Here is a 60,948-nt window from a genome sequence, read left to right as displayed (position 1 = left end):
GAGAGAGAGAGCAAGAGCAAGCACACAGCAAGGAGAGATGTTGGCATCTTTAGAATAATGCCTGTTATAAATACAGTATAATGGGTAATTCTTAGGAATTTTTATAAATTTTTATTTGCTCCACCTTATATGTAGCAAGTGAATATTTTTTTGCTATTTATTGTAATTTATTTATCTTCATAGGTATAAAAATAAGTTGGAACACATTGCTCGGTGTTTACAGCCTAACAAAAATGGGTGACTTGCATAAACTGATAAACATAATGTATGATAAAATGTAAAATGTGTCATGAGAAAAGTAAGGGTAGATTTGGGCAAGAGAGGACATATGGTAGAGATATCGTGATTTTCAGGAGCTACAAAAGCTACTACTTTATGAATGCTTACTATGTGTGAAGAGTTATAAAAGGTTGATACATTTAATGTGCACCCCTATCCTTCAGTAGATATTAATGTTATTCTTGTTTTTCATATGGAATATATTATGAGTCTATGTTTGGGTGAAGGGAAGGAAGAGATGGAGATAGGATGGAAAAAATAGTGGTATTTTCCCCTACTCAATCTCCTATAGAGGGTCTAATTTTATATAACAAGAATGCTTCATAAAGTCTGTCTGAAGATAGGAATTTGGCAAAACAGAGCTCTGGAAACCTTTTATACGTTGACCTTTGCCCAAGGTGGCCTCAGTAATAAGCAACTCAAAGGATCACAACAAATGTATGATGTCTTCCCTCATGCTGAAGGGACCACATTTCTGGAATCCCTTTGAACACAGCATCCCTCTGCCTGACAGTTAATACCCACCTTTTGTTGTTTCTGTTGCTGGGAAGATCATCTTGGCTCCGAAGTGTTTAATATACCTGAGAAATATCAAAGTCAGACTATTTATTCATAATCAAAATAACAACACGTCAATTTCACTATGCATAAGTTTGAGCTAGAAGTTTTAATGTCTTTACTGAATTCCTTTGATCCTAAAATTCCAACTAAAAATTGTATGCTCTTAAGTACAGAGCAGAATAGTACACTTGGGGACATTAGTTCTTGAAAATTTTGTTTCTGAAGGGCAAGCTTTTTGGAAGACCAAATCTTAGTATCTTTGCTCTCCTTTCAAGATGGGCAGATTCAAAGCATCACACCTTCAAGAATTTCTATTGTATCCCTGTCTTATGTGCAAATCCCTCAGCTTCAGGCCTAATATAAGAATCGCAAAGGGGATATTATTGGACAAGGAAGTGGAAGTCAAGAACCTGATTCTGCTGGTGGTGATGAGTTGCAATGGGAGTTATTAAAAAGTTACCAAGATATGCATATGCATACACACACAGAGATGGGCACATTTTGATTAGGGCCCAAATTATTTAGAAGTGGTAGTAGAAATTTATCCCCTTATCCACAGCTGAATCAGAACACTGTTAAAACATGCCAAATGCAGTACCCAAGAGAGTACCAGGGTCCAATTTTCATTACTTGCAAGGCTCAGAGGACATTATATACAAGCGAGTTTCAATTAAATTGCCAGAAAAACTACAAGAGAACTGGACCTAAAATTCTTTGCTATCAGTTCAATTTCTAATTATACACAGGATGATCATAGTCTCATGATATTGCTGTATGTCTCTATGTGTAGAGAACCATGACGTAGGTGGTGTTTGGGGGAGTGCACATTCTTCCTGTTTTCCTACACTCTGCACATATGGTATCTTTTGATTTGGTTACAACTAGATGAGTATGTGAGTAAAGCTCTCTATACAACGACAGTATTTACTTAAGATTAACTCAATTTATTAAATGGCTTGACTTTATATAGAATGCACTTCAACTGTTTCTAGAATGATGATGGGTTTGGATTTACCTGCCTTTCCATTTTGTTTTTATTATATTAAACTAATCTACAAAGATAAATACTGCATGAGACAAGTTGTATATTTGAAATAGGCAATCCCCCCACCTGTTTTATTGAGATGTAATGACATATATCATTGTGTATGTTTAGGGTTTATGATATGTTGACTTGATACATTTACATATTGCAAAATTATTATTATTGTGGTATTAACTAACATTTCTATCACCTTATATAATTACTAATTCTATTTTGTGGTGAGATCACTTAAAATCTTCTCTCCTAACAACTTTCAAGATGTAGTATTGATAACTATAATCACCATGCTGTACATTAGGTTCCCAAAAGTTTTTCATCCTGTAAATGGAAGAAGTTTGTACCCTTTAGCATTTCTCCATTTCTCCCAGCCCCCAGTACCTGGAAACCAACATTTTACTCTCTCAGATTCCTCATATAAATGAGATATAGATTTCGTTCTCTGTCTGATTTATTTCACTTAGCTTAGTGCTCTCAAGATCCATCCATGTTATCACAAATGGCAAGATATCCTTCTTTAATATGGCTGAAATATTCCAGCGTGTGTGTATGTGTGTTTGCTCGTATATACATATATTTAATCACTTATCTATCCATTGATGGCACTTAGATTTTTTCCTTGTGTTGGATAGCGTAAAAAATGCTGCGATAAACATGGGTGTGCTGATACTTCTTTGAGATCTTGATTTTATTTCCTTTGGATCTGTACCCAGAGATGGGGTTGTTGGATCACATGGTAGTTCTATCTTTAATGTTTTGAGGAATCTCTATACTGTTTTCCACAGTGGCTGATTGAATTTATATTTTCACCAACAATGCACAAAGCTTTCTCTTTCTTCACATCCTTGTCAACATTTATCTCTGTCTTTTTGATGATAGCTATCCTAACAGGTGTTGAGTGATGTCTCATTGTGGTTTTGATTTGCATTTCTCTGATGCTTAGTAATGTTGAGCACTTTCCATGTACTTGTTGATCATCTGTATGTCTTGTTTGGGAAAATATCTTCAGTTCCTCTGTCATTTTTAAATCAGATTGTTGTTTTCTTTCTTTTTTTTGCTGTTGAATTGTATGAATTCTTTATATATTTTAGATTCTAATCCTATATGATTTGCAAATACTTTTTCCCATTCTATATGTTTTTTAAATTTGTTAATTGTTTCTTTTGCTATGCAGAAGTTTTTTAGTGTGATGTAGTCCCATTTATTAACTTTTGCTTCTGTTGCTTCTGCTTTTGGTATCCCATTCAAAAAAAATCTTTGCTAAGACCAATGTTAAGGAGGTTTTCTCTCATTTTTCTTCCAGGAGTTTTATGGCTTCAGGTTTTATACTTAAATCTTTCTTCCATTTCAAGTTAATTTTTCTAAGTGATATAAGATAGGGATCTGATTTCATTATTATGCATGTGGTTATCCAGTTTCCCTAATACCACATATTAAAGAGACTATCATTTCCTCATTATATATTCTTGGCTTCTTTGTTGTAAATTAATTGATCATGTATGTATGGGTTTATTTCTGAGTTCAATTCTGTTCTTTTGGTCTATATGTTTTTGTGCCAGTACTGTACTATTTTGATTATTATAGCTTTGTAGTATAGTTTGAAATCTTAATTGTGGTGCCTCTAGCTTTGTTCTTCTTTCTCCCGGTTGTTTTGATATTAGGGGTCTTTTGTGTACCACGTAAACTTTAGGATTTTTTCCTATTTCAGTGAAAAATGCCATTGGAATTTTGATAGGGATTACATTAAATCTGTAGATCTCTTTAGGTAGTATGGACATCTTACAATATTATTCTAATACAAGCATAAAATATCTTTCCATTTATTTGTGTCTTCTTCAATTTCTTTCATTAATGTCTTATGGTTTTTAGTGAAGAGATCTTTTAGCTCTTTGGTTAAATTTATTCCTAGGTATTTCAGTCTTTTCAATTATAAATGGAATTGTTTTCTTAATTTCTCTTTCTGATAGTTATTCTCTTTGCTGGTAGGTGGATTTTTTTTTCTCCAGTTTTTCCTTCCACAGATGGAGGAATATTCAGTTCTTTGGTTTCCTGCTTAAGTCTATTTTTGGGTCTGAGCTTTTCCCTTCCTTTTCTGTGAGTTCTATTTGCACCTAAGTAAGTTAAGAGAACTAAAGTAAATGTTTGCAAGAAGCATTTCTAATGTGTGTATGCATGTTTAAATCAGGACTTTATTTCATGGTATATGGTCTTTCATATTGCCTGAAATAGTGCTATTGCATTCTCTCCATGGATGTAGTGGTATATAGGAGACCAATGATGTATGTAATCACCTAGTTTAATTCTTTTGTTATTTTCAATGATCTTTCAGTGAATTTTCTTTATATTATTTTAGGTATATCCTCTCAATATCTGAGAATAATAATGATTTCCTCTGTTTTTCCAAAGTTTATATACTTTCTTATTTTTCTTGTTTTTAAATTGTAGGTGAATTCAAATTTAATGACTAATTTGTGTGATACCCATATCATGGTCTAGTTATATATGGTAAAGAAAATTGTTCTTTACTTACTAATAAAGTAAGTATTTTTTAAATTTTTTATTGGAGTTTAATTTGCCAACATTTAGCAAAACACCCTGTGCTCATCCCGCCAAGTGCCCCCCTCAGTGCCCATCACCCAGTCATCCCAACCCCCCGCCCACCTCCCCTTCTACTACCCCTTGTTAATTTCCCAGAGTTAGGTGTCTCTCATGTTTTGTCACCCTCACTGATATTTTCACTCATCCTCTCTCATGTCCCTTTATTCCCTTTCACTAATTTTTATATTCCCCAAATGAATGAGACTATACAATGTTTGTCCTTTTCAATTGGCTTATTTCACTCAGCAAAATACCCTGTAGGTCCAACCACGTCGAAGCAAATGGTGGGTATTTGTCGATTTTAATGGCTGAGTAATATTCCATTGTATACACAGACCACATCTTTCAGTGCACACCGAGGCTCCTTCCACAGTTTGGCTATTGTGGACATCGCTGCTAGAAACATCGGGGTGCAGGTGTCTCGGCGTTTCACTGCATCTCTATCTATTTTTTTTATTGGAGTTCAATTTGCCAACATATAGCATAACACCCAGTGCTCATCCCATCAAGTGTCCCCCTCAGTTCCCATCACCCAGTCACCCCCACCTCCCACCTGCCTCCCTTTCCACCACCCCTTGTTCGCTTCCCAGAGTTGGGAGTCTCTCATGTTCTGTCTCCCTTTCTGATATTTCCCACTCATTTTTTCTCCTTTACCCTTAATTCCCTTTCACTATTTTCTATATTCCCCAAATGAATGAGACCATATAATGTTTGTCCTTTTCCAACTGACTTATTTCACTTAGCATAATACCCTCCAGTTCCATCCATGTCCAAGCAAATGGTGGGTATTCGTTGTATCTAATGGCTGAGTAATATTCCATTGTATACATAAACCACATCTTCTTTATCCATTCATCTTTCGATGGACACCGAGGCTCCTTCCACAGTTTGGCTATTGTGGACATTGCTGCTATAAATATCGGGGTGCAGGTGTCCTGGCATTTCACTGCATCTGTATCTTTGGGGTAAATCCCCAGCAGTGCAATTGCTGTGTCATAGGACAGATCTATTTTTAACTCTTTGAGGAACCTCCACACAGTTTTCCAGAGTGGCTGCACCAGTTCACATTCCCACCAACAGTGCAAGGGGGTTCCCCTTTCTCCACATCCTCTCCAACATTTGCTGTTTCCTGTCTTGTTAATTTTTACTATTCTCACTGGTGTGAGATGGTATCTCATTGTGTTTTTTTTTAAATAAATTAATTTTTTATTGGTGTTTAATTTACCAACATACAGAATTACACCCAGTGCTCATCCCGTCAAGTGTCCCCCTCAGTTCCCATCACCCACTCACCCCCACTCCCCGCCCTCCTCCCCCTCCACCACCCCTAGTTCATTTCCCAGAGTTAGGAGTCTTTATGTTCTGTCTCCCTTTCTGATATTTCCCACACATTTCCTCTCCCTTCCCTTATATTCCCTTTCACTATTATTTATATTCCCCAAATGAATGAGAACATACACTGTTTGTCCTTCTCCGATTGACTTATTTCACTCAGCATAATACCCTCCAGTTCCATCCACATCGAAGCAAATGGTGGGTATTTGTCGTTTCTAATGGCTGAGGAATATTCCATTGTATACATAAACCACATCTTCTTTATCCATTCATCTTTTGATGGACACCGAGGCTCCTTCCACAGTTTGGCTATTGTGAACATTGCTGCTAGAAACATCGGGGTGCAGGTGTCCCGGCATTTCATTGCATCTGAATCTTTGGGGTAAATCCCCAACAGTGCAAATGCTGGGTCGTTGGGTTGGTCTATTTTTAACTCTTTGAGGAACCTCCACACAGTTTTCCAGAGTGGCTGCACCAGTTCACATTCCCACCAACAGTGTAAGAGGGTTCCCTTTTCTCCGCATCCTCTCCAACATTTGTTGTTTCCTGCCTGGTTAATTTTCCCCATTCTCACTGGTGTGAGGTGATATCTCATTGTGGTTTTGATTTGTATTTCCCTGATGGCAAGTGATGCAGAGCATTTTCTCATGTGTGTGTTGGCCATGTCTATGTCTTCCTCTGTGAGATTTCTCTTCATGTCTTTTGCCCATTTCATGATTGGATTGTTTGTTTCTTTGGTGTTGAGTTTAATAAGTTCTTTATAGATTTTGGAAACTAGCCCTTTATCTGATACGTCATTTGCAAATATCTTCTCCCATTCTGTAGGTTGTCTTTTAGTTTTGTTGACTGTATCCTTTGCTGTGCAAAAGCTTCTTATCTTGATGAAGTCCCAAGAGTTCATTTTTGCTTTTGTTTCTTTTGCCTTCGTGGATGTATCTTGCAAGAAGTTACTGTGGCCAAGTTCAAAAAGGGTGTTGCCTGTGTTCTCCTCTAGGATTTTGATGGAATCTTGTCTCACGTTTAGATCTTTCGTCCATTTTGAGTTTATCTTTGTGTATGGTGTAAGAAAATGGTCCAGTTTCATTCTTCTGCATGTGACTGTCCAATTTTCCCAGCACCATTTATTGAAGAGACTGTCTTTCTTCCACTGGATATTCTTTCCTGCTTTGTCGAATATCAGTGGATCATAAAGTTGAGGGTCCACTTCTTGATTCTCTATTCTGTTCCATCGATCTAGTCTGTTTTTGTGCCAGTACCACACTGTCTTGATGACCAAATCTTTGTAGTACAATCTGAAATCTGGCATTGTGATGCCCCCAGATATGGTTTTCTTTTTTAGAATTCCCCTGGCTATTCGGGGTCTTTTCTGATTCCACACACATCTTAAGATGATTTCTTCCAACTCTCTGGAGAAAGTCCATGGTATTTTTTAAAAAAGATTTTATTTATTCATGAGAGAGAGAGAGGGAGGGAGGGAGGTTGGGAGGGAGGGAGAGAGAGAGAGAGAGAGAGAGAGAGAAGCAGGCTCCATTCCGGCTCCATGCAGGGAGCCCGACCCTGGACTCGATCCCGGGACTCCAGGATCTGCCCCCGGCCAAAGGCAGGCGCAAGCTGCTGAGCCACCCAGGGTTCCTCAGTCCATGGTATTTTGATAGGGATTGAATTGAATGTGTAAATTGCTCTGGGTAACATTGACATTTTCACAATATCAGTTCTTCCAATCCATGAGTATGGAATATTTTTCCAACTCTTTGTGTCTTCCTCAATTTCTTTCAGAAGTGTTCTATAGTTTTTAGGGTATAGATCCTTTATCTCTTTGGTTAGGTTTATTCCTAGGTATCTTATGCTTTTGGGTGCAGTTGTAAATGGGATTGACTCCTTAATTTCTTTTTCTTCAGTCTCGTTGTTAGTGTAGAGAAATGCCACTGATTTCTGGGCATTGATTTTTTGTATCCTGCCACACTGCCAAATTGCTGTATGAGTTATAGCCATCTTGGGGTGGAGGCTTTTGGGTTTTCTAGGTACAGTATCATGTCATCTGCAAAGAGGGAGAGTTTGACTTCCTTTTTGCCAATTTGAATGTCTTTTATTTCCTTTTGTTGCCTGATTGCTGAGGCTAGGACTTCTAATACTATGTTGAATAGCAGTGGTGAGAGTGGAGATCCCTGTCTTGTTCTTATCTTAGGGGAAAGGCTCCCAGTGTTTCCCCATTGAGAATTATATTTGCTGTGGGCTTTTCGTAGATGGCTTTTAAGATGTCGAGGAGTGTTTCCTCTATCCCTTCACTCTGAAGAGTTTTGATCAGGAATGGATGCTGTAATTTTGTCAAATGCTTTCTCCTCATCTATTGAGAGGATCATATGGTTCTTGTTTATTCTCTTCTTGATATGATCAATCACATTAATTGCTTTATGAGTGTTGAACCAGCCTTGCATCCAGGGGATAATCCCACTTGGTCGTGGTGAATAATCTTAATATACTGTTGGATCATATAGGCTAGTATCTTGTTGAGAATTTTTGCATCTGTGTTCATCAGGGATATTGGTCTATAATTCTCCTTTTTGGTGGGGTCTTTGGTTTGGGAATTGAGGTCATGCTGGCCTCATAGAACGAGTTTAGAAGTACTCCATCTCTTTTTTATGTTTCCTAACAGCTTTAGTAGAATAGGTACGGTTCCTTCTTTAAACGTTTGATAGAATTCCCCTAGGAAGCCATCTGGCCCTGGACTTTTGTGTCTTGGGAGGTTTTTGATGATTGCTTCAATTTCCTCCCTGGTATTGGCCTGATCAGGTTTTCTATTTCTTCCTGTTTCAGTTTTGGTAGTGTGTGGTTTTCCAGAAATGCATCCTTTTCTTCTAGGTTGAATAATTTATTGGCAAAAGCTGCTCATAATAAGTTTTTAAAATAGTTTGTATTTCCTTGTTATTGATGGTGATCTCTTCTTTCTCATTCATGATTTTATTAATTTGAGTCTTTTCTCTCTTCTTTTTAATAAGGCTGGCTAATGGTTTATCTATCTTATTAATTCTTTCAGAGAACCAACTCCTGGTTTTGTTGATCTGGTCCACAGTTCTTCTGGTCTCTATTTCATTGAGTTCTGTTCGAATCTTTATTAACTGTCTTCTTCTGCTGGGTGAGGGTTTTATTTGCTCTTCCTTCTCCAGCTCCTTTAGGTGCATGGTTAGCTTTTGCATTTGAGTTCTTTCCAGTTTTTGGATGGATGCTTGTATTGCAATGTATTTCCCCCTCAGGACTGCTTTTGCTGTATCCCAAAGATTTTGAATGGTTGTATATTCATTCTCATTAATTTCCATGAATCTTTTTAATTCTTCTCTAATTTCCTGGTTGACCCTTTCATCTTTTAGCAGTATGGTCCTTAACCTCCACGTATTTGAAATCCTTCCAAACTTCTTCTTGTGGTTTAGTTCTAGTTTCAAAGCATTATGGTCTGAAAATATGAAGGAAATTGGTGTAATGTTTAATCATTAGGTATACTGTTTGCTCTATGTTTCTAACAGATATTTTTTTATCAAGATTATACATTTTTCTTCAATTCTTGGCTTCCTAAGTGTTTTGTTCTCCAAAGATGTGTGTTGAGTTGTACTGAATATTTTCTGCATCACTGAGATAATGACATTGTTTCTCTTCTTAATCTGTTATTGCTGTGAATTGCATTAATAGTTCTCTTTGAATTTCTGGAATAAAGCCTACTTAATGATAATTTGTCATTGTTTTAATTAATTGGTATGTAATTTGTTGATGTGTAATAAGAACTTAACATTTTTGTTCAAAGATGTGATTGGTGTGTACACATATATTAGATACGTGATAGCATTAGATACATTAGGTACTATTATCTAGTTATAGATAGGGTTATGTTGTCTTTATAGAATTAGTTAAGAAGCTTTCTACAATTTATTAAAAAGTTGGAATTACTACCTTTTTGAATATTTATTGAAAATCACAAAATAGTTGGGGTCTGGTGCCTTTTCAAAGGGTCTATTTTTGATACCTTTTCAATTCATCTATAAATATTGATCTATCAAGATTTTTTCCTCCTTCCTTTGGTCAGTTTTCTTGACCTATATTCTCCATGGAGATTATATTCTTCCTTCCATCCTGTAAAAATTTTAAACTACCTTTGGTGTCTTTGCTTTTTTCCCTTAGTGGGGGGCAAGTTTATAGATTACATTTGTTTGTATACTCAACCAGAGAATTTCCACTCTTGGATATTCCAGGATATTTGGAGAACAAAAGGAGGGTTCCTAGAAGGGAGTACTGTATAGGATTCCTATAAGTATCTTTATGACTTCCAAAATGAGGAACTATAGCAATAGTATCTTTAATCCCCTAATGGGAGGACAAATAGCAGTTTCAAACTTTCTTTAAACACCAAGAAACTGGTAAACTATATATAGTTTATATATAATGTATATTATAGATGATAAAAATTTAGTTATAAAAAAATCTATTTTGTGCTAGTGAGTTGATGGTAGTCTTATGTGTTCCTAAAGCACAGGGCTGACCAAATTAAACATGTTTGCTTTTTATCTGTCTTTCTTTGGAAGTGTGTGTGTGTGTGTGTGTGTGTGTGTGTGTGTGTGAGAGAGAGAGAGAGAGAGAGAGAGAGAGAGCATGTACACACACTAGAAACTGATTACTTACATCTTTAAATATTGAATTTTGGGACACCTGGGTGGCTCAGCTGTTGGGCATCTGCCTTTGGCCCAGGGCATGATCCTGGAGTCCCGGGATTGAGTCCCACATCGGGTTCCCTGTGTGGAGCCTGCTTCTCCCTCTGCGTGTGTCTCTGCCTCTCTCTCTGTGTCTCTTATGAATAAATAAATAAAATCTTAAATAAATAAATAATATTGAATATCTTAGGTTTTTGTTTTTGTTTTTGTTTCTTTTTCTTACTTTTATTTATTTATTTTTATTGCAGTTTGATTTTCCAACATATAGTATAACACCCAGTGCTCATCCCATCAAGTGCCCTCCTCAGTGCCTGTCACCCAGTCACCCCATCTACCCGCCTACCTCCCTTTCCACTACCCCTTGTTCGTTCGTTCCCCAGAGTTAGGAGTCTCTCTGCTTTGTTACCCTTTCTGATTTTTCCCACTCATTGTCCCCCCTATAATCCCTTTCACTATTTTTTATATTACTCCTATGAGTGAAGCTATATGATGATTATTCTTCTCCAATTGACTTATTTCACTCAGCATAATACCCTCCAGTTCCACCCACGTTGAAGCAAATGGTGGGTATTCGTCCTTTCTGATGGCTCTATAATATTCCATTATATATATAGATCACATCTTTATCTATTCATTTTTCGATAGACTCCGAGGCTCCTTCCACAGCTTGGCTATTGTGGACATTGCTGCTATAAACACTGGGGTGCAGGTGTCCTGGCATTTCACTACATCTGTATCTTTGGGGTCAATCCCCAGCAGTGCAATTGCTGGGTTATAAGGAAGCTCTGTTGTAAACTTCTTTTTTCTTCTTTTTATAAATTTATTTTTTATTGGTGTTCAATTTGCCAACATATAGAATAACACCCAGTGCTCATCCCGTCAAGTGTCCACCTCAGTGCCCATCACCCAGTCACCCTCACCCCCCGCCCACCTCCCCTTCCACCACTCCTAGTTCGTTTCCCAGAGTTAGGAGTCTTTCATCTTCTGTCTCCCTTTCTGATATTTCCCACTCATTTTTTCTCCTTTACCCTTCCTTAGGTATTTAAAAAATCTTTTATTTATTTATTTGACAGAGAGAGAGAGAGAGAGAGAGAGAGAGAGAGGGAGAGAGAGAGAACACACAAGCAAGGGGAGTGGCAGGTAGAGGGAGAGGGAGAGGAAGAAGCAGGGTCCCTGCAGGACCCTGGGATCATGACCTGAGCTAAAGACAGATGCTTAATCATCTGAGCCACCCAAGCACCCCGGATTTCTTAAGTTCTAAGGTGAAACTTTATTTTCAATATTTCTTTCTTTCCCATTTTTAAAAATCAATAATAGAATTTTATTGTATCTAAGTAATATTTCAATGAAAGAATGTGTTCACGATACTGTGCTGTACTTAATATACTCCATAAAGGAACACATCTAATACATATTTCTATAAATGCCAGAGCTAATGTGCTATTTAATTTAAATAATGTAATATATATTATTATATATAATAATAGTATATATATTATAAATATACTATTGTGCAAAGGACACACTATATAATGTCACAAGTATAAAAGGTGCTTTGAAGATTGATAGAATTACATTGCATCTAGATAGTGTTTTTTCAAGGAACAAATGTATTTGACTCATGGATAGAATTTAAAACACTGTAGTGGCGCTAGTAAAAAGTGTTTTTAAGACTGCCACTTGTATATATAGGTAAGACCATGTTATTTCATTTTAAGATTGTGCTCATCACATTGTACTGGACTTAAAACAACCTGTACTTGTTTGTTTTGTTTTTTAAATTCCACATATGAGAGAATTTGTATAGTATTTGTCTTTCTCTGACTCACTTATTTCACTTAGCATAATATTCACTAGCTCCATCCATGTTGTTGCAAATGGTTTTTCACATTTTAATGTCCCTGAAATTAAGATGTGTCTTCCCCATCAATGAGTACATGTAATATGGTACAACTTTATTTTTACATCATAGTTGTTATTAAAGTGGCATTTTACAATGGGTGACCTTCTCAATTCAGATATGGTATAGTCACCATATAAAATACTTGAAACTCCATCTCCGTGTCTCTTCTTATAAACCATATAACATAGCATATTCACAGATTCTGGGGATTGGGATTTGAATATCTTTTTAGAGAGAGAGCACCAGCAGGAGGAGGGGCAGAGGAGGAGGCAGTGGGAGGGGAAAGAATCTTAAGCAGACTCTGCACTGAGGACAGAATCCAACTTTGTACTTGATCTCATGACCCTGAGATCATGACTGGAAAACTAAGTCTGATGCTTAAGTGATTGAGCAACTCAGGTGCCCCTACTTATACATTTTCTTACAGAAATATTAAAGTGTTTGGCTATCAGGTGCTCCCCATGGGAGAAATGATATAATACATACACTATATTATCTTTTTAAAATCTAAGGAACTCCAAATTCCAAAGCCTGTTTGGTCCTAATAAATTAAGGGAATGTGGTTTTAATTATTATTATTGTTATTATTATTAACCTGTAGTTTCATTTCAATGAACCTCTTTACTTACTCAATTTTACTAAGTCCTATGCTCCAGAGAAGAAGAGAGCAGAGAAGAAATACATCTCATGCTTCTGTGTGCAATTACCAGACATCCTGAGGGGCTCTCTGGACATACTCAGAACACAGGCTTATTGGAACTCCAAATGAATAAATTTGTACATTCATTTGCGTTGAGTGTTGCAAAACATTCATTTGTCCTGGGATGTTTCTATTCAATTGTGTACATGGTTCTCAACAAATGTTTTTGGATCTAACACTCGACTTGATGATTCTATACAGACATACATAGATGCTAAGACCTTGAGTATAAGATCATAGTACACTCTGATTTAGGCATTTCAATTTCTTTGTCTTCCATGAGGAAGTATCTATTCAGAAAATAAAGTCAGTTTTAAATACTAAAAAGCAAACTTAAATAGAATTTGGCATCTTCTTACATTCATTTCATTCCATTTCCACAGATTCAATCAACACTTACAGCTTTTTACAGGACAGGCACTATTCTAGATACTAGGAATATAAAGAAAAACCAGATCTAGTAATGTGAAGTTTTATGGGATATTTTAATACATTGTGGTAAGGGAAATGATAAAGGAGCGCACATAGGAAAAATAAAAGTATTTATTGGGTTGGATACAGCTTTTTCTTTTTTCAACTATCAAGCCAGCTTATGCCCTAGGCAGTGGTATGAATGGTAGGATAGACTGTTCCAGATTCTTGCCATTGTTTTTATGCAGTCTCATTTTGTAAGGCCCCAATCTAAGTCCCAGGTCACATCCAGTTCTGACAGAGTCATAGGAAGTAAAAGGCAATGGAAACCCTTGAAAGCTAAATCTTTATGTATTCCGAGTGGTTGTAGGGGTTGTGCTAGTGTATTTTATAGGTGAATTGACTAAAAGAAGGTCCAAAGCTGCTGACAAAGCAGAGGTGATAGAGAAGAATGTTTATAAGCAGTATTTGGTATATGCTTAATAAAATAGTCATAGGGTAACTATTGCTGGACTGGGACCTAGCTGCTGGAGCCCTGCTATGTTGAGATAGATGTCCCTGTTGCCTACTGCATGTCTGGACATTGCAGTGCTATTCTTCACTCTGTTGCTGGGACACCCAAGACCTTTTATTATATTTCACATTTGTTCCCTGCTTGTTGTCAATTGCTCTTCAAGGACTGTGTTCTTCCTGTTTAACTTCCTGTAGGTGTTTCTTCTCCATACCAGTGTTTCAGGTCACTGATCCTTTGTGTCTGTATAACTACTATAGTTAATCGTCTATGCATAGTTGGGCCCCAATATGTGACAGCTAATATTTTAAGAACACATTTCAATTATATGCTTTTATCTTGATCAACAATCTATAATGAGCCTATGTCCTTTCAGAAAACATAAGTCTTCTCTTCAGTCTCCTCATGGCTGACTTCATCTCCTGGTTCCTCAGGGTGTAGATCATGGGGTTCAGAACAGGGATGATGACTGTGAAGGTGATGGAGACGGCTCTGTCCATGGGGAGGGCAGTGAAGGGTCGGGCATAGACATAGATGCAGGGCACAAAGTGAAGGGTCACCACAGTGATGTGAGCTGTGCAGGTGGAGATGGCTTTCCTCCTGCCTTCCCCAGTGTGAGACCTCAGCATCATCAAGATGACTGTGTAGGACACAAGAAGAAGGACAAACCACAGGGTAGTGACCAGACCATTGTTGGAAATCATTAAGACCTCAAGAACAAAGGTGTCAGTGCAGGCAAGTTTGAGGACCTGGGGGACATCGCAGTAGAAGCCATCAACAACATTAGGCCCACAGAAGGGGAGGGGCAGCAACAGGGAAATCTGCACGATGGAGTGGACAAAGCCCCCCACCCAGGAGGCCACAATGAGGGCAGTGCATCGCCCCCTACTCATGATGGTCACGTAGTGCAAGGGCTTGGAGATGGCCATGTAGCGGTCAAAGGCCATCACAGAGAGAGAAAAAATGTCTGCCCCACCGAGCAGGTGGAAGAAGAACATCTGAGTGATGCAACCATTGAAGGAGATGGTCTTTGTCCTTGACAGAAGGTCCACGAGGACCTTGGGAGCAGTGATGGAGGAGAAGCAGATGTCCAAGACTGAGAGGTTGCGGAGCAGGAAGTACATAGGGGTGTGAAGTCGGGACTCATAGGTCACAGTCACCATGATGGCAACATTTGCTAACACAGTTGTCACATAAACTACAGATAGAAAGAAAAATAAGAGCAAGCTCAGCTCTTGAGACTGGGTAAGTCCACAAAAAATAAATTCAGACACCTTGGAATGATTTCTCAGGGCCATTGGATGATATTTCTTCCTCCATGTACAACTTTGAAAGAAACAATAATAGTGCTGAGGCATTGAAATCAAGCAAAGATTTATCTCTTACATGGAAACTGAACATGCATAAATATTTTTTTCATGCTATATCTTATCCTTCATGAACCTGCTGTGTTACCTAGGAAGTCACTCAGTTCTACTTGCTTTAGCTCCTGCATTAGTCCAAAATGTGGTTTGAGCTAGATCAATCATTTCCCTACTGTATTTAGTGGGGCCTTTGGCATCTGTTAAAATCCACCCCTAGGGATCCCTGGGTGGCGCAGCGGTTTCGCGCCTGTCTTTGGCCCAGGGTGCGATCTTGGAGACCCGGGATCGAATCCCACATCGGGCTCCCGGTGTGGAGCCTGCTTCTCCCTCTGCCCCCGCCCCCCTCTCTCTTACTATCATAAATAAATAAAAATTTAAAAAATGTTAAAAAAAATCCACCCCTAGATGTTATCAAGGAAGAAAACTAAGGAAGGTTTCGTGGAAGGAGCTGTGGGTTCCCTACACCTCTGTGAGCGGGAGCACCTCTGATTTTATTCTCATTCCAATTTGTTTCTGTGCAGTAAAAGCCATTGGAATAAATCACCTCTCATAGGCCTTTCAGTGACCACATGATAGGAATTGATTTGAACAGCATGTTATAAAAGTTACCGCACACCTCATAACAATTTTTCTTATATCCCTTTGAAATTAGAGGGGAAGGTATAAGCATTCCCACATCAGTTAATACTGAAACTGAAAAACTGACCTCAATAAACACTAAGTCAGTTTTCCAAGATCGTATAGGAAATCAGTGGCACAGGAAACGTAACCCAAATCTCCTCTGTCTCTTACTTCTAGGATCTTTCTACTCTTCCATGCTACCTGCAGCTTCAGAATATATAAATACAAGAATAATTTGTGTTTTTAAAAAGAGATTGTATTTATTCATTTGAGAGAGAGAAAGAGAGAACACAAGTGGTGGGAGAGGCAGAGAGAGAGCGAGAGCGAGAGCGAGAGCGAGAGAGAGAGAGAGAGAGAAAAGCAGACTCCCTGCTGAGCTGGGCGTGGGGCTCCATCCTAGGACCCGGTAATCATGACCCAAGCCAAAGGCAGATATTTAACCATCTGAGCCACCCATGCGCCCCAAGAATAATTTGTATAAGAGAATTTACAGAATTTTCCTATTGTTTTCAAGGGTGTATTTCATCAGCCCCTTCATTTCCTCTCTCCATGGCCAAGGTATTTTAGACCATTGCCTTTCTATTATCTTTCAAAAATGACAGGTCTTTTTTTTTTTTTTTTTTTTTTACTTTTTAAAATTTCATTTCATCGATTCCCAGAGGTTGAGGCTTAACACAAAGATGGCAAGGATGGTACTGGAGAGGGTTTTGTTCACAAAGAAGACAGCAAAGTCCAGGCCTGCATCTGCATACATAGAGACAGGGCATGATGTAGAAGCTTACCACAAGGATGTAGGCTATACGGGTACACCCTTCCTATAAAACCTGAACAGTTTCTGATGAGTTTAGGATTTGCATTTCCTGACAGAGTACAGATCAACACCAAATGGAACAATGGTAGCTTCCTGCCTTGGTGGCCCATAGGTTCTCTTACTATAGAGTCCTGCTTGGGCAGGGAGTGGGGCAGATCCAATTTAGAGAATTTTCAATTCATCCTGTTTTGCCTGTGTGAGTCAGGAGTGAGCAACCTTTTATTGTTTGAGGGTTGATTTCGAAAAAATAAAATTCCAGGGAGGCTTAAGTGACATACATAAGGGGATAGAGAGAGCTAGTGTAGTCAGACTATGGCTTTCAGCACAATACACATTCCACCCATGTTGCTTCAATAATTTCTGAGAAGATTTATCATGTTGGTAGGAGTGACAAAGTTAACTCAGAGGAAAAAAGCCATCTTCAGCCTAAGCATCTGTCTGAACCACCATCTAGATGGCCCCCAGATCAAGTTCACCTGGCAAGCACCGTTCTTGGTCTGTGTAGAAACAAGCTTTGCAAGTCTTCAGAAATTCGGTGGCTAAGTAAACCCTAAACATACATCGCATCGCCTTTGCTCTGGAGAATATGACTATTTGCCTTATTTCCTGTTTATTCTGTCTCTGTGAGGACAGCAGGTACTGATAGGTAGCATGTTTTATCCAAAAGACTTCTACTGAGCCACTCACATTGTAAGGAACTCGGACACTGTAAAAGCTCTTCTGAAGATTCTACTTTCTTTTTTTTATTTTTTATTTTTTATTTTTATTTTTTTTTTAAGATTCTACTTTCTTTGCCTTTCCCAGTGAGTCCCCTTCTCTTTGTCCCTAGTTATAACCACTTATCATTTCTCCTTCGATCATTGCAAATTTCCCAACTGGTCTTTCCTTTGGTGTAGTTTTCTCTAATTCATCCTGTCTGTTTTTTCCAGAAATGTAATTACAAGTCACAAATGGGACCATATATTTCTTTTTTTTTCCTTTTTAAAAATTTAAATTCAATTTGCAACATATATAGTACATCATTATTTTCAGATGTAGTTTTCAATGATTTGTCATTTGTGTATAACACCCAGTGCTCATCCCATCACATGCCCTCCTTAAAGCCCATCATCCAGTTACCCCATCCTCCCACCCACCTCCCCTTCAGCAACCCTCAGTTTGTTTCCCAGAGTTAAAAATCTCACATGGTTTGTCTTCCTCTCTGTTTTTTTGACTGAATGGGGAAAAGCCAGGGACCATATATTCCTTTATTTAAAAATCTTTAATGGTTCCCTATTATCTACAGAATAAAGATTAAACTCCTCTTGGTATTATCTGGTACCCTGTTTCTTTTGATCCTCTGTTTCAGGTGTTTAAATGTCATGCAAAATTCTTGCTGGCCCACGCCTTTGGGTCACCCCTCTACCCACCATGCCCTCACCACTCCCAGAACCTCCTACTTACCCAGCTTCACAAACACTGATCTTTCAACACTCAGGTTCAGAGTCTTCTGTGAAAACTTTCCTTTTTTTTAATTTATAGATTAATTTTTATTGGTGTTCAATTTACCAACATACAGAAAAACACCCAGTGCTCATCCCGTCAAGTGTCCCCCTCAGTGCCCGTCACCCATTCCCCCCCACCCCCCGCCCTCCTCCCCTTCCACCACCCCTAGTTCGTTTCCTGACACCCCTTTTGGTGTCATCATTCCCTGCACTGACTTCTCTTCTTGTGCCTATAACAGATTATTCCATTTAATTTCTTACCTGTCTCTCCTTAGTTTTGTATAGTTTCCCCTCATGTTCATCCTGCCTGCTCAGTGTTTCATTCATCCTAACATCACCAAAGCTTTACCTAGTCTGGGGCATGAGTAAGGTGCTCAAAAAATGTTTTCCTTATTGTTTTTATTTTTATTCTTAAAAATATTTTATTTATTTGAGAGAGAGAGAGAGAGAGCACAAGGAGGGGGAGGCAGACTTTCCACTGAGTATGGAGCATGGGGAACATTAAAAATAGTGAAAGGGAATAAAGAGGAAAGGAGAGAAAATGAGTGGGAAATATCAGAGAGGGAGACAGAACATGGGAGACTCCTAACTCTGGGAAACGAACAAGGGGTAGTGGAAGGGGAGATGGGCGGGGGGATGGAGTGACTGGGTGACGGGCACTGAGGGGGGCACTTGACAGGATGAGCACTGGGTGTTATACTACATGTTGGCAAATCGAACTCCAATAAAAAAAAAAAGGAAGACCTTGGCAGAATGTAAAATGCTACTCAGTAGAAGAACAGCTTCTCTTTGAACCAATTAGATTGTTTGTATTTCCATGAATTTGTGTGGATTAACCAAGTGGACTAGAGGTTTCAGGGCTAAGTCATCGGGTTTGAGAATAAAGCTGGCTCTGGATCAAAGGCAAAAGAGACCCAGTGAATCAGGGGCCGTGTGTGGATATGGGGCTGCCTTGGAAACCTCTATAGTTTTGAAGGGAATTTAGGGCATTTTAAAGTCATTTTTTTGGGGCGCCAGTCATTCAAGTGTCTTCCTTCAGCTCAGGTCATGATTCTAGGGTCCTGGGATAGAGGAGGTTGAGTCCCCCATCAGGCTTCTTGGTCAGTGGGGAGCCTGCCTCTCCCTCTCTTGCTGCTCCTTCTGCTTGTGCTCTCTCTTTTTGTCAAATAAATAAAATCTTTTTTAAAAATCGTGTTTTTTTAAGGAAGCACCCATCTTGTGGGAAAATGCTCTGTGTCCCCCAGGGACAGACCCTAAGCTGGAACAAAATCTCCTTAAATACAATTCGGTTATTCCACCAAATGCAAGCTGCTTTCTCTTTAAGCATGCAGACCCGTGTGTGTGACCCCTTACTAGAAAGACATTCCTCCTTTCCCAATATTTAACATCCACTTCATTTTCTCTCACCAAAGAGAGCTATTTTTGCAGTGTCTTATACACCAGATACATTGTTCACGTTTATCCTATTCGTGCATAATCCACAATGTCTCACACTGGCAGTTCCATGTCCTTACCTAAGCCTTCAGTATCCAGCCAGGAATTCGCACCTCTAAGACTGGGCGGGTGGCTGTCAGCATATATGAAGCTGGGGAACCATCATGTTCTTCTCAAGATGAATTGCACTAGTCTTCAAGGTCTTCTCTTCCACCTTCACAGTGGAAAGGGAAGACTCAGGGAGTCATGTCACCACAGCTCTTCTGTTTGCCCCAATGTGTCCCTGACACATGCACTAGTCCCTCAGGCCCAAGCCAAATATGAGAATTAGCAAAGGGAATTTTATTGGTGTGGAAAGAGAATGGACCTTCTCCAATCATGTTGGAGTTCCAGTGGGAGTTATTAAACAGTTCCCAAGTCATTATTGCACGCAAGTCCACACATATGCACACGCACACACAAACACACACGTGTGTGCACACACACACACATACCCACGTTTCTGTGCTTTTCAAATTCTTGTAAACCCCAGAAGGCATGAATCTATCTGTTCTGTGATTTTCTGAGATTTAGGGGAACATATATATTTTTTTTATTTAGGGGAACATATTAATAGAAACATCTAATGTCGTATGATCCTTCATTCTCAAAGTGAGCAACATTCCCAAAGGAACAAAAACTGGTCCGTGGGGGCCCAAAAAATCTTAGATATTACAGTGCTGTGTGGCCCTTCAAAGAGCCTCAGTACAGGGATGCCTGGGTGGCTCAGTGGTTCGGCACCTGCCTTTGGCTCGGGTCATGATCCTGAGATCTGGGATCGAGTCCCGCATTGGGGTCCCTGCAGGGAGCCTGCTTCTCCTTCTGCCTGTGTCTCTGCCTCTCTCTCTCAGTCTGTGCCTCTCATGAATAAATAAATAAATCTTTAAAACAGGACAAAGAACCTCAGTACATAAAAAGATATACAGTATATCTTTGGTATTAAATTTTCTTGTGGGAGAGCAATTAGGAAAAATATCTAAGACACCTAACTCTGGGAAATGAACAAGGGGTAGTGCAAGGGGAGGTGGGAGGGGGGTTGGGATGACTGGGTGATGGGCATTGAGGGGGGCACTTGGCGGGATGAGCACTGGGTGTTATGCTATATGTTGGCAAATTGAACTCCAATAAAAATTAAAAAAAAATAAAAATAAAAAAATCTTTAAAAATATCTAATAAAGTTCCTTGGAGGGGGGCAATCATTTTTAAAAATTTGAGAAGTATTGGTGTATAATTAAAGTCTTGGTCTAGCCTCTTCCCATAAGTGGCCTGAAGTGATTTCTGAAAATGGCTTACTATTCACTCGAGCCAGAAAACCTTACAAAAATCATGCAAATCTTCATGTTCACCTTAAGAACACACATGAAGGGATCTCTGGGTGACTCAGCCATTTAGCCCCTGCCTTTGGCCCAGGGTGTGATCATGGAGCCCCGGGATTGAGTCCCGCATCTGGCTCCCTGCATGGAGCCTGCTTCTCCCTCTGCCAATGTCTCTGCCTCTCTTTCTGTGTCTCTCATGAATAAATACATAAAATCTTTAAAAAAAAGAACACACATAAAACTACCCACGCCATCAAGGGTATGCATATCTGAAAAGCCACCAAGTATCTGAAAGATGTCACTTTGCAGAACCATTGTGTGCCATTCTGTTGCTATAATAGTAACAGTAGAGTTGGTAGGTACATCCAGGCCAAACAGTCGGCCAAAAAGAGAGCTGAATTTTTACTGCATGTGCTTAAAAATGCAGAGTGATGCTGAACTTAAGGGTTTAGATGTGGGTTCTCTGGTCATTGAGTGCAATCCAGGTGAACAAATGCCCCAAGATGCAGTGTAAAACTCACAAGGCTTATGGTCAGATTAACCCATATGAGCGCTCTCCCTGACATAGAAATGATCCTTACTGATAAGAGCATGTTGTTCCTAAAACAGAAGAGGGGTTGCATAGAAGAAAAAGATATCTTGGAAGAAACTAAAGGGGAAAAAAAGCACCTTATGGTCCAGCAGTAAATTCTGCATAAAGTAAAAACAAATAGAAGTTAAAAAAAGTCTTGGCCTAATGTTTCTGTCTTGTAGGATGTAGAGAAGATCATAGACATGTGTCACTTACCAGGACATTTTAATGCATCATAACAATTTGCAAAACATGGTTTTGTTTGTTGCAATTTCTTGAGCTTCTTTACTAATTGTCTGATTTTTTGAATGACTATTGCAGGCTGAAAGGTAGAATTTGATGTGAGCATAGGGAATAGAGGGTTATTTATTGTCTTTCTACATATTAAATTCCTTGAACTCTTTCTCTTAGGAGAGAGGTGTTTTACAACACAGACCCAGTGGCTATTCCTAAATGACCCTGCACACAATAGATTTCTTTCCTCTCCTGGTACATGAAGTGGGTCTTGAGTATGTGAAATGGTATTTCCTGGGTATTTTCATTGTTGTTGTTCTAAGCAACTTCTCTTGAATTGTCAGGCATTCAAGGACAAAAAGTGTAAATTTGCTTTCTAGCTATAAAAACACTGAGGGTGAAATGGGGAGAGAAAGGAGGGAAGAAGAAAGTTCAGGTTAACATAAAATAAATTACCTTTGTGGATTTTGTGCAGACATATCCCCAGACCATGCAAGCACTTTTGAGGTTAATTTCAGTGGGAAGATCAGTAAAATGGGCCTGAGAAGAGAAAATTCTTGGTCTATGTGTAGATTTGTCTACGTATGTATCTGACTGAACATAACTTAAAGCATTTCTTCTCTTTTCACTAGTTGGTGAAATATATTGAAGATTCTGTATTCAAAATATTAAATCAAGAAGTGATTTTAATAATTAACTGGAAATACAGGGTCACTAGAGAGAGCACGTATGAAATAAACACATCCATAATCTTCATATATTCATATTTAGGATTAGAGGGATAGACAATAGGGAATGTGGATTGTATGCCTGATTAACTCCATGAGCGGTGCTAATCTTCAGAACGACCATCCTCTCCACACTATCATTCTCCATTGTCATGACAACCTTGTGAACAGACAAGATCATTTCCATATTGCAGGTGGTAAAAGTAAGGTAAAATATGTTGACATAAGAATCACAGATTACACCAAAATGGCATTAGGTAATTGATTTCCATCTTCTACCCCCTGCTTCTCCCAAGTTCACAAGCCCAATAGCTCATGTTCAATCTCATCTCTTCCTTTTGTTGTTAGATTCCTGCTAAGAGTTGAGAGGCTATGAGGATATACAGAAATGACTGGTGAGAGAGCCGGTGGTCTGTTGCCTCAGGATAGCAGTTTGAGGAAACCAGATCATAGATTTCCAGTCTCCATGTGAGTGCTCACTCCCGCTAACTGCTCTCAGAAGGTCCAAGCCTTCTCTGCAGTCTTTTCATGGCTGACTTCATCTCCTGGTTCCTCAGCGTATAGATCATGGGGTTCAGCATGGGGGTAATGACTGTGTTATTGATGGATACAACTATGTCCATGGGCAGCGTGATGAAGGGCCGGCAGTAGATGTAGACGCAAGGCACGAAGTGCAGGGTCACCACGAAGATATGGGAAGTGCAGGTGGACAGGGCCTTGTTCCGCCCCTCCCCAGAGTGAGATCTCAGCATCACCAGAATGACGGTGTAGGAGCCCAGGAGCAGGAGGAACCACAGCAGGGTCACCAGCCCATTGTTAGAGATCATGAGAAGCTCCAGGGCAAAGGTGTCGGTACAGGCCAGCTTAATCACTTGGGGCACATCACAGTAGAAGGCATCCAGGATGTTGGGGCCACAGAAAGGGAGTGGAAGCATGAGAGTTACCTGGACAATTGAGTGCAAACCACCACCCACCCAGGAAGCCACCACCAAGCCCACCCACATCTCTCTCCTCATAATGGTCACATAATGCAGGGGTTTGGCGATTGCAAGGTACCTGTCATAGGCCATAACAGAGAGGAAGAAAATGTCTGCCCCACCAGCAAAGTGGAAGAAGAAGATCTGTGCCATGCAGCCATTGTAGGAGATGGTTTTCCTTTCTGATAACAGATCCACCAGGAACTTGGGAACAGTGACAGATGAAAAGACAATGTCCAGGACTGATTTGTTCCGCAGCAGAAAGTACATGGGAGAGTGAAGGTGAGACTCACAGGTGATGGTCACCACAATGAGGACATTGCCCAGCACAGTTGCTACATATACAGCAAGGAAGACCACAAACAAGAACAATTCTAGCTCGTGGAAGTGAGTGAGTTCCAGAAAGACAAATTCCTTCACATTGGTGTGGTTGCTCTGGCCCATGGTGCAGATCACCCTCCTCCAGGTCTACCTTGGGAAAAGGTATGTTAGGGTTAGGAGCACAGTGTCATGAGGCAACAGCATCATTTACTGTATATTCTTATAAGGCTCTTTCAAGCACCCAGATCATCATGACCACTCAGAAAAACTGGGCTAAGGTCTCCCCTTTTGTGGCCTGGAAATTCTTTATCCTGATAACTCTTTGATCCTATTGGAAATACTCTGAGTGGACAGCAAGAGCCATCATACTCCAATGCCTTTCCTCTGACAAGAGGGAGATGGCAGGACTAGGGTCATTTGACTAATGGCTTGCCTTCTGTCCTGCAAGAGTAACTTCCTCACATGTATGCAGAGCTTTATACTTTACCAAAGGCTTTCACCTGCAACAGCTCATATTGATTTTTATTCTCATGATGTCTCTGTGGGGTCCAGAGAGTGGTTACAATCACCTCCATGTTACATACAGGAAGCTGAAGTTTCAAGCGGTTCACGTCTAGCCCACATTTGCACAATTGCAAAGTTAGTCAGTGGCAAATCAAGGATTCAAATCCAAATAATTTTTCAGACTTGACAAAGACCAAATGTTAGTTGGGCTCCTCCAAGCCCTTGACCTCGGCTTTCTGTCCTTTCAACGAGGCCTCGACCTCGGCTTTCTGTCTTTCCTTGCTAAGAATCCTGCTACATCAGTTTAACAAGAATCTCAGAAGCTCCCACTCTTGGTGTCTGATCAAATGTGTCATCCCAGACCCTTAATATCTAACTCCTTGTATCTAAATCCTTGGCTTATCTTTGCAAGAGTCCTGTTAGGCCAGTTTAGCAAGAATTCTTTGGCCTTGATGTGTCCCCTTAGCTATGTTCCATACACAGACCCCCTCACTCTGCTCATTGGCTATAAATCCCAACCTGTCCTTGTTGTATTTGGAGTTAAGCTTTTTTTTTTTAAGATTTTATTTATTTATTCATGACGAAGAGAGAGAGAGAGAGGCAGAGACACAGGCACAGGGAGAGAGAGAGAGAGAGAAGCAGGGCCCATGCAGGGAGCCCAACGTGGGAGTCGGTCCCGGGTCTCCAGCATCACACCCTGGGCAGAAGGCAGCACCAAACCGCTGGGGCCACTGGGGCTGCCCTGGAGTTAAGCTTAATCTCTCTCCTCTATTGCAATAGTTTTGACCCCTGCTGGAATAGTCTGAATAAAATTTGTCTTGCCATTTTAAACAAGTGTCCAATGAATAATTTTTGTTTATCAGACTCCAGAGGTTTCCCCCTGTACCATTTCTTCCAGACCAGAGAGTCTGGAACTTACTTTGGTTTTTCAGAATTATAGTGGGTAGATAAGGCTTAAGCAGTTAATTATATAGTGTAACTATTTAATCCCCTTTCCTTCTTTAAAGAAAAGAAGAATCAGCCCCTCATAGTACCCTTTCTTGCACTTAGAGACACTTGGACCTCACTGGGCCCACAGGGCTCTTGATAGAGTATAGAACTGCAGTCATTGTTCAGAGCACATTCAGGTGTCACAGACAAGCTGATTATTAAAATTTCAGAGGTGACAACCCAAAACTCCTCATTTTAGGGGTGAACAGAGAAGATTGTTTATTTTTCAAGAACCAGCCTGACTTGGTGAAACATGGAGAGTATTTTTTTTTTAATATTCAAATACTTTTGTGGGTTTTTTTTTTTTTTTTTGTTTGTCGTGAAAACACTTAGGATCTACTCTTTTAACAAATTTCAAGTATACATTTTAACTGTAGTCGCCATGCTGTACATTAGATCTCCAGAACTTAATCATCTTGCATAAATCAAACATTGTGTTCCCTGACCAACATTTCCTGTCTCCCACTCCCCCCAGCCCCTAGCAACCACCATTCTACTCTCTGCTTCTATGAGTAGAGCACATTATGCTGAGTGAAATAAGCCAGACACAGAAAGACAAATACTGCATGATCTCACTTATATGTGGATTCTAAAATAGAATATAAGATCCCTTGTATTCTTTTCATTAGAACCATTTAACCATTGAAGTGAGGTTTTGTTTTTTTTTAATTTAAGGATTTTTTTTTAAATATAATCCGATTGGAATCCTTTGTATGCCAGCATCCGGGAACAGCATGTTACCTAAAACTGGTACTCTGGAGTTTTTTACTGCCACCTAACAAATAGCAGAGAGCCTTGCAAATGATATTCTGTATTCAGAAGTATGTTATTGTCTTTAACAAGGATGTCTACAAAGAAGAGCCCTCCTTAGGATGGTATCAAGGACGGGATCTGTTCAGGGTTCCCCATGTGAGACCACAAGGGAAACATCTGTCCTGGACCCCAGTATAAGGGAGAGCTCCCCTGGGAAACCAGTGAGATTCTTCTTCCTAGACAATGAAGACTTAGTACTGGGCCATTTTCCCCTTGCCATGTCTTCCATACACTTGAAACATATAGATGGCTTAATTTCCTATGCCATACTTTTTCAAATGTAGTCTCTTAACAGCTTCTTATTTACATTTTATTTTTTTATCATGTGTGTTTCTTTTTGTAGCTGTAAGATCTCCCTAATCCTTTATAGAATGCAATGGGTAAATACATTGACTGCTAAGGTAGAGGACGGGTTTTGTAGGTATATGGCAATCAGGCAGGTTGAGAATAACCATTGGCCATGAGGGCTAGACTGACTTGGGAGTAGCCAGCCAGGCAAGCATAGCATCTTGGGAGACATGGGTTGGAGAGGGAATATGGAAACTAGGGGTCGGTGTGTGGCATTGGGAGTCAGGCTGTAGAATATATATGAATAAAGGGTCACAAAGGTCATATATTGACCTCTTCAGTTTACCTAGTTGGGCCCCAATTATTTTTATATAATGCTGCTCTTAACATTTTGTAAAAGCATTTTTTGAGTGCATCTCTAAGTCCAGAGATGGACTTACTAGGTCAGATGATATGTTAGTTTTTTAGTTTTAGCTGATGAGTAAGGTATTGTAAAGAAGCAGCCTAATTTTGGTTGTGTTTGAATGCTTCATTTCTTTATCTTTTTGTTTGATTTCCTTTTTGGAGGTAGATGCTATGAGCTGAAATAAATTATATTACTTTTAAATTCTCATGGGAATAGAAGACTGAAGATTTTGTCTTCCATTAATATAGATTTTGTCTTCTAGTAATATAAATATCAAAAAATAATTAATACATTAGAATGAAGTTTAAATGTTTTGATAATTTTAGGGGTAGAGAACTTTGTAAGCATGACACCAACGATGATTAGATTTGACTGAAAGAAATAGGAACCATTTATGTTTCAAAAGTGTTAAAAATAAATGAAAAACCAGTCACTTTTGTTTCTGCATAAGCCCTTCGAATGACAATTCACATGAAAAGCTCATCGTAAACTTCAAAGCACTAGGTATTAGTATCACTATAATGTTCATGGCATTATGTAATTGTGTTTCTCTCCCTGCATCTAGCTAGTTTTTATTTATTTATTTATTTTTATTTTTATTTTTATTTTTTGGCTTTTATAATCTAGCTAGTTTTTAATCTCTTTTTTAGAGAAAGATTGTGCCAATTATTTTCTATATATTGTAGGTGCTCAGTGATGTTTATGGAATGAGTTTTAGTGAAAAAAATCACTTCTAATTTGAATGTGTCTTGAGAAGCCTACTATTTTACCTAAGAGGCTAGAGATATTAATCAGCCTAAGGCTTTTAGCTGTAACAAGCAGGTACTACAAGAATTGCACATGGATATGATACCTTTCAGGAACTGAAGACTGAACACTATTGAAATCCTAAAATTGTGTGTAGGCTAAGCTAGGTTGCCTACCATTGTGTCTTCAGGTACTCTCACCTACCTTTGCGTTAGCAAGAGGAGTCTGTCAGTTGCCCCATCTCCACTGCTCTGCTCCTCTTTTCCCAAATGCATTCACAGTCCACACTGCTTCCTTAGACACTGAGTTGGAAGTCTCAAATAATAATCAGCATAGGGAATAGTGTCAGGTATTTGTAGGAAACACAATTTTCAATGGGGGAGCTGGCAGTTGCAGATGCAACGGGAGTTATTAAAAAGTTACTAAGCAACATGTGGGATTTTTCCATCCGTCTTTCTGTTCTTGCTTTCTAGTTCAATTCCACTGTGGTCTGAGAGATTACCTTAATGACCTGTGAAGGTGTGATTGTGGCCCAGAATATGGTCTATCCTGGTGTTTGTTTTTTACACATATAAGTGAAATCATATGGTATTTGTCTAAGTCTGACTTATTTCACTTAGTCCATCCATGTTGATGCAAATGCCAAGATCTTATCCTTGTTAATAGCTGTATATTACTCCAGGGTGCATTTGGGTCTGTGTATGTGTCACCTCTTCTTTGTCTATTCATCTGTTATGGACACTTGGGTTGCTTCCATATCTTAGCTATTGTAAATAATGCTGCATTAAACATAGGGCGTATGTTTTTGGATTAGTGTTTTCATTTTCTTTGGGTAAATATGTAGTAATGAAATTACTGGATCAAATGGTATTTCTAGAGGAACCTCCATGCTCTTTTCCACAGTGGCTGCACCAATTTACATTTCTACCAACGGTGCATGAAGGTTCCTTTTTTCATGGGGCTGTTGAAACTCCTGTTTCAGAGGAAGTATATAAAGTTTAAAACAAAGTTCCAGGCACCAAGCGAGCACTTTTTTAGAGAGGTGTATTACCAATGGTGACTCATGGGCATGATGGAGTATATGTCATGGACTTCATGTTGACATACGCTAAATGCAGAAAAACTGAGTCCCCTATGAGACATATGCAAGTTCAGAGGGAGGTGGTAGCAGAGGTGGTTTTAGGGATTTAGTCTTCTTGAGATTAAAGCATCAATAAAGGGGCTCTTTTTGGTCATTCTTGTATCATGTCTTTAAAAATTCAGTTTAGAGAGTAGCCTTGAGAAAGAACATTCACAGTTTAAGGGTAGGATTTCTTAGCACCATTAATTCTATTTTATATTTGATAGGTTGACAGCAGAAGGAGAGGCAGAGGGATATACTACCCTGGATGTTACTTTACAAACAAATTAGAATGATTTATCATCAGGGATTTTTGACATAATGGGAATCCCTGAACTCTTTCTGTAAAGGTATAGAGACTCTCTGAACTTAGAAGAGAGGATATTCTTTTCTTTTTTTTTAAATAATAAATTTATTTTTTTATTGGTGTTCAATTTACCAACATACAGAATAACACCCAGTGCTCATCCCGTCAAGTGCCCCCCTCAGTGCTCGTCACCCATTCACCCTCACCCCCGCCCTCCTCCCCTTCCATCAAAATCCTAGAGGAGAACACAGGCAACACCCTTTTTGAACTTGGCCACAGTAACTTCTTGCAAGATACATCCACAAAGGCAAAAGAAACAAAAGAAAAAATGAACTATTGGGACTTCATCAAGATAAGAAGCTTTTGCACAGCAAAGGATACAGTCAACAAAACTAAAAGACAACCTACAGAATGGGAGAAGATATTTGCAAATGACGTATCAGATAAAGGGCTAGTTTCCAAGATCTATAAAGAACTTATTAAACTCAACACCAAAGAAACAATCCAACAATGAAATGGGCAAAAGACATGAAGAGAAATCTCACAGAGGAAGACATGGACATGGCCAACATGCACATGAGGATATTCTTTTCTTGAGACAGAGGGGAAAGTCCCTGCTCTCACTATAAAACAGAGAATTCAGTCTGCACCCAGAACCACACAGAGAGATGGAAACCTAACATAAATTACACAAATTACATATATTATATAATTTAATTCCCACACTTATTGTGCCAAATAGATGTGAAATTAAATATTAATCACTTTTAAATTAGGAGCATCCCCTTGGTAGACTTAGAGAAGGAGTTTGTGACAGCACAAGTGATATCCATAACTTGTCAGTCAGCACCTTGTGGCTCTGGGATTGGAACCGTGGTCATCTGAAAAATACCCACCTGGCAGATTAATGTGGTGATTACATAAAACAGCAACTGTGCTGTCTAGCACAACACTCCATGAATAATAGGTAAACATTAATTCCTTTATGTATTCTGTAGGGGAATGTGGGAGACATCTTGGGCATTGCTCATTCTCCAATTAGATGACAACATCAGAACTAATAACAAACATTTTATCTCACCGATTAAGCCTTTGCCAGTTTCAAATGTCTTAAAATTTGTGGCTTGACCATTTGGATCAACCATTTTTGTTTTACAGGTGTCCTGATGGCTATGTTCATATCAGTGTAAGCAACCAGCCCTGCATCAGACTGGGATTCGTGTACTTTGTCTGGGGTGTGCCTTCTGGTCCAGAGCTCATCCTCCTATTCAGTTGCTTAGAGCTTTCTGCTTTCTCTCTCAGGTCCTTGCTGTCCACAGTCTACCAAACTCACAGAGTAAAGTAACTCTATTAAAACCTCATGCTCCTGCCAGTCTATTGTCTAAGTACTTTATACTTTGCTTGATTCTGCTTTGCATACAGTCTAATCAGGCCATATAGTTCCTTCTCGTCCTCGGGTTGCTGCTCTCTAATGAAGCTACCAGACCTTGAAGCTGGCTTATTCTAAATCCATCCTTCTGGGCCCAGAAGGCTGTGTTTATGGGAAAACACTAGATTTGACAAGACAGAGGGAGATGGGAGAGAAACTGTAACCTTTAAGAAACTATTTTCCATTGCCTGTTAACACCTGCAGCTTTGGACAGTAGAGAAGGGGTTTTCAAAGTCCAAGTTCCAAGGTTGGGGGTGCATAGATGGTTCACTATATCCCTGTAGATGAATCACTACAGTTACCCCTGAGTATCTCTGTGAAGAAAGGCTTTGCAGAATCTAAAATCCATGGTTTCATGAATTCATCACTCTCTTGGGTATAGAGGACACATTCTTACTTACGTTTTCTAAAAGCAGAAATGATTAATCTCCATCCCAGTGGTCAGGCCCTCAGATTTCCCTGAGTTGGTCAATCTTGGGATTTTCCTTTGTGGTCCATGAGGAATACACACAGGAGGGTCTGAAAGACCCAGCGCAGGATCAATACCTGATCATAGAAAACCCTGCCCTTCCCACCTCCAAACAATCTGTCAGTATACAGAACCTTGTAAGCATTGAGTTTCTATTGTTTGCTAAGTGTCAGGCTTGGCATTTTGTGTATGTTAAGATATTAAATCCTGCAAACCACCCATTTACAGATGACTTGATAGACACTGACACAAATTAAAAGGACTCTTTGCACAACAATCCTCACATCATGAGGCCATATTCTCTTCATGGCATACATTACGAACTTTCCTTCAGGTGGCGTAGCACAAAACACATGGGCTTTCCCTAGAATATTTTGGTGTGTGCACTACTTAGGGCAGGAGTGGAGAATATCTTTTCTATGAAGGAAATACATGCATATAAAAAGCAATAGAAGATGACAGACTTGTAAGAAAAGAAACTTCCTAGTTAAATATACATTAAGAATCCCACCATTTGCTTCAACGTGAATGGAACTGGAGGGTATTATGCTGAGTGAAATAAGTCAATCGGAGAAGGACAAACATTACATGGTCTCATTCATTTGGGGAATATAAATAATAGTGAAAGGTAATAGAAGGGAAGGGAGAAGAAATGGGTAGGAAATATCAGAAAGGGAGACAGAACATAAAGACTCCTAATTCTGGGAAATGAACTAGGGGTGGTGGAAGGGGAGGAGGGTGAGGGGTGGGGGTGAATGGGTGACGGGCACTGAGGGGGGCACTTGACGGGATGAGCACTGGGTGTTCTTCTCTATGTTGGCAAATTGAACACCAATAAAAAATAAATTTATTATTTAAAAAAAGAATTTAATTTAACAAACTGCTTAATTATACTAAATAAATATTTAATTTTAATTTGATGTAAATTTTAAGTTAACATAATATAAAGATTTAATTCACTTGCTTCAGAAACAGAGTATGGAATTGAACGTTTATTAAATAGGTAAAATAAATAATAAAAAGGTGCAGAGAAGTGGATTCTTAATTCCTGTTACAGCCAAGGATTAATGGGAAGAAAGATGCCTAGATTAGGAAGTAAGTATGATTTTCAAGAACTACAAGGTTGTTTCAACTTTTGCTATCACCCACAGCACTGTGATGGACACACTTGGATATATGTGCACATCTTAGAATACATTCCTAGAAAGACAATAAGGTGAAAGCATGTACATTTTAATGATTTTTTTGATACATGTTGCCAAACTTTAGAAAGGCAGTGCAATTTGTATTTTCACCAACTGTATATGAGAGGGCCTATTTTCCTGAACTTTTGTTAGCATTCCGTATTATGGTGACTTTTAAATTTTTGCCTTTCTAATAAAAAACTTCTTCATGGCTACAGTTTTATTTCTTTGAATATTAGTACAGTTGAGTATTTCCTCATCAAATTATTAACCATTTGCATTTCTCCTTTCACGAGTTGCTTGCCCATTACTGTGCCCATTTTTTCTATTGGTTTGTCTTTTTCTAATTTTGTTTGTAAGAGATATTTATATAAATTATTGTGTACTATATATGGTGTGCATATTTTCCCCAGTTAAACTTATGTCCTTTAACTTTCTTTATGTTTTGTTTGTCATACATATTTTAACACTATTGTAGTCAAATCTGGCCTTTTTTCTTTTATGGTTTGCTTTTAGCATTAAGTTTAGAAAGATTTTTTTTCTATTCCAAGCCTTCATATATATTTATCTATATTTTCTAACTGCCATGTAGCATTTTAACTTTTATTCCTTTGAAAATATTTATTTATTTATTTATTTATTTATTTATTTATTTATTTATTATTTTTTAGAAAGGAAGAGGGAGGGAAGAGAAGGATGGGGCAGAGAGAGAGAGAGAGAGAGAGAGAAAGAGAAAGAATCTTAAGCAGACTTCACATTCACTATAAGGCTCAATCTCATGACCCTGAGATCATGACTTGAGCCAAAATCAAGAGTCAGATGTTTAACTGACTGAGCCATCCAAGTGCCCAGCATTTTAACTTTTAAAAAGCATATAATTCAGGACACCTGGGTGGCTAAGTGGTTGGGAGTCTGCCGTTGGTTCAGGTCCTGATCCCAGGGCCCTCAGATCAAGTCCCGCAACGGACTCCCTGCAGGGAGCCTGCTTCTCCCTCTGCCTATGTCTCTGTGTCTCTCATGAATAAATTAAAAAATAAAAAATAAGATGAAAAGCATATAATTCTTCACTTCTTTGCAACTTGGTTTATTTTGTGTAGTACGTGTGTATTTGAAACTAGAAAGAGTAAAATGTTTTGAATTTTGAAGCTAGGATAACATGTTTTGAAACTAGAAAAAGTAAAAATTTAAAGGTGGAATCTTTAATCTCTGCCTTAAGTCTTAAAAAAATAGGTTATGTAATGTTTAAATATGTTCTAGAAAGTGTTTCTGGCAAAATTGAGTTTCTAAATATTTTATAAAATTCTTCTATACTTCAACCAAGTTAAATTAGCTTTTCATTTCTAAGGGGAAAGAACTCCATTTTAGAGATGGAAGATTTCTGAGTGAGAGGGAGAAAGCTGGTCTTCAGAGTATTTTGTTCTGTAAACGGTGGATTCGTGTTGTGATCCAATGGTCTCTTTTCCCTTTTGTCTACAGTTAGAGAGAAAGGAGGCAGGGAAGGATAAAAACCCTCAGGGTAGGTTCACACTTGCTTTTAGGCACAAAGTGGGTTAGATTTCTCAGACTAGGGAAATGGGTGCTTTCATACCTCTTTGAAGATGGAAGCCCATTCAAGTCAGGAATATGGTAACACATCTCTCACTGCAATTAAGCAGTTTTGCATGAGTTTAATAAATTATGCGTAGAGAGAGCAAAGATAGAAAATAATTGAGAGTTGATGTATAGGGTGTTTTATTTGTGCTGATGTTCTGGTGTTTGCTTTCCACTCTAGCTCTAGTTGTTTATTATACTTATGATAATTAGTACTACCAAAGTTTCAAATTGTTATGAGTAGTAGTTGAATTAAAAACTCTCTTATTTTTTTTTAAAGAGTAATAGGTGAGAAAAAGGATCTACTTTTGTTTGGTCTCTCTTTCATTGAAACAAATCTACAAGACACCTTGTTAGCCATACCACAAGGTAATAATGCAAGCACTATACTCAGCAAAAGCCAAAATTACTGTCAACAGTGAATTATTTATTTATTAAGAGAATATTTATTCTGTGTCTACTACATGCTAGACATTGTGTTAGATTCTGGGAGAACAACAGTGAACAGGGATCAGTCTCTGTCCTCAAGAAAAAGGAAGGATCTGGGTTGAATTTATACTAACTTACAGAACTGTGAGATAATAAATTTATAAATTTATACTGTTTTAAGCCACTTAGTTATGGTAATTTGTTTATAGTAGTGATAGTAATCTAATACACTCAGATTCCTCAGATCAGACTATATAGAGGCCATATTTTATTCTGCTTACAAGAAAAACTCCCTCACAGGGTTAGGTGGAGGTCTATGTTATATGAACTGAGATGGGTTGGCAAATAAGGCAGATAAGGAAAAATAAAGAGCATGCATTCTTAACTTATAGAAGAAGAAGAAGGTAAAATGATTTGATAGTGGATTATCTGTAGATTTTCTTTAAACCTTTTCCCATAATTTTCACAAATTGAATCACTTCTTTTTGGAAGAAAGAATAATTATCCTTAATCAAGCTTACTCATTTGGATTCAAATATACTAGAATTCAAGCATGTCAATTCTAAGCTTCAAAGGAATAATTTATTCTTAGGTCTTCAAGTCTGTTCTTTTTTTAAAAAAAATATTTTGTTTATTTATTCACAGAGAGAGGCAGAGACATAGGCAGAGGGAGAAGCAGGATCCCTGTGGGGGAGCCTGATGTGGGACTCAATCCCAGGATCCCAGGATCATGACCTGAGCCAAAGGCATACCCTCAACCACTGAGCCACCCAGGTTCCCCCTCAAGTTCTTTTGGCAATTCTGGCCCTTCTACTGGATCTTACATCTGAAATAATATTAGAGGCTTCCTTACGTTGACCTCTGCTAGCTGGGGAAGCATAAGACTAGAGCTACCTGGGGCATAGCATCCATCAATAGAAATGATTCTCAGGATTTACAGTACAATGCCATATAGATCCTAATATTCATAAAGGCAACTGATAAAAGAACATTAAGAAAAGTTATGTATTGGGTAATACTATTGGGTGTTATTTCTATGGATCATTTTAAGTTTGCTTGACCTTGGGAAAAGATTGAGGAGACTGGAGAACCCAGGGGATCTGAGACAAATATCTTTCCTCCCCATACATCCTTAATGGTCTTCCAGATATGAAGTGTCGTGCACGCTGGGGGCGACAACCGTCTAGGGATGAGGGCAAGGGAATAAGGAAAAGAAAAGAGACATAAACAGATTGGGAGCAGGAGGGACATATGGCCGGATTCAGCCACAATGCCAACTTTATTTTATTATTCACTCTTTTTTAAAGCAGGGTTGTATATCAAGCAGGATAATTTAAGCTTAGTTCTCCAGACATGTCCTTTCACAATAGATAGCAATGGTATGCGCCCTTGAATAGATAACAATGGTATGAGTCCTTGAGCCACAAGCCTTTAACAACAAGGGTGAGACAGGTGGGCCACAGTTGGAAGAGTCAACAGAGAGCCATTGCTCGATCCATTAACCCCTTCCTGGCATGCGGCTCCCAACAATGAAGGAAATAATTAATATACTAATATGAACAACAAAATCAAATAAAATGTTTTTGCATATCCAATAGACCCATAGTATTGGAAAGTAAGTGTGCTGGGAAGGGGACAGGGTCACAAATAAAGTGAGTGTGCTGGTCATTTTCTGGCAGAAATGGCTGTGATGGCCTATTCCACTCTAATTACTCTCCATGAAGGAAGAATGATCTGGAGGTGAGAGCCTGAGGTGTGCCTTTCTGAGATGATGGCACGTCCTATTCATTGTAGGTCTGCAAGGGCTAATCTGTACAGGTAAAGAAACAAGGATCTTATAGGAGCAATGGGTTCTGATAGAAGAGCGCAAGAGGAACTCAGAATGTGGTGAGAAAAGGAGAGAATGCTATAAAATGGAGTCAGGTGCTGAACAAGTGAAGGGATGACATGGTAGAAATCAAGGAGATACTGACCAGGTAGGCAGGTTAGGTAACCAAGACTGGGAAGAAGAGCACTGATGTAATTCTGTGGGGTTCAGAATTTCCAGGCCCCTGCATAGCTGAGAGAGAAATGGCAGCTAAGGATATTATCCTTCAGTATTAGCAAGTTATTTAGTAGCTATAATGGGAGTGCAACAGGCATGTCGTGGAAGAGTGTTTAAGAGTAGACATCTTATTTTTCTAACTCACCTCAACCATACACAGTATATCTTTTTGGGTTATGCCATGTGCCAGTAGTAAGAGTCATACACTTGTACAACTTCAGGGATTTTTGTCGTTGAATGTGGAAGGTAGCATTGGGCTCTGGAGTCAGGAAGACCTGGGTCTGAACAGGTTCTGCCTCTGACTTCCTGTATGGCCCTGTATGAGCAAATAAGTCTTCCTTGTTGGGACTGCGTTTCCTCATTTGTAATAGGGAGATGGTGCTATGTGCGTCGTAGAGCTGCAATGAGTATTTAATTAAATAATATACCTGGAATACATTAAGCACCCAATAAAGGTGATTGTTATAACACTGATTGTGAGAATAGGGTATCCTGGGGCAGTGTTTTTGCTGAACTAATCTCTTCCCCCTTTTGACTCTCCATGGTGGGGTCAGCAGATAGATGGCCATGCACACAAGATGTCTCCCTCGTCAGTGCCAGGGGTGGAGATAGATCTTAGGATCATCTGTCTCTGTCAGCTTAGAGAAATATATTTTCAATCATGATCTAGGAAAAACACTTTCTTCTTCTCCAACGCCTTCCACAGGGCGTCTTTGATATCTCTGTTCCTTAGACTGTAAATGAGAGGGTTCAGCATGGGGATCACCAGCGAATAGAAGACAGATACCACCTTGTCCCTGGCAAGTGAGTAGCTGGAGCTGGGCCGCAGGTACATGAAAAGAGCTGTCCCAAACAGCAGAGTCACCACCATCAGATGTGAGGCACATGTGTTGAAGGCTTTCCTTCGGCCTTCCACTGAGCGGATCTTCAAGACAGCAGCTCCTATGTAACTGTAGGAGATGAGGAGGATGAGGAATGATGTTCCCCCAACAGTGATCACTATGAGAAAATTCACCACTTGACTAGGGAAGGTGTCAGAGCAAGAAAGTGCCAGGACTGGTGGAAGGTCACAGAAGAAATGGTTGATGATATTGGGTCCACAGAAGTGGAGCTGAAATATAGAGATGGCCTGGATCAAGGAGCTCAGGAAGCCACCGACATATGCCCCCAGCACCATGCGTGTACAGAGGCCCTGGGACATGATGGCAGTGTAGAGCAGGGGGTTGGAGATGGCTGCGTATCGGTCATATGCCATGGCAGTCAGAAGGAAGCACTCAGTGAGACCCATGCTGACAAAGAAAAAAAACTGGGCAGCACAGCCCAAGAACGAGATGGTCTTTTGCTCCTGGAAGAAATCAGTGAGCATCTTGGGGGCCACTGTGGAAGAATAACAGATGTCAATGAAGGACAAGTTGCTGAGGAAGAAGTACATGGGCGTGTGCAGACGGGGGTCACTTCTGATCAGAAAGATGAGGGCCAGGTTCCAGGCCAGTGTCACAAGATAGATACTCAGGAAGGTCACAAAGAGAAGAGTCTGCAGTTCTGGATGGTCTGCAAATCCCAGAAGGATGAACATGGTCACTGAAGAGCTGTTCCAGGCCTTAACTGTGGACATGGTTCCCATGGACCACAAGGACAAAATGTAGACCTGACATAGTAATGATAATCTATGTTACCAGTGATATCAGTCAACAAAAAATCACAAAATACATGAGAGGGCAGGTACTGTATTGCAGAGGATCACAACTTTATGTAAAGATTCTTTTTTAAAAAATTCAATTTGCCAACACATAGTACATCCTTAGTTTCAGATGTAGTTTTCAATAATTCATCAGTTTGCCTATAACACCAGTGCTCATCCCATCACCCAGTTACTCCATCCCCTCACCCACCTCCCCTCCAGTAACCTTCAGTTTGTTTCCCTTGGTTAAGAGTCTCTCACAGTTTGTCCCCCTCTCTGATTGCAAAGATTGTTTCTCTTAGAAGGCGATTTTAGTTGGTGTCTTAAATATTTGTTGTTTTTTAAAATATAGTACAATAGGATTGATGTGAACTCAAGCTTTGGATTCAGACTCTCTGTGATCAGTTCCTGTCTCTTCCACTTAGTACCTGTGTCACTTTGAGTGAGATAGCCAATATCTCTAGGCTCCTATCTCCTTATCTTCCAAGATGGATGACAGTACCTACTTGACATTTCTTTTTAGGAATTAAATAAGGCAAAGTGTGTAAAGTGACTAACACATAGTATGTCCCAGTTGTCAGAACAGTTTTGTGTGTCCCAGATAAATTATCTCATGCCCTGAATTAACTATTCATCTCACTTTATTCAAGTTTGAATACTGGAACAGAGAAATTAACAGAGGGACCAGGTTCAGTTTTATAGTTGTGCAACAATCAGATATTTAGAATGTTTTTAATCCAAAGGATTAGGCCAGAATATGCAGAAATACTCTCAATTGGCAAATATTAGATCTGAATACACCAATGTGGTTCCAATTTCAAATTTGCCTGTAGTCAGAGCTCTAAGATATTGAGTTGTTAAGAATGGAGACTGGATTTAGACAGCCTGGCTCCAGTCCCCAGATTTACCACTTAGTAAAGGTGTGATCTTGGGAAAGTCACTTGTACATTCCATCTCTCTCTGTAAAATCTCTGTAAAGATAGTTATAGCACTTATTTTGTTATTAGGATCTATCTATCTATATATCTATCTGTCAATCTGCCGACCTAACAATTATCTATCTATCTATCATCTATCTATCTATCTATCTATCTATCTATCTATCTATCTATCTATCATTTATCTATCTATCTAATATCCTTTAGGACATAGTTGACCTATAGTGAGTACTCTGTGTTTGTTGTTTAAACCTAAATATGAAATGTACTTGATCAAATTCTGAGAATTTTCAGCGTATGAAGCATATTTTTATGATCAGGGGTTTGATTCCATCCAGTTCACATGGATAAGAAGATAAGAATTCCCTCCCACACACACATACACACCCAGACTAAGTCTTAATCCCTCTAAATCAGGAGAGAACTCCCACTGTCATCAGATCTCTGATGCTGAAGGCCTGTCGCCACAGAAGGAAAAGTGCAGTCAGAGGGGCCTCATGGCTCACGGTGAATGACTCTTATAGGCTTGGGATATATTTTGATCCTTCCTTGGGTCTTAATAATTTGGAAATCAATGAAATTACCTTACCCGTCTTTTATTTTTTTATTTTCTTAATAATAAATTTATTTTTTATTGGTGTTCAATTTGCCAACATACTGAATAACACCCAGTGCTCATCCGTCAAGTGCCCACCTCAGTGCCCGCCACCCAATCACCCCCACCCCACACTCTCCTCCCCTTCCACCACCCCTAGTTCGTTTCCCAGAGTTAGGAGTCTTCCATGTTCTGTCTCCCTTTCTGATATTTCCCACTTATTTTTTCTTCTTTCCCCTTTATTCCCTTTCACTATTATTTATATTCCCCAAATGAATGAGGCCATATAATGTTTGTCCTTCTCCGATTGACTTATTTCACTCAGCATAATACCCTCCAGTTCCATCCACATCGAAGCAAATGGTGGGTATTTGTCGTTTCTAATGGCTGAGTAATATTCCATATTATACATAAACCACATCTTCTTTGTCCATTCATCTTTTGATGGACACCGAGGCTCCTTCCACAGTTTGGCTATTGTGAACATTGCTGCTAGAAACATCGGGGTGCAGGTGTCCCGGCGTTTCATTGCATCTGTATCTTTGGTTTACCTGTCTTTTAAACTATATTTTCAGCTTATTCTACCCACCCTTTAAAATATAGAAAATCTCATAAATTCCATTTTATATTTCAAAATGGAAGTGTCATTTTATGAATTTAAAAGCAATGTGTGAGCTGTGAAATAATTGGATCAATATATAACTGTGAAATGTTGAAACTAAAAATCATGTGCAGTTTCTGATCAATGCAAAAAAATAAAGAAAAACCTAGATATTATGACATTCTATTTCCTGAAATAAGAGCTCTTAACATTTTGGTGTACACCTAACATGTGCAAATATATGTATATGTGTGTGGATGTTTGTTTCATAGTGCACAAATATTATAGAGAATTACAAATATTATAGAAATCATTCCAAGTTTGGGAAGTAATACTTTCTCTATTTGCTCTGAGTTTTCTTGCTCAATTTAAAAGAGCCATTTTATTTTGATAACCCTAGTTTTTCATAAATCAGTTCATATCTACCCATTGCCAGTCAAGGTCTCATTGACCTTAACTTTCTTCTTGAAGCTTACACACAGAGAGACGCCCTTGGAATTGGGGTCCACTCTTTCTTAATGGTTCCTGCTACAGACTTCTCAGTGCTAAAACCCTCACATTTTGAGAGTGGAGAATGTAAAGCTCCTTTTGGTCATCACCATGCCATCATTGTGCAGAGTTTCAGAGATCCTACTTATCCCAATCTTGTCAGTATGTTTTTAAGCTTTCTACTCAGAGGGTTTGCATCTTTCTGTGAAAGGTGTGTAGACTTTCTATAATCAGGAGATAATTCTTTCCTCTTCAAGAAGAGAGACCTGCAGCAAAGTTTGGCATTGTCTAGAACAGATGTATAGCTACATAGAGAAACTGTGGGCAAAAGAAAACAGCTCTGCTGGTGCCTTCACCCATTAGTGTAGGCTCAGCCCTTAGTCAGGTAGAAACTTGAGGTCTCTGATGTGATTAAAGGTCATTTGGAGCACTTATTCAGGTTAGCAGCAAAAGGAGGGGGATAAAGTGATGGTTATGATCCTGGGTAGGCTTCAGGACAAGCCCGATTCTCATCTTGCCTCTGTTGCTTGCCAGCTATAGGGTGTTGGGCAACTAATTTAGCCTTTCTGAGGTTCAGTTCCTCCATTTGTACAATGGGGATAACATTGACTTCTTAGAGTTATTGGGAGATTGCTTAAGATAATGTGCAAAAGACTCATAGTCCTTAAAGAATTCTTTAAGGAACTGACTGTTATTTGAAAACATTGGGTGTTATTCTGTATGTTGGCAAATTGAACACCAATAAAAAATAAATTTATTATTAAAAAAAATGAAAACACTTCCCTTCATGTGGTGGATTGAGATGAGGGGTCCACAGATGGGTCATGTAGGCTTGTAACAAATGTTTGGGAGTGAGGTTGAAGACTGTAATGATCTGAGTTGGGGTGTGGTGGGTTGATGGGTCAACTGCAAATCCATTAGAATGTTGCCATCAAGGGGAGAACTTTCACATTTAAGGATGAAATTTCCCATCCCCAGAAACAGAAAGTGAATCTGGACAAATTGGAACAAGAGGAAAAGCACATCCAGAGTTTTATTCTCTCCCATGGATGCCCTGAATCTTACCCTAGAACATTAAACAGAAAGTATCTTCAAGGTTCTTGGAGCACTTTGTATCATTGAGCTCTGCTCACAAAGAGGTGCCTCTTTTTTTCAGAGAGAAAAAAACTTCACTGGTAGCAAACTGAGTGGAGGGCTAGTTTGGTCTGAATCTAGACTTTCCTACAATCCTATCATATAAGTATAATGAATAGCAGCTGAAGAAAGAGAGTTCAGGAGACTCAGTGACCTCACTGCATTCACAGATGCTGAGCCACATCTTTGTAAAGAACACTAGTCTTTGAGGCCATGGTGAAGATATAACACAGTAAAATCAGGCACTTAGCACAGTAACTTGCACACGGAAGACACTCAAGAATTGATGGGAACTGGAAAAGGTGATTTACAACTCAGGTCATACTTTACGAAATATCTGCAAGAAAGTGCTAAGTCTGTCTAGTCTGAGCCACATACTTGGGGATGGAATTAAAGAACAGTATGAAGGGAGCACCTGGGTGGCTCGGTTGGTTTAGCAGGAGACTCTTGATTTGGTTCATATCATGATCTCGAGGTCCTTGGATCCGGCTCCGTGCTCAGCAGGCAGTCTGCTTGAGGATTCTCTCTCCTTCTCCGTCTGCCACTATCCCCGGCTCTCTCTTTCTCTTTCAAATAAATAAATCTTTTATTTTTTAAAAAATATTTTATTTATGTATTCATTCATTCATTCATTCATTCATTTATTCATTTGTTCATGAGAGACACACAGAGAGAGGCAGAGACACAGGCAGAGGGAGAAGCAGGCTTCCTGTAGGGAGCCCAATGCGGGACCTGATCCCAGGATCCCAGGATCACGCCCTGAGCCAAAGGCAGATGCTCAACTGCTGAGCCACCCAGGTGGCCCTCAAATAAATAAATCTTAAAAACAAACACAACAAAAAAACCATGGTATAATGACAAGGAGAGCTTTAGCCAAACTGGGGAACAGGAATGGATTGTCTGATCTCTCCATCATTCTTGTTCTGGGCTCTATCCTCCACTCTATGATGGCCCCTCCTCACACCCTTGCAGGAGCTTGATGCCCTCAAGGTCTTCTTTCAGGTCTGTCCTTCATCCAAATGTGCAAATCTCGACATAAAGTGAGTATTCAAAAGGTACTGAAACTTAATCCAGAAATTAAGATTCAGATGGTAAGATTCAGGCAACCAGTTAGGACAGAGGAGGGTTTTAGAGGTTAGAAGTCTCTGTGGTGTTTGGAAAATCTGCTGTGTGAAGTCTGCCCCAATCACAGCACTTCCAGATTGCTTCTCACACCACTTACTAATAATTGGAGCTCTGTTCAAGGGCATAACAATTCCTTCCAAAATTTCATCCCCTCTGCATTCTCTTCTAGTTGCCAGGGCTCAAACATAGTCCAGGAAGCCCATCAAAGCAGTGGTAAGGTAAGATTGTGGCTGAATTGTGGGAAATACAGGATTGAGAGGTACATGGAGAAAAACTCAAATCCAAAGAATTCCTTAGTTATCTACATGGGCTTGTAGATCTAAAGTGTTCTATAAAGTGAGATTAACATGGGTATGAAGACAAAAAGTAAAAGATGAATGATTGTACTCACCCTTCTTCCTCTTGTTTGTCTGTCCTTTAGCCAATGTGTGTCTTAAGTTTTGCTTTGGAAGGAGTCTAATCATGCTTCAGTAACTGCTTCCAATCTCCCGAAGTGCTAATGAGCTGGGAGAGCAAGCTTGGGGTTGGTTTGTTCGCCAAAGATAAAAATATCCACTTGATGCATAGAATGTGTATTTGTAGGCAGAAAAGTGGAGGGGAAAAATATACAGAAAGAAGAGAGAGAGAATCTTTAAGAAGCTCTTTTGGTATCTGCTAATATCTGCATTTGGGGTCTTTTTGAAAATGTTTCAAAGCTGGGACTGGAAATGATTTTGAGAGAGGTGTTTTTCCCATTCCCCTTGGAGATGTTTCATTACATTTGCCCTTGAGGGTCTTTTATGGAATAGAAAGAAATGTATTACCCAAATCTCACAGATTTGTAGTTAATTGATCTCTGGGGTGGTATGGAGAACATATACTCATATAAATGGTCTGAAAACAAAGGCTTATTAAACTCCATCCCAATGGCTAGCTCCTCTGATCCCCCAAGGCTATTCGAAGTCTCTTCTGCTAGAACATGATGAATAAACTCAGGCTAGCAGCAGAACATATGGGACAAGATAAGCACCTAGTCTGCAAAAGAAAGTAGAACTTTACATATATGCAGAAAAGTGAAACTAATTGCTCAACATTTTGCAGCTGATCAGAGATTGATCCAATATTTGAATGCATGGTTAGGTGACATCAAACTCTGCATATGAATGGTGCATGCATTGATTATGTTTTTTTTTTTCCTTCTTTTTTTTGGGTTGGAGTTCAATTTGCCAACATATAGCATAACACTCAGTGCTTATCCTGTCAAGTGCCCCCTCAGTGCCCATCACCCAGTCACCCCAACCTCCCGCCCACCTCCCTTTCCACTACCCGTTGTTCGTTTCCCAGAGTTAGGTGTCTTTCATGTCCTGTCACCCTCACTGATATTTACCACTCATTTTCTCTCCTTTCCCCTATATTCCCTTTTACTACTTTTTATATTCCCCAAATGAATGAGACCATATAATGTTTGTCCTCTGTTGACTTACTTCACTCAGCATAATACCCTCCAGTTCCATCCATGTCCAAGCAAATGGTGGGTATTCGTTGTATCTAATGGCTGAGGAATATTCCATTGTATACATAAACCACATCTTTATTCATTCATCTTTCGATGGACACCGAGGCTCCTTCCACAGTTTGGCTATTGTGGACATTGCTGCTATAAACATCAGGGTGCAGGTGTCCCGGCGTTTCATTGCATCTGCATCTTTGGGGTAAATCCCCAACAGTGCAATACCTGGGTCGTAGGGCAGGTCTATTTTTAACTCTTAGAGGAACCTCCACACAGTTTTCCAGAGTGGCTGGAAAACAGTTCACATTCCCACCAGTTCACATTCCCACCAACAGTGTAAGAGGGTTCCTCTTTCTCCACATCCTCTCCAACATTTGTGGTTTCCTGCCTGGTTAATTTTCCCCATTCTCACTGGTGTGAGGTGGTATCTCATTGTGGTTTTGATTTGTATTTCCCTAATGGCAAGTGATGCAGAGCATTTTCTCATGTGCTTGTTGGCCATGTCCATGTCTTCCTCTGTGAGATTTCTCTTCATGTCTTTTGCCCATTTCATGATTGGATTGTTTGTTTCTTTGCTGTTGAGTTTAATAAGTTCTTTATAGATCTTGGATACTAGCCCTTTGTCTGATAGGTCATTTGCAAATATCTTCTCCCATTCTGTAGGTTGTCTTTTAGTTTTGTTGACTGTTTCTTTTGCTGTGCAGAAGCTTTTTATCTTGATGAAGTCCCAATAGTTCATTTCTGCTTTTGTTTCCCTCGCCTTCATAGATGTATCTTGCAAGAAGTTGCTGTGGCCAAGTTCAAAAAGGATGTTGCCTGTGTTCTCCTCTAGGATTTTGATGGAATCTTGTCTCACGTTTAGATCTTTCGTCCATTTTGAGTTTATCTCTGCGCATGATGTAAGACAATGGTCCAGTTTCATTCTTCTGCATGTGGCTGCCCAATTTTCCCAGCACCATTTATTGAAGATACTGTCCTTTTTCCAGTGGATAGTCTTTCCTGCTTTGTCGAATATTAGTTGATCATAGAGTTGAGGGTCCACTTCTGGATTCTCTATTCTGTTCCATTGATCTATGGGTCTGTTTTTGTGCCAGTACCACACTGTCTTGATGATTACAGCTTTGTAATACAATCTGAAATCCAGCATTGCGATGCCCCTGGCTATGGTTTTCTTTTTCAATATTCCCCTGGCTATTTAGGGTCTTTTCTGATTCCACAGAAATCTTAAGGTGATTTGTTCCAACTCTTTGAAGAAAGTCCATGGTATTTTGATAGGGATTGCATTGAATGTGTAAATTGCCCTGGGTAACATTGACATTTTCACAATATTAATTCTTCCAATCCATGAGCATGGAATATTTTTCCATCTCTTTGTGTCTTCCTCAATTTCTTTCAGAAGTGTTATGTAGTTTTTAGGGTATAGATCCTTTACCTGTTTGGTTAGGCTTATTCCTAGGTATATTATGCTTTTGGGTGAATTGTAAATAGGATTGACTCCTTAATTTCTCTTTCTTCAGTCTCATTGTTAGTGTAGAGAAATGCCACTGATTTCTGGGCATTGATTTTGTATCCTGCCACACTGCCGAATTGCTGTATGAGTTATAGCAATCTTGGGGTGGAGTCTTTTGGGTTTTGTAGGTACAGTATCATGTCATGTGCGAAGAGGGAGAGTTTGACTTCCTTTTTGCCAATTTGAATGCCTTTTATTTCTTTTTGTTGCCTGATTGCTGAGGCTAGGACTTCTAGTACTATGTTGAATAGCAGTGGTGAGAGTGGACATCCCTGTCTTGTTCCTGATCTTAGGGGAAAGGCTCCCAGTGTTTCCCCTTAGAATTATATTTGCTGTGGGCTTTTTGTAGATGGCTTTTAGGATGCTGAGGAATGTTCCCTCTATCCCTATACTCTGAAGAGTTTTGATCAGGAATGGATGCTGTATTTTGTCAAATGCTTTCTCTGCATCTATTGAGAAAATCATATGGTTCTTGTTTATTCTCTTGTTGATATGATCTATCACGTTGATTGTTTTATGAGTGTTGAACGAGTCTTGCATCCAGGGGATAAATCCCACTTGGTCGTGGTGAATAATCTTAATATACTGTTGGATCATATAGGCTAGTATCTTGTTGAGAATTTTTACATCTGTGTTCACCAGGGATATTGGCCCATTAATTCTTTTTATGGGGTCTTTGTCTGGTTTTGGAAGTAAGGTCATGCTGGCCTCAGAATGGGTTTGGAAGTATTTCATCCCCTTCTATCTTTCGGAACACCTTTAGTAGAATAGGTATTGTTTCTTCTTTAAAGATTTGATAGAATTCCCCTGGGAAGTCATCTGCCCTTGGTCTTTGTGTTTTGGGAGGTTTTTGATGACTGTTTCAATTTCCTTCCTGGTTATTGGCCTGTTCAGGTTTTCTATTTCTTCCTGTTTCAGTTTTGGTAGTTTGTGGTTTTCCGGAAATGTGTCCATTTCTTCTAGATTGTCTAATTTATTGGTGTATAGCTGCTCATAATATGTTTTAAAAATCATTTGTATTTCCTAGGTATTGGTTGTGATCTCTCCTTTTTCATTCGTGATTTTATTAATTAGAGTCTTTTCTCTTTGGTTTTTAATGCATTGATTTTGGAACACAAGTGCACATAAGGTTCAATTTACCCCTCCATTCACAAATCCATTCTCTTTCCACAGAAACCTGGTATCTTTCTCTGAGAGAAACATTAGATGCGGGGATTTTTCCTCTAAAAAATTTTAAGGTTACTCTGATATAGCATGATGTAGTATAAAGATGTAAAACGTTTATGCTACAGAGGGTCATGTACCTATAAAAAATTTGGGGCTAGACAGGGAGCAAAAAGGAAGTCATTAATTCATGTGTTTGGAGAGGGAGGGAGAAAAGGAAGAGGTTTGACTAATTTGTTTCTTACACTGAGAATACTGAACTTTGATGAGAATTGAAATGGGGAGATTTATGTAAGCTCAAATCAAGGTGATAATCTTTTTTATAAAGTAGATAATCTTGAACCTCCAAGTGATTCTGAACTTTCCCAACAATGAGAATAGTCTCTTACCCTGTCTGAAGACCCCCTTGGGCTTGGGCAGAAGGATGATTTAAGTAATAGAAAAATGGTTCTTTCCAGAATCTCTTCTCTCTTCTCAGGCTGCACCATTGTCCTGAAATCAATTGAGAACACTTTGATTCTTCTGTTAGGATCTTCCTGTTGAGAGTTCCTGAGGGCAATCCATGGATGTTTAGTTAAAAAATTTAAAAGGGTTCTTGGAAAACTCATACTTAAGATACTGTTGATTCGTATGTGTCTTCAAACACCTTGATAAGGAGAGAACATTTTGTTTTATTTTGATTAAAATTAGAGTTTAATTTTTTTTGCTGCCATTTTTACTGTATCAATGGTTAAGGATATTTTTATTTTGTTTAGGTATATTTATTTTTTAATATACATATATTCACTTTTTTGTTTAATAATAAATTTATTTTTTATTGGTGTTCAATTTGTCAACATATAGAATAACACCCAGTGCTCATCCCGTCAAGTGCCCCACTCAGTACCCGCCACCCAGGCACCCCCACCCCCCTCCCTCCTCCCCTTCCACCACCCCTATATTCACTTTAAAATATTTATTTATTTATTTGGGAGAGAGAGCAAGCACAGTGGGGGTGGCTTGCAGAAGAAGAGGGTGAGAGAAACTCAAGACAGACGTCAGGATAGATCTCATGACACTGAGATCACAACCATGAACCGGAACCAAGAGTCAGATGCTCAACCAACTACACCACCCAGGCACGCCTAGGATTCAACATTTATAATCTCCTAATGATTCATTTTTGAGTTTAAGTCTTACCTAGCAATTCCAAGAGAGTCTGATATGTTCAAGTATTTTCCATGAGTATAACATTACATCATTCACAAATAGTGTTCATAGTAATACTAAGCTCAAAATAATAATAAAAATGACAGTGACAGCAATGACTGTTTATAAAAAATATTGTGTCCAGATTTGATAAACATGACTATCTCTTAAAAACTATGTCCAAATTAATTGGCATTTTAATTAAAATGTGTACAGTAGTTAGTTGGTATTTAATGAAAGCATAAAGTTATCTGGGCACAATAATAGCATGGATTACTGGGTGCCTGGGTGGCTCAGTCAGTTAAGCATCTGCCTGCCTTTGGCTCAGGTCATGATTCCAGGGTCCTGGGATTGAACCCTGGGTTGGGCTCCCTGGTCAGCGGGTTGTTTGCTTCTCCCTCGCCCTCTGTCCTTCTGTCTACCTCTGCTTGTGCTCTCTCTCTCTCTCACTTGTGCTCTCTTTCAAATAAAGAAATAGAATCTTTTTTTTTTTTTTTTTAAGAAATAGAATCTTAAAAAAATAATATGGATTACCATGCATTTCTAATAAGCTGGTATCAAACTACTACAGCTAGAGATGTTTCTTCTGAGACACGTTGGTAATTTAAAAGTCAGAACAATAACTCATCCGATTTGAATAGTTTTTACATAATGGTTTTCATATAAGTTTCACATATAATCCGACAGTCATAAATGCTGGTACACTCGATTGAATCTCACAGATGAAGGAAGAGGCGATGTGAAGTCAATGGAGGTGTGCAAGACCACACAGATGGAAATAGGCAGAATGCAGACCTCTGTGCCATGTGTTAACACCACCATTTTTAATGCTTTCTCACAGTTATGGCTGTCCTTTTAGGCTGTTCTTTTGTTATGTTATGATGTTTTAAGAACTTAAAAATATGATTTGTTTAAAATGTTACCATGAATGTGAATTTGTGCCTTGCCTATACTTATACATCACTCTTATCTAAACATATTTGTTTTTTAGTGTTATTCACCTTTTTCAATATGCTTAGTAAGTTGTCCATCTCCCTGCTCTGGTTTCTTCCCAGAATTGAACCGCATGAGAGTGTTGAGTTAAGGTACTTGAGGGGCACATGGTACAGTGCATAGAGCATGGTGGGTGTATAATGTGCTTGAGGATAATCAGTTGTTATTGCTATGGTAGCTTCTCAAGTGGATGTTGGTGCCCAAAGATCACCTCTTAAGACTGACCCTACAGTTCAGACATACTTCCACTAGGTGGCAGCTACATTCCATGGGAGGGTCTGCAATTGTCCTCCCCTGTGCTGATCATGATTTGCTAATATAGTTATCTCAGTTGTAATCATGCTGTTTGGGTTCTTAGAGGCCTTCCACTTTAGTTTTTTGTTTTGCAGTAAAAAACGGAGTCCCAGAGAGGTCAAGAACCTAATTTCCTACAGAAGAATGGGAATTGGAACTCAGGTTGTACAAGTTCCGGTCTTTCCTTTCCTTTCCCATATGAAAGGAAAGACCACTAAAACCTCAACATGTGCATTTGTCTTGTATCATATCTCTGTTTGGAATGTCTGGTGGAAAGACTCCGGATCTATAAAAGGTTGACATTTATACTCCTCACTAATAGAAGATACATAAACCAAAATAACATTTCAGACTCCAATTTGAGAATCAAGATTGTGTTTTATTGCCAAGGACCTTTGGATTTTTCTCTGGGCTGTCTTTGAAATGGTTAAAATAACCTCATTAAAATAGCTATGTTAAACTACTAAATAAACATGAAACCAAATCGTATTTTAGGAGAAGCTGTCAGCAAACAAAATCCTAGTGAGTTAAATGTTGAGTTGACTCTTTTTTTTTTTTTTTTTTTTTTTGGTTTAAAACAGTAATTTATTTCACTTATAATTCTGAGTAAACTGTGCTGGGTTCTGATGAGTAGTTTTTTCTTTGTTTTGTTTTGTTTTGGCCTTGGCTGACCTCTCACATGTATTTGCAGTTAGCAGCTGGTTGGCCGTACTAGGGCTGGTCTAGGATGGGGTTAACTAGAAAAAAAATCACTTTTCTCCATGCAGTGTCTCAGTCTCCAACAGGTTAGCCTGGGCCTGTTTGAAAGGCAATGAGGGTACATTCACAGGTAAATAATATCCTTTCCTCTAAGCTTTTAGTCATATTCTTTTCAACCTCTGAACATCTGGCCAACCTCTTAGCTATTGCCCATGAATTCCTGCTTCTGGACTTAAGTAGATCATGAGATAAACAAGTTAAATTGATAACCATGGGTAGGATTTTCATTCTGTCCCACTCTTGAATAAGGTGTCATAACTGCAGTTAAGTAATCCAGGTTGCCAGCATGTTGCCAGGAACCATTTGCCAAGCAACATCCCCCTTTTCTTCCCTCCTTGGTCACATGGGTATTGTAATAGGCAACCTCCATGAGGCTAAACATGTGATTTGAAGACAGTTAGCAATACAGCATGAAGAGGTATACAGGAAGTGGAACCATATGTAAATACAAATGTTTTTTGTTGGCAGGGGGCTGAATGTCAGGATTTGTCAAAGTTCAGTCATATAAATACCTCTTCTACTTGAAAAAGGAAAGTGTTGGGTACTCAGTTCATGACAGGCAGCACAGCCAAGTTATGAGACTTCTCATATCTTCTAGTCAGGCAATCCGCTAATGGCAAGTTAGTAGTTATCAGATGAAGAACAGTCTTTTATCTGAGGGGCCAAGAGTTTTTCTGAATTTTAAAGACCTTCTCAGTGTTACATCGTGTAGTCTAATGTAATAGACTCCATACATTACTCTGATCTACTTCAGAAGTATTAAGCAACATGATATCTTGGGAAATAGGGGCCAAAAGGTAGCATGGGTTGAACTGCAGCATAGTGTTGAGTTGACTCTTAAAGAGTTACCTCCTAAACATTTGTAATTCTATATGAAGTTTATTTTCTTTTACGTGCTATTTGTTTTCATACTTTTTAATGTTCACTTTAACTTTCCACTTTGAATTCTCAAATTTAATCATACATGAAATCTGATGTTTTATATATTTTTAAAGATTTTATTTATTTATTCATGAGAGACACAGAGACAGAGGCAGAGACACAGGCAGAGGGAGAAGCAGACTCCTCACAGGGAGCCCGATGCCGGAATTGATCCCAAGACCCTGGGATCTTGACCTGAGTCAAAGGCAGATGCCCAACCATTGAGCCATTCAGGCATCCTGAGATCTGATATTTTAAAGTAAGGGTAATGAGAGTTTATGCTTATATCTAAGTGAATTTAATAAGGCAATGTTCTTCCTTGTTCTTAACTTTCTTATAGCATAGGTTGACAAATACATCAAATATCCCGACCCTACATTTTCCTCTCCAATGCAGATATTACTAATTTATAATTTGCTCTTTATTCTTGAGTTTCTCATTCTTATTTTGCAGATAACCATTATCACTATAATCAGAGTTGTCATGACGGATGAAATCTACTACCCCCTATTATCAACTTTTCAAACTCCAAGAAAATGTATAGAGCATAATTAGGGATTACTTTCTAAATTATGAGATTTTAAAAAATTATGAGATTTTAATTAATTATGACTAAAACACTTTCATAGTTGGGCTTGATTCTCCTAGCCTCAGGATCTTCTGAGCCAGTATGCCCCCCATCCTAGCCAAAATGCTTCTGTTAATAAAGAACTGACTTAAAAAAATATATAAAGAACTCACTTGACTTTTCTCCTTCACAGTCTATGTTTGGAGTTACTCACCTCTTTTTCTTTCAATGTCAGTTGCTAGATTTCTTTCCCTAAATTCAGCCTATTACCTTCTGTGTCAAGAGTCTCAGTAATTATACTCTTTCAAATGGAATTTATTTTTGTCATTTAATTAATTTTTATTCTCAGACTCGGGTTCTCTAACTTGATCTCCATGAAACAAATTAATTCCTTTTTGTGAACTTTGTTCCCATACAAAAATCTTCAAAAAACAGGAAATTAGTGTCTCAAAATTGTAGACTTTCAGAGCTTGAGGTATCTTTGGAAAGTAAGCTGAATTTGGTCACATCCTGCAAGGTGGTGGAAGGGTTAATTGACTCACCCACAGCCACACATCCAGGTCATGGCAGTGGTGGAAATAGGATTCAAAATATTAAAGAGTAAAGAAACTGTTTTCATCACAATGAGATGTCAGATAGAAAGGAGCTCTTGGCCACAACCCTAGAGACAGAATTAATGATGTTATTACATAACATTCATTGAGTAGTTTCTATTCATCAGGCACTGTGCTAAGATCTTCCTATTCACATCTCATTTCATTATCACAAAAGCCCTTTTGAAATTGGTATTATAATTATTACACCAGTGCTATAAATGAGGAAATTGATATTTCAGAGATTAGAAAAATTGTATATGTTTATACAGATAAAATGACAGAGTCAGAATTTGAACCCAACTCTCTTGTGTGTGGATATTCCAATGAAGGGTCTCGAAGTGGAAAGTTGCCCACCAATGCCAAAGGAAGTCTTCCTGGAGTCATGTCAGGGAAAGCTCAGAGGAGAATAAGGCAGGGGACTGTAAATAAGACTCTGGCAATGGGTGGTTATCCCTATCCTTATCACCCCAGAGAACAATTACTGCTCAGAAATGTTTAGTTCTAATGAATTCTGGGCTTTTACTTTGGGCCCAAGAGTGAATGACAGGACAACCACGTGGAGGAAAAGTGTGGCTACTCCTGCCCATTAAAATAGTGAACTCCCTAAGGCCATTTTGAAGACTTAGTAATAATGGAGCAGGGATTACAGAAGTGGATATTACTATTTGCATGAGGTCAGACTATAAAAAATTGACTGAGCCAGAAACCAGGCATAGAGCAAAGAGCATACTTTTTAATGTTAATGTTTAATGTTAATGTTTAATGTTTAATGTTTAATGAGCATACTTCAGATGAACTGAAGTTTGTAAAAAATGTTAGTGGAGCAAAGCAACCAATAATTGTTCTTCTGTAGGATGAGATCTCAGAACACTTCTGCCTGAAATAATTCAGTAAGTTCAGCTCCTTCCTCAACCAACGGAGTCACCCAGGTGCCCCAGCCACCTTGTCTTTCTTAATGAAAAATGCACATGGGCTTCTCTCTTAAAAATGATAACCTGGTCTGGCCTGATGATATCAAGGTTGTCCCAAGCCCATCCTTAAATATTATCCTTAAGTATCTAATGAACCCTTTCCAGGTTTCCTTGCTCAGAAAATACTGGTTTCTGCTTGTTCTTGACTACCACGATTCATCCAATTTCAGTCAACGTTGGTATTGTTCTACCATTCCCTCAACCATGGAGATATTAATCTCAGCCATTCTATCCAATAATAATGCTGACTGTGCTCATGCAAGTTTTGATCTTTTAATGCATTTTATGCACTTCCTACATAAAAACTTATTACATAATTAGAAAAATTTTCTAGTTCTAAGCATGTATGTCTATGTATATTTATATATCTGTATATTTTTTCTTTTAGTTTTGTACCCTGATAGTATGGATTATTTTTATTATGAGTTGGTCAAAATGCAATATGTCAAATATTATAGCTTGTTGTGTTTTGCTCCTTTCCCAGATTCGTATACTAAAGAGATATAAAATATAAGATTCCTCGTGGTTGTTAACCTGGGTTTATATTTTCAAGTCGGAAAGTCTAAAAAGCCATAAACCTAAAGCAACCTGCAGACTCAGCTGATTTAACCTTCCCATTTTTTTAGCTGAGAAAATGAGAATCTGGAGAGGCGAAGTCACTTTTCCACAGTCCCCAGGGAGTCAGGAATGAAGCTGAGGACAAAACTCCGATTATTGGTTACCAGTTACTTGTTACTCCATTAGAGAGACCTTCTTCTAATCAACAAGATGTATGGCATAGAGATTTTAAATAGTGCCAAGAGATTATCATGGGCAGACTTCCTCAAAGAAGAAGAAACAGCTAGCAGGTGGCTGTGATGTTGACTTGGTGTTAATTGTTTATATGATTTTCCAGGAAATATCCACTCATAATAACAAACACAATCTAACTGATCACGGGATTGTTTCTTTCCTTAATGCAGGAAGTAGGTCTATGGTTGCAGGAAAGAACAACACAATTGTGACAAAATTCATCCTCCTGGGATTTTCAGATCATCCTCAAATGAAGCTTTTCCTTTTCGTGTTGTTTCTGGGGATTTATCTCTTGACACTAGCCTGGAACCTGAGTCTCATTGTCCTCATCAGGATGGACTGCCACCTGCACACGCCCATGTACTTCTTCCTCAGTAACCTATCTTTCCTAGATATCTGCTATGTGTCCTCCACAACTCCCAAGATGCTCTCTGACATCATCACAGGGCAGAAAACCATTTCCTTTGTTGGCTGTGCCACTCAGTACTTTGTGTTCTGTGGAATGGGGCTGACTGAATGCTTTCTTTTGGCAGCCATGGCATATGACCGCTATGCTGCAATCTGCAACCCATTGCTCTACACAGCCCTCATTTCCCACACCCTTTGTTTAAAGATGGTGGTTGGTGCCTATGCAGGTGGATTCCTCAGTTCTTTGATTGAAACATACTCTGTCTACAAGCATGATTTCTGTGGGCCCAACATGATTGACCACTTCTTCTGTGACCTTCCTCCCGTTCTGGTTCTATCATGCTCTGATATCTTTACCAGCCAGGTGGTGAACTTCATTGTGGGTGTTGTTGTTGGAATGGTATCTGTCCTTGTGATCCTCATCTCTTATGGTTATATTGTTGCTGCTGTCCTAAAGACCAGCTCAGCTAAAGGTAGGACCAAAGCCTTCAGCACCTGTGCCTCTCACCTGGCTTCTGTGACTCTTTTCTATGGTTCTGGTCTCTTTATGTACATGCGACCTAGTTCTAGCTACTCCCTAAACCGGGACAAGGTGGTGTCCATATTCTATGCTCTGGTGATCCCTATGGTGAATCCGATCATCTACAGTTTTAGGAATAAGGAGATTAAAAATGCCATGAAGAAAGCTATGCAGAAGGATCATGTGCTTTCTCACGGGCCTTTGTTTTTCTGAACCTGAGGTAATGTTTACAAAGAGGCTGTGAGATGGGTCAGTTGTGCAGATTTTCATGCAGTTTTGGACTAGTTGATCTACACAATGATTTGTGTTGACTAGACTTTTCTCCCCTTTCCAATATTCCCCTAACTAGTTTACTTATTGGTTATCTAGAAAACAGTTTGGCTATTATTGGTTTCTAGAATGAATAGCATTGCATATACTGAGATTATAAATGCTCAACTTAGCAGAAAACCTCACCATGACAAAGACTGAATGACCAGGAACAACAAAGTAGAGTTTGTGTCTGTAGGAAGAAAACATTGAAAAAAAAAAAAGTTAGTCTAGCATTCAGGATAGTGTTTTTTTAAGATAGGTAGGAATATATAGCATAATAACCTGAGGAGGGGACACTTTTTCTAAAGAACAGTTGCTTTTCCTTTTATGAATTTCTAATCACATGAGCACCACAAGGCAGATACCCTCTCCTATTTGGGAATCTAACTCTCAGTGAGCCACTGTGACTGATGAGGGGAGAGTACTGACTCTTTAAATATGTTAAGGCAAGAAAGAGATCAAAAACTTCTGATTAGGGCCTTAATGACTAAACAATCTATGGCTAATTCAATCAGCTACACAAAAGAGTCACTACAATGATTTAAATAAAGCCAGGAATTTGTCATTTAATCTGAAGCAACTGCTCTCTAGTCAATACTCAAAGTTTCTCAGGAATCTATAGAAGAGGAGTGTATCTTCATTTGGAGGAAAGTTTCTATGTTTTCATCAATTTTGTGATAAGTTCTAGAATGGAATTTAGCCTAGAATTGAAGAGAGTGATTTTTTTCTCCTCTCTACTATCTCAGAACTTGTTATGTGTCCTTGAACCAGCAGTAAAAAACTGGCATACATTTATTCAGCTTTGACTGCTCTTGGTTGGCCATAAAGGAATAAATAAAGTATCTACCTATGTGTCCTTGGACAAGTTATTTGGGCTCTGTGTGCCTTAGTGCCTTATCTGTAAAATAGGAATAATAATAGTAATTCTCTCATCGGCTTATTGTGAAAAATTAAATGACTCAATATATACAAGCACTGAGAATAGTGCTGGTGAATAGCAAAGGTTCAAGAAGTGAGTATTTATTATTATTATTATATAGTATTTATTTATCACCATTTGACAACGAAATAGAAGACATTTCCTTAGTTTGTTAAAAAAATATGTGATCTTTGTAATATCTTTGATGCATTGGAAAGTGGGTTGGCATAGACTAGAGCAAAAGCTGTTTAAGAGTATTCATTAGCTATTCTTAAGTCATCAGAGCTGCAGTTATTAATCTCATGTCTGCCTCTTTGTAGGTAGGTGGCCTTATGGAAGTTACTTACAAGCTCCATTTTTCTCACTTGTACATTGAGGGTAATACTTGTATTTACCTCATGGAATTGATACAACCATTAAGTGAAGATATGAATGAAAAGAGCTTAGCTTAGTGCCTGTTATATGGTACTACTTAATAAATAAATGTTGGCTCATATTACTAGTCAATTTCATATAAATCAAGAGAAATCCAGGTTAATGTGCAAAAAGAGGCAAATTAGGTAGCTTTGGGATAGCCACTCAACCTGGGACATAATCGTTTCAATAAAAAGACATGCCTGTTCCTCTCACCTAAGAGTCATTAGGAAAATAGAAAGAATTTACATTCACAGAAGTGGCCGCACATGGAAATGCTACAATTATGCCAACTCTATCAGCTACCTGGACACCCCGCCTTTCCTCTAGCCAGTTTTTCCTGTCCGCCTTTCCTTATCTTATTCCAGTTCACTGCACTCTTATCTTTCAATTTACCTTTGGTAGCTAATCTTAAATTCTCTTAATGCCAAAAGTCATAGAAACAAAACAAACTAACAAACAAATAAAGGAAAATATGCTTCATGCTTTGTACTTACATGGAGCTGTCATTGGTCTATTATCATTTCTATATTTTTTTTTGAACACACATTTTGGATATAAGATCTTTGGGAAAATGTCTCTTGTTCAACCATATACAGGTTCACTGCTAGTAGAAGTTTTCTCCTGGCATTGAGAAAATATAATGTACCTTTTTAGTTTATCCAACTCCCAAAGAGAAAGTAATGCTCATTAATAATTGTTAAATATAGTGCATATGGTGGGGTTTGGTCATGAACAGCAAAAATGATCTGGGGTTTATAGTAAGCCACATGTTAAACAAAATATCCTAAATAACTGCATTTATCATGGGGTATATAAATAGATATACATTAAACAATATTCTTGACACTAAAAGAATCAGATGTTTTATAGTTCTTTGGTATTTTTAGTATTTTTTTATTTTATTGGAGTTCAATTTGCCAACATATAGCATAACACCCAGTGCTCATCCCGTCAAGTGCCCCGCTCAGTGCCCATCACCCAGTCATCCCACCCCCTGCCCACTTCCCCTTCCACTACTCCTTGTTCATTTCCCAGAGTTAGGAGTCTCTTATGTTTTGTCACCCTCACTGATATTTTCTTTTTTTAATGTAAATTTATTTTTTTATTGGTGTTCAATTTGCCAACATATAGGATAACACCCCGTGCTCATCCCATCAAGTGCCCCCTCCTCACTGATATTTTCACTCATTTTCTCTTCTTTCTCTTTATTCCCTTTCACTAATTTTTATATTCCCCAAATGAATGAGACCATATAATGTTTGTCCTTTTCTGATTGACTTATTTAACTCAGCATAATACCCTCCAGGTCCCTTTGAAGAAGAAAAAGTACAGCTGTCCTGGGTAAGGTGGGAAGCTAGCTAGCTAGCTGGAGAGGAATTCACTTTAGTAAAATTAGGACAATCCAGAGTGTGTCACTCATCTTCACAACCTCTGAAGATTTTTTTTCAGATGGACTGAAGTTACCAAGCTCAGAATAGCTAACGGCATAAGCCAGATGCCATTTTTAGTTTTCATGGAAGAATAAAACTGCCAAGCTTGTATTTGTGCTAGTGGCACGATTCTCCGACTTGCTGAGGAAACCACATCGAAAAACAAATTACAGTTGAAAGTCTATTTGGAGAGAAAGTGGGCAATGTGTGTCAGTGTCTGGTGTGTGCAACTGCAGAGTCCAGACAGGCTGAGGCACTGGGCCAGGGCACTGACACTTTCTCTCCCCAAGTATTTGTCTTTCTCTCTTCTAAGTGATCATCTTCCCATCTAATCACTACATTCACAGATCAATTAATAGACAGATTTTCCTTCTTTGGTTGTAAGAAACATTTTGGTCTCTAAAATACCTCCATTACACATTTTATTGAACATGATCTGATTTTGTGGTTTAATTTTTAGAGTTTTCAGAAACCTGGTTATTGTCCATATATACCACCCACATTCCCCTAATTTTTTGGTAGGTATATATGATTAAATGCTCTCTTTCTCACTCATTCACATACTTAGGAATTAGTGACTGATGCATTAAGTGGGTTCTTTTTAAAAAGATATTCTTTATTTATTCATAAGAGACACAGCAAAGTGAGGCAGAGATGAGACAGAGGGAGAAGCAGGCTCCCTATGGGGAGCCCAAACAGGACTCAATCCCAGGACCCTGGGATCACGACCTAGCCAAAGACAGACACTTAACCACTGAGTCACCCAGGTGTTCCCATTAAATGGGTTCTGATGAGATTTAAATTTTTTTCCCCGAAAGATTAATAGTTTCATGTTTCTAGTCATAAACCTAGAGAAACCCAGAGTTTACCTATTCTGTGATCATCCACACAAATGAAGAAACACTTGCAATTAATTTCCCTGCATGTCCAGATAACTGATTTGAATCTCTCTGACCTACAACTGATCAGGGAAAGCCTAAATGCCTTGCATATATGAAGATATGCCATGTGTTCCAGCATTCTCCTATAGGCCTGATCTGTGATGACCATCCTTGAATTCTTGGTGGGTCTCCTTGTCTGTAACATCTCCTAAATAACTGGGGAAGATAAACCAACTGTTGCTATGTGACCTTTGCTGCTTTTATTCCATCCTCACTCTTCTCATGCTTTTCTTTTCCCATCTAATGCTGGCCAAGATATTCTATGTGCAATACTTCTGTGCATCTGTTCGAGGATGAAATTCCCCACCTTCCTCCAAGTAAAGAAATAGCCATAGTAAGCTCTTGTACTCATGGCTCACAACTTTTATTGAATGGATATCATACCATCTTCCTTCAGTGTTGCCATCCTAGATGAAAGACAGACCAACCTTCCACTTTGGTGGGACCGTATACTAGAAATAGGTAGGCATAGTGGGCCCAAGGAGACCCCATGGAAAAACAGGCTTCATTTCTCTCTCTGAAAACAAAATTCTTCTGAAATAGTGTCAGGTGTCAGATGGGACTTAAATGCAACATAGGTAGAAAAATTGGCATGCGTAAAAATATCACATTGATATTGTATGAAATATTCTTGTTCTAATAAAACCTCTTTCCTATGCAAAGGAAGGCTTATTTTTATCTTAAGACATGCTTAAGGAACAAAATTATTGATGTACATGGACCAGAGGGAGGAATCCCTATATTAGACATTCACTGAAACTCACAGATCATTTTTGAGCAACCCAAAGCTAAGCAAGAACCCTGGCAGGAATCATCTCACTCTTCCATTCGACCCTCAGTCTAGAATACAATTGGAAATAAGTCCTGTGGCTGAGTTACAGCTGAGAGTTGTCCATGAACCTTACCAAAAAGAGATAGGTTCTGAGAAGTCCTGCATCTCAGGGCATTTACCGTCCAATCTTTCCTTTACTCATTTCATGCAACCTGTTGCAGATACTCTTTATAAGTTGTTGTATTATCTGTACTGTCCGGTCCAGATGCCACTTTTTTCTTGCATTCCCTCTTTGTACCAGAAGGTAGACCAGAAAGTCTAAGAACTTTTCATGTCTGTGGGTTTCAGATCTATGAAGGTTCTGGAATTGTTTTTCATATTGTCATCTCTGGCAGGTTTTCAACAGAAGGCCATGTATGAGATTTTCCAGTATTAGCTAGTTAAGCATCTTTGATGAAGACACTGGTCTTCTTTTCTTAAAGATTTTATTTATTTGAGAGAGAAAGAGTGAGCAGGGGGAGGGGCAGAGAGAGAGAGAGAGAGAGAGGGAGAGACAGAGAGAGAGATGGAGAGAGAGAGAGAGAGAGAGAGAGAGAGAGGGAGAGAGAGAGGGAAAACAGACTCTGCTGAGTATGGAACGTGACTCCAGGCTGGATCTCATGAACCTGAGATCAAGACTTGAGCCAAAATCAAGAGTTGTATGCTCAACCTACTGAGCCACCCAGGTGCCACAATTTGGTACACTTATATACTGTGATATGATTGCTATTGTAGCAGAGTTAGCACCTCTATCATATAACATAATTATCATTTCTTATTTGTGTTTGGAATAATTTTAGAGCTAATCTCTTAGTAAGTGTGATGATTTTAATACAATATTATTGCCTATATTCACTATACTTTACACTAGCTGTCTATGACTTATTTACTACTAGTTACAAGTTTTTACTCTCTGTTTTTAATGAGTTCAGCTTTTTTAGATTCCACACGTGTTCTATAGTATTTTTCTTTCTCTGACTTATCTGAGTATAACATCCTCAAGGGCCATCAAGTCATCTCAAGTGGCAAGATTTCCTTCTTTTTCATGGCCAAATTATTACATTAACAGGACCCTCCATGTTCCACCATGTGAATAATTCCTAGCACACTGTATGTGCTTAATATTGT

General features: G+C 38.9%; 4 protein-coding genes across 4 annotated transcripts; 1 reads left to right on the top strand and 3 right to left on the bottom strand.

Moving 5' to 3' along the window:
- Positions 1 to 14,396: 14,396 nt before the first annotated feature.
- LOC112930514 (olfactory receptor 4D9-like) lies at positions 14,397 to 15,332 on the bottom strand. The gene has a single exon (XM_026012865.1). The coding sequence runs from the start codon at positions 15,330 to 15,332 to the stop codon at positions 14,397 to 14,399; it is 936 nt and encodes a 311-aa protein (XP_025868650.1).
- A 7,789-nt stretch (positions 15,333 to 23,121) lies between these two features.
- OR4D6 (olfactory receptor family 4 subfamily D member 6) lies at positions 23,122 to 24,057 on the bottom strand. The gene has a single exon (XM_026012866.1). It carries the CDS (start codon positions 24,055 to 24,057, stop codon positions 23,122 to 23,124), a length of 936 nt encoding a protein of 311 aa, XP_025868651.1.
- A 12,852-nt stretch (positions 24,058 to 36,909) lies between these two features.
- On the bottom strand, positions 36,910 to 37,869 carry LOC112930516 (olfactory receptor 5A1). Its single transcript, XM_026012867.1, has one exon. It carries the CDS (start codon positions 37,867 to 37,869, stop codon positions 36,910 to 36,912), a length of 960 nt encoding a protein of 319 aa, XP_025868652.1.
- A 16,374-nt stretch (positions 37,870 to 54,243) lies between these two features.
- LOC112930423 (olfactory receptor 5A2) lies at positions 54,244 to 55,203 on the top strand. The gene has a single exon (XM_026012740.2). The coding sequence runs from the start codon at positions 54,244 to 54,246 to the stop codon at positions 55,201 to 55,203; it is 960 nt and encodes a 319-aa protein (XP_025868525.1).
- Positions 55,204 to 60,948: the final 5,745 nt, after the last annotated feature.

Source organism: Vulpes vulpes, chromosome 5, assembly GCF_048418805.1.
Source record: "Vulpes vulpes isolate BD-2025 chromosome 5, VulVul3, whole genome shotgun sequence".
Lineage (NCBI taxonomy): Eukaryota > Metazoa > Chordata > Mammalia > Carnivora > Canidae > Vulpes > Vulpes vulpes.
The sequence above is the reverse complement of the archived record's forward strand: the minus strand, read 5'-3'. Positions and strand labels throughout refer to the sequence as shown.

Coding starts and splice junctions, on each gene's coding strand:
- LOC112930514 (XM_026012865.1), bottom strand. CDS start 15,332: ATGGCCCTGAGAAATCATTCCAAGGTGTCTGAATTTATTTTTTGTGGA.
- LOC112930516 (XM_026012867.1), bottom strand. CDS start 37,869: ATGTCCACAGTTAAGGCCTGGAACAGCTCTTCAGTGACCATGTTCATC.
- OR4D6 (XM_026012866.1), bottom strand. CDS start 24,057: ATGGGCCAGAGCAACCACACCAATGTGAAGGAATTTGTCTTTCTGGAA.
- LOC112930423 (XM_026012740.2), top strand. CDS start 54,244: ATGGTTGCAGGAAAGAACAACACAATTGTGACAAAATTCATCCTCCTG.